Below are 72,089 nucleotides of genomic sequence, written 5' to 3'. Positions count from 1 at the left end.
CTCATCAAAGAGTCCGCTGTCAATCATCTCCTGTTGCCATGGAATTGGCACTGCCCCTGTGCTGAATTCCTTAAAAAACTTCTCATCATTGGCATCAAATTCAACCCCTTTGACCTCTGAGAATTCTTTGATGTCGCCTGTATCTTTATGGTACACAACGTTGGGTTTGGGCACCCATGGAGGTGCAATGAGCCCTGCCTCCAGTCGAGGGAAGTTGATGGATTTAAAGAACTCGTGTTTTCGCGGGTCATCCCCCCTGAGGACAAAAACAGTTTACAGTTAGCAAACATGGCATATAAGTACAATTGTACAGCATGACTACAATAAAATTATATAAAACAGCCTGCATGATCTCATGAACATTACATGACTGTGGCAACATGGTTTTTAAATTATATTACGTGGTTCATAACACATATCATGACAGATTTGAGGTGAAATGCCCACTGTGTTATGCTATAAGTGAGTTAAATATTCCCCCAAACAGATAAGCTTTTTAATATTAATGCTTTATCAGGTTTTAAATCAACAAATCCTACCTCCCTACCCTATACCTTAAACTTAAACCTAACTGATAGTGTCATAAAAAGCAAATGCGACATGAAAAAACTATTTATGAAGCAACCATGTCATTTGTGGTGCTTCTATGACACTTTCGGTTCAGGTGTTGAGTTAATCATCAAACCATTTATAAAGCACCGATAAAGCATCGTTCTCATCGCAACCGAAACAAGTCTAATTATACTTTATTAAAATGATCATTTCTACAAATCTACTAATTCAGCAGTATTTAAACATCATAAGCCTCACGAATTAAAACAAAGCATATCTATAATTTTGTGAACTGCTGTGCATGACTATACAAAAAGAAAACAATATTAGCCTAAAAATAATTATAAGTGATTTAATTCTGAATTCTTGATTTCATTGTAATGTCATTAGTCATGTTTACTCAAAATTCATCCAGCCCCTTTCTCTCCTTGGTGAATGAGATTACCGAAGTAAACGAGCAACACAACCTCCTCCTCTCCTTCAGTCGGTCAACAGATCCTGATCCTCGCTCGTTCATTAAAGGGGCATATTCATTCAGTGGGTAAAACCAATGATATATTCCTTTACAGCCCGCACTCGAATGCTACTGGCTTACACTACAGACCTTATTTACAGCAGCACCATTTTTGATGTTTAACGTGAATGGAAACGAGGCTGTGAGGGATAGACTTACTGTCTTTTCAATGGCATGCACTGTATAAAGCTGTATAAAGCTCCTATATACACATCTAATTTTCCACATCTCATGTTTTCTGTTGAGATTTTTGTCTCCTAAAATTTCTTGGAAATCATTTTTTTTTGTTTTTAAGTTTAAGCAGAAGTACAATCCAGTCCATCTAGCCGGCTTACAGCAGGCAGTTTAAAGTGGGCCCAGGAGAACCTCAGACATTTTCCCACATGGTTTTGTAATTTTCTATGGCCACTTCGTGCAAGTAAGCTAAAATGAAGACTGCACTGAGACATGATGATAAGAGATGATCTAATCTCCCCCTTAAGATGTTCAGTGGTTTATTCCAAAAGTGCTTTTTATTTTAAGTGCTAAATACGCTTTCTCAATTGCACTAGTGATGAAAAGATCAGATCATTTGACACGTGACAGCAGCATACTGTAGGTACCTTTAGACTTTTTACAGAAAACAGAAAGGATTAATTCACCTCCCAACTGGGTCTTCAGATCTTTGGTCTCTGAGTCTTTTTTCATTTGCCACTTGACAGCTACTAGGTACAGGAGGACAAATGATTCATTCATGAGTGACAATTACTTTTTATTTCATAAATTTTTCTCTTTACAGCTTACAGTTATGTGTTTTGCAATTGTTGATCAATACATATAATTGTGACAATAAATTACATTTTAAAATCATATGAATTGTCATGATGAATTATTTTAATGGAAGTGTTTACAAGATATTTTCTGCCAAGTGTAAAATTAAAGTAAAATGGTCTTAGATGACTATCAGTAATTTCAAAAGGAAATGTTGATTTGGTTCTACAGTTCACACAAAGGACATAAGAAGGACATAATCATACAACAAGGGGATGCATCATGAAGGAAAAATACATTCAAATTTATCCAAAGTCAATTCAATAGTCAAGTCAATAATATGTGGTTTCCTTATAGCTTTTGTAGTCTATGATATTTTCTGAAGAGAAGATAAATATTGTAAATCCATTATAAACAGTTTAGGCGGCTTGAATTTAAGGCATCTTTCTTTATGAATGTGATTTTTCCCATCATACTGATAAAGTTTAAAACATTAACTAACTGTTAATTACCAGATTCAATGTTATGGAAAAGAACCATAATGACAGGAATATTTACAAAATTATATATTGCAAGAAATAAAGAAGCTCAAATTTGAGACCAGAAATGCTGTGTAACTGTAAGGGCAGTAAACCAACAGCAGAACAAAAGCTGTAGACGTCCACGCCAAATACTGAAAGGGCTTATATTTCCAAGTAGCTTTGGTGCGTAAGCTCAAAAAAACATACTAAGGTCCAAAAGAGAGGGGAAGCTCGCACACAATGTGTAGAAAAAGTCTTAAAACATTTTCTCATAATATAGTATAGTAATACAATATAGAACGGATACTCCTACAGAAAGAATCCAGATGAATATTTCACTTAAAATCTTTACATCCCCAATGAATGAAGTTTTGTCCCTCAGCTGTTTTCTATAGGATTATTATGACGCATCTCTATTTGCACATGCTTATGATTTTAATCATGGTATAATTGCAAATATAACATGTACAGTTTAATTTTGGAAATACGTGTAGACATTTTTGAATATTGGGTGATTGTTGTACTATGCCCATGTTTTTGAATTATGCATGATCAACATTTGTATTGGCATAATTTACATTTCTCGAAATATAATGTATATATGACACAGAATATAATTCCTCACTGATTTGTGTGCATACAACAATTCTTCTTTGAATAATGAACATTATTGTTATATGGTTGTGATATAATAATATAATAATAATATATAATATATAATAATATTTTTCAGTCTATTCTATTAGGACAAATATGGTAAATACTCCCTCTTTATAAACGGAATTAGGTGTGCTATTGTTAACGGGACACTGATGATGATGTAAATCGAAACGTTTTGTCTTTGCACTGAGCACTTTTTGCACTTTTTGGCCTCTCAATTAACTAAAAAATTGTAAGACTTTTTCTACACATTGTGTGCGAGCTTCCCCTCTCTTTTGGACCTTAACTAACCGCTTTTAGTAAAGGAAGATTGGTAGTATGAACAAATTTCTGTTTCCTGTACAGAGCCAATGGGTAGCTATGTAGCTGAGTCAAATGAACGAAAGACTCGGGAGGTGAACTAATCATTTTTGTTTCCCGTACAGAGGTCACGTTCCTGTGCGGCTGTCACGTGTCAAATGAAACAAGAACTACAAATTTTGCACATGCTCGGCCACGGAAAAATGAACGAATCACTCTCTGATACTACTCGTTATTCCAGAGTCAAATAAAAGATTCATAAAAAAATTAAAAAAAATTAAAAATAAAAAATAAAGAATAAAAAAAGACCCATCACTAATTTGTACAGCCCAGCACGTCTTTCGTGCATCCTCATCCTGGATGCGTCATAAACCGCTTGATAATGCTGAGCAAAAAATAGACAGTGCAGCGCAGACCACAGCAAGTGACTTTGGGAATTTAAACATATACCTATGCAACAAATCTGCTATTGAATCTCTAGGTGTCTTCACCAACAGAATTAAAAGACTTAAAGCTAATATGGTTCACATTCATGCTTTTACTCCATCCAAACCCACTGCTGAAGTTCCAAACCCCACTGCCAATGCTCTTACAGAGACTGAGCTCACCAGACCTTTTCTTGGAATTGCTGCCACACTGACTTATGCTGACAGAGTAAATCTTCTGCATCTAAGTTGGCAGGCAGAGGGCAGAGCTGGACTGACCATGTCCAAATAATGAACAAGAGTGGAAAAAGTTTGTCCTCTTTCCATGGAAGACAGAAGCTCTGTTGCAAAACCTTATAAGCTGATTTGCTGTCTGTTGCCTACAGCTCCCTTCTTCCAGCATCCTAACCGAAATGGATCCTCATAAGTGGCTGATTTAGAACACTCTACATAGGCATCAACTTGTATATCATACATAATAAAGCACTCTTACACGAAGTGTACAGAAGTCTCAGTGCACAATTGTTTCCAATATATTTTAGCATTAGCAAGTTGCTAAGCTAATGCTGTGATACTCTATTCACAGCATAATTTGTTAATTAGGGCAGACGATTTAACGTGTCAATACAGTGTGATTAATCATATTAAGTAATGCGTTAAAACATTAATGCAATTAATCTTGCCTCCAGACCATAATAAGAAAAATATTTCTACCATCGGAGCAATTCAAGCTTGAGGTACCATCTTCATGTTTTTGTGTGTCCCAGTCAGCAGGGGGCAGTAAGTGCAACTTCAGCTGTATAGGCAACGTAGAGCTATACAGGTAACAAACCACACTTACAGCAAAGGATGAGATGGTTTTTCCTTGAGATGTTTTTTTCTAAATTTCAAGCTACGTTCAACTTGACATGGCTTCCTAAAAACGCTGTGTTGATTACGCGAAGCATAACGCATGTCTGACACGTGTATATAGACGGGTCCTTAGAAAAGCCCTTATAATAAGTCTAACTTGGACAGATTTACAAACTCAGTTGCAAAATAGATTGCTGTGGACTGTAGGCCATTGTGTAAGTCTTGTGTTCATCGATTTGGAAATAAATAATATAGTTCCTTCTAAAGCCACTTTTTGTTTCGTCTAATCAATGAATTATTTTTATTGAATTATTGTTATTTGGGGGGACTTTCTCTGCAAATATTAATATATGCAATTAATTGGGATTAATTTGATTATATAATCAGCATATCATGTAATTAATTCAATACAAAATTGTAATCGATTGACAGAACTATGGGTAATGTAATTCTTTTTTAATAACTCTTAACATTTTGCATCTATACGTACAGTATTGAACAACATCATAATTTTACTCGTCTTGTCTGACTTTGTGAATCAATTTTTTTTTATGCACTCGCCGCAATACAATCTGGTATTGCCTTCTCCTTGAAGGATATATGCAATGCTGCCTTGGAATTTGGCTAATGCAAGGTATCTGATGGCCAGAGTATACTTAGATTTTCTGTGTACGGCTCGTGCATAGTGCACATAATGGAAATTTCGTCATCAGCACAGGCCACACTGATTGTCCACATGCAGCCCAATTTTACCAGACGTCCGACGTTCAATGTCCGCAACTGTGTGCATCATCGGCGCATACACCTGGAGTTGACTGTATTGTAATATGAAGTCATAAAGCAGTGGTAGTACGCATGCATCAAAAGCATCCATAGAGGCTTGTGGTCAAAAGAGTAAACTTTAAAAGTCTTGATTGAACTAAACATAATGGCACATGGAAAAACTAAGTATACCCTAGCCTTTAGGAGGTAACATTATTAACCTTTTGGAGCAGACTTCACGTCAGGAGTGTGCCTATGATGGCTTATAATGCACTCTAATTAGGCAGCTCACTCGTTTTTTGCACAGAACCACAGAAACACTATCACTTACTTGCAGCCAAGATGGTCTTCAATGTTCTTTTTCAGAAAAAGACTGATGATGTCCTTGGTGGGAGCGTCAAAACCTATGTGTTGAAATTTGCACTCATCTTCTAGAGTTCTCCTAGTTACCTCTTCTTTCTGGATTTTCTCTTTGTGCTCTTTAAAGGGCAAACAACTTGCCACCATTTCATAGATACTACAACCCAGTGCCCACCAGTCCACTGACATATGATATGGTTCCTGCTTCAGAATTTCTGGCGCCATGTAACCTTTAGTGCCAGCCTAAGATGGAAAAGACAACATGACAGGCCAGAGGGTATGGGAGAGAAAGAGAGGTTATGAGAAAAATGATTTTGTGAAAACTATCAACCTTCTTTGTGCCACCTGAAATAGACAGCACTCTGGAAAAGCAGTTTCCATCAAATCTAACATGGAACTCACTGTGACCTTCTTTATCCCCAATAAAAGCCCATTTTAGAGGAGATTCTTACAAGTCAAGGACACAGTTTTCTTTATCCTCAATATAAGGCCATTTTAGTGGAGATTTCTACAAAAAGTCAAACACAAAATCTGCCTCTTTCCATGTCACCAGTATGCAGCTCCAGGGACTAATGAAACCCCTAAGGCTCCCTACTCTCTTGAGTAAATGCATGCTGTGCCTTCAATGACAGCTTTGTGTAATACTGTGATCAGAAATCTTACTCAAGATTTTGTGGTACCCCTGGCTGTCTGAAATGTTAGGCCAGATTAATAATGCAATAGCCCAATTTTTCTTGGTAGAGTAAAACATTTCTCTTATTTTGTGCTGAAGTCACTTGAAAAAACAAGTTCAGTGTTGGAACTCAATATTTGGGTCATTCTATAGAAATTGTGCCATTTGTGTGCCATGTGCGCCCCCATACATTACCATTACATTTTAATGGGTTATTTAGAATAATAATAATACAAAAATCAAATTCTACCTAAATTATGCTTTGGTAATGCTTTTACTGTTTATGTAGTTTATTATCTAATGTTTATGCATTTTCTGAGAAACACCGCATTTTTAGGTCGTTGTGTCAAGTTAAACGTAGTTTGAAACTTAGAAAAACATGTCTCGAGGTCCCAGCATTTGGAACAAAGACTGTTTAGCCCAAGACGGACCACTTATATTAAAATGGGAGAAATTAGAACGCCCTATATGGCGGATATAGAAAAGGAAGTCCCGGCTTACAGGTAAAAGAGCCAATCACCTTTAAATACAGACATTGCCTGTCAGTCAACTCAAAAACGTTCATGCACATTACCTGGACCAGCCTGAAAAATATAATTTTTTATTGTGATCTGAGCTAAACAAGCACAATTTATGATACCATATTGTCAGATTTTACTGCTTTGAAATATGTTATTTGATCGTATTTTGACCAACCATTCCAGTCTTTCTCCATTCAAGTAGATAGGAGCTGTACATTTATGCCACTTGTATCCATAGAAAATAGCTGCCAGGAGCATTCCCAAGATGGCGGCCAAGTGAACTGACTTGCCTTGAAAAGGTAACACCCCTGCAGCCTAAGTCTCATGAGAGTCTCATTTGCTGTTACTAAGGTTAGGTTTAGGGTTAGATTTAGTGGTAGGGTTAAGGTTAGGGTTAGGTTTTGGGGTAGTGTTAGGTTAAGGTTAAGGGTTTCTGTAGGACTCCAAATAAACACAGTGTGTGAATGTTGCATGTGGCTCTCAAGAAACTTTAGGTAACCGTGAGGTTATCTTCTAGACCCGACCCTTGAAAGGGACTTTCATTTGGAATTGTGCTGCATCGAGCTGTGTTTAAACGCAAGAATGCATTCTCTTTCTCATTAAGATTTTTATTGATTCAAATAAACAGGATAACACAAACAGAGCATACACACACTGAATCAATTTATTAAATTATATGTCCCTTCCCCTGAACACCCCCCCCCCCCCACTACACACAACCAGTGGTCTGACACAAAATGAAAATAACCACACGTATATATACAGAAAAAAAAAACATTTAAAAGGAAACACTTAAGAATAAATATATATATAAAAAACAATCTAATTTAACAAATATATATCCAAACCAAACAAAATGTCTCTCTCCACAGCCCGTCACCGAGCACCCCCCAAAAAGGCCAAAAACCTGCCCCATTTCTTATCATATGCAGCCGAATTGCCAAGCCGTCTATATGACATCTCTTCAAATGACGCTACCTTGCCCAATTCGGTGCAACATTCATAAAAAGAGGGAGCGCCCGTCGACTTCCATCCCCTCACAATTATCTGTCTCCTGATCATCACGCCGGTGAGGACCCACCTCTTTACATACCCATCAGCTATATCCATAACCGCCCCATCGCCCAACACACAAAGTCTGGGACAAAACAGAACCTGAGTGCCCAGGACCTCGGAAACAAAATTCTGGACTCTCAACCAAAACTCCTGAATCCTCGAACAAGGCCAGAAGGCATGTAATAAATCTCCATCCTCCAACTGGCAATGCCAACAGGTGGGTGTGTTTTTTAAACCCAGCCTATACAATCTAGAGGGGGTCCAATATAATCGATGCAAAATCTTAAATTGCATCAGACGGACCCTTGCATCTCTAGATGTAGACTTAATGTTTTTTAGAATCCTATTCCACACTCCCTCCTCCATTACCAAGTTCAAATCTTTCTCCCACAATCTCTTGAGAGAAGTCGAAGTTCCGTCCCCCAGACTCTGAATTAACAGGGAGTAATACACTGATGTCTCATGACCTTTTCCAAAAGCAGAAATCACCTCTCCTAGAGTATCTGCTGCTTAAGGGGGGTGTATTCTACTCCCAAAAATAGTACAGAGCAAGTGGCATAACTGAAGATACCTAAAAAACTGAGATCTGGGGATCCCAAAATATTGAACCAAATTTTCAAAGGATCTCATCACACCACTCTCATAAAGATCACCGAGTGTATTAACCCCCCTCGCAATCCACTCTGACCAACAAAAAGGAGACTTATTAATGCATAGTTTGGGGTTTAGCCATATGCTCGAGGCAACATTTAGATAATTATTTGAGTTAAACACTCTGGACACTTTTGTCCATACTGAGTGCAAATGTGAAATGACGGGGTGTGATTTAACTTCTCTGGTTAGTTTGATGGAAAGGCTTTGCAATAGCAAAATAGGGGCAAGCAGTTCTTTTTCAATGCAGAACCAGGGAGGGGCTCTTTCAGGTGGAAGCGACCAATGAGCCAAATGTCTGAGACCGAATGCATAATAATAAAACAGAATTTTGGGTAGGCCTAGCCCACCTTTGTCCATGTAACTTACTGAAGTGTAATCTGGGACGTTTACCATTCCAAATGAAGGACTTTGCTATGTTATCAAATTGCTTGAAATAAGAGAGGGGGACATCTATTGGGAGAGATTGTAGCAGGTAGTTACATTTTGGAATACAGTTCATTTTAACAACATTAACCTTCCCAATCATCGATAAACGTAATGAAGCCCACCTGCCCACATCGCTCGAAAATCTTTTTATTAAAGGGTCAAAATTAACATGAACTAAATCAGACAAATTTGCTGGGAATAAAATCCCCAAATACTTAATGCCCTGTTTGGGCCATTGGAAGGCACCCGGCTGGAAAGCCGTCACTGGACAGTACGCTGTCAGAGCCAAAGCTTCGGATTTAGACCAATTAACTTTGTATCCTGAGAACTTGGAAAAGGAATTAATAATTCTGTGGAGGCAAGGCATAGATCTAGTAGGTTCAGAGACAAATAATAAAATATAATCTGCGTAAAGCAGAAGCTTATGCATCATACCTCCCGCCATCACCCCTGGAAAATCATCCTCCTTTCTTATCGCGGCTGCTAATGGTTCCAGGGCAAGACAGAACAATAAAGGGGAAAGAGGGCAGCCCTGCCGAATGCCCCTATCCAGAGTAAAATAATCTGAAATTAATCCATTTGTTTGTACTGCTGCTACAGGGTGTCTATAAAATAACTTAATCTAGCCAATAAATGTACTCCCGAACCCATACATTTCCAAAATCTTAAAAAGATAATCCCATTCTACCATATCAAACGCCTTTTCAGCGTCAAGTGAGATGGCAGCGGCCGGAGACTGATCATTCACCACTGACCACATGATATTGATGAAACGCCTGATGCTATCAAAAGAGCTATGGCCCCAAATAAATCCCACCTGATCTATATGTATAAGAGATGTCATAACCTTACTTAATCGGTTAGCCAAAATTTTTGACAATATTTTTACATCTAGTTGGATCAGAGAGATTGGACGGTAACTTTTACACTCGCTTGGATCTTTCTCCTTTTTAAGAATCAGACTGATCCGGGCTTGTGTCATGGTTGGAGGAAGCTTTCCATTCTTTAATGATTCAGTATAAACTTCTAACAAAAGTGGAGCCTGTTCTGTAGCATAGGATCTAAAAAATTCTGCAGCAAAACCATCTGGCCCCGGAGCCTTGCCTGTAGGTAGGGACTTAATTACCTCGTCAAGCTCCTCCAAGGTTATCTCAGAATCAAGAGAGTTTTTTTGCTCAATCGTCAGTTTAGGAAGATCTAATGGTTCCACAAAGTTTCTAATATCTTCATCAGTAGACGAAGACGTGGAACTATAAAGATCAATATAGAATTCTTTAAAGGCATTATTAATATCAATGGCTGAGGTAAAAATTTCACCACCAGCAGATTTCACTGAGGGAATGATAGAAAGAGACTCTCTCTGCTTTATATATCTAGCCAAAAGCTTCCCTGCTTTGTCACCCGACTCAAAGTATGACTGTCTTGCCCTGAATAACCAAAACTCCACTTTCCACGACAAAATAGTATTATGTCTATATTTCAATCGGGTCAATTCTCTGAGGCCATCAGGTGACATACGGCTCTTCAGCTCTGCCTCTGCACTTTTAATATTTCCTTCCAACTCCACGAGTTCTTGGGCTTTGGATTTTTTTGATGAATGAGGCATACTGTATGATCAGACCCCTAAGAACTGCCTTAAGTGCCTCCCAAGCCACACCCACAGAGGATACTGAGGACCAGTTGGTCTCCATATAAACATTGATTTCAGTCTTTAACATTTGTTGGAAATCAGAATTTTGCAAAAGGGACACATTAAGGCACCAACTATATGATTTCTTTTTCTCTATATGTGGCATCACCTCTAAACTCACCAGGGCGTGATCTGAGACTAAGATATTTCCAATTGAGCAATCCACAACAGATGAAATGAGGGATTTGGATATAAAAAAAAATCTATTCTAGAATAAATCTTATGGACTGATGAAAAAAATGTATAGTCCCTACCAGATGGGTTCAAAAGTCTCCAAATATCCGAAAGACAAAGATTTTTACACATCCTGTGAAGCGTCGATGTTGCTCTAGGGGGTTTACACACTTTTGCTTCACTATGATCAAGAACTGAGTCCATCAAAAGATTAAAGTCTCCTCCCAATATTATATCATGAGGGGTGCCAGCGGTTTGCAGCATCCCTTCAAGATCTATAAAAAAGCCCTGCTCATCAGCGTTAGGTGCGTAAATATTAGCCAAAATCAACCTTTGCCCCTGAAATTCTGCTAAAACAATAATGACTCTCCCTAATTTATCTTTAACCTGTTTGAGACATTTGAATTGTAAATGTTTATTTACCAATATAATGACTCTCTTGCTCTTACTTGAGCCAGCACTAAAATAATCATGTCCACCCCATATCTTCCCAAATTTTTCAGCTTCCTGCGGGGAGAGATGTGTTTCTTGAAGAAACACTATATCATATTTCCTATGTTTAAGAAAAGAAATAACCATCCTTCTTTTTATGGGGTGCCCCAACCCATTCACATTCCATGTGGAGAGAGATAGTACACTCATATTAACATTTGACATTTTGATATAGAAGAAAAAATAAACTGTGTGTCAAAAACAAAATTATACAGACCACATTCCCCATTAGTGAAACAATCAAACCCTGAACTTTCCCCTGAACAAAACAAACAGAAAAAAGAAAAACATGCGCATTAACCCCGCGCACGAAAGCGCCAACCAGTGACAGTCCCTCTAAACTCAAAAGGTCCATGAACGCCCACGAGCCCCCACGACAACTTTGCCATCGGATTGCACAATTTTGCCTCACAAATTTGTGAGGCAAAATTACATAACAGAAAATACTTTGTCAAATAAACCCAGCCAAAAGGAAGAATGAACACAAAGAATGTGTAGATTCATTCACAGAACTGTCTCAAAGGTGTGATCTTCCACAAAACAAATTCCAGCTGATATAAAACCGTTCAGATTCCTTGGACAGACAGATGAATGTTCAGAGAGCCAGCTGTTATGAGTTCAACAGATGATGTAATCATTCCAGTGTCCCGTAAAAAAACTTAACAAAACAAACTACAGCCAGCAGGGGGAATAAGCATGAAGAACGAACAGATTAATCCACAGCTGTTCCAAAGGAGTGTTATTCAATAGAACAAGCTCCAGCTGCTAGGCGGAACCAATGCAAAAAGAAACAAAACCGGCATCCCGATTCCCCGGATGGTCGAGTCAATTCACTCGGAGGCCGCATAAAAGTATATACCATGACTTACACAATCCGTCAATTTTATAAAAGACATCCTTAGTGTGAGCATGTAGATATTTTGCGGTCATCCATAGTGTCCACTCTCAAACTGGCTGGGAACTTCAATGCAAATGTAATCTTTCATCAATGCAAAAGTTTCTTTAAGGAAAAGTGTTATTCACAAAACAAGCTCCAGCCGCTAAGAAAAAAGAAACCAAAATGACACCCAGCTTCCTCAAGAGTAAGTACAGCGAGTCGACCCACTCATATGAGAAACACCCAATGGTTTACTCAGACATTGATTCTATAAAAGACATTGCCTGATTGGGACAAGTAAATACTTTGCAACCGTCCTTCGTTTCTATTCTCAGTTTGACCGGAAACATCAGCGCAAAAGTAATCTTTTGCCAATGTAAGAGTTTCTTACATTCCTTGAACCGATCGTGTTTCTCTCTTGTCGAACTCACAAAGTCCGGGAACAAGAAAATATTATGGTTCTTCCATAAAGCTTCCCTTTGCTCCTCGCCTGGCGCAACACAAGATCTTTATCGGATGATCTCAGAAATCTGGCCAGAATCGATCGGGGCATGTCTTCCTCAGCAGATCTGTGAGCTGGGACTCTGTGAGCTCGCTCGATTTCCAGCTTGTGGCCTGTTATGTCGAGCAGACTCGGGAAAAACTCGTCTAGGAATTTCACCATATCTCTGCCCTCCTCATGCTCAGGAATTCCAACAATTCGAACGTTATTCCTGCGGCTTCTATTCTCAAGATCTTCAAGCTTTTCAAGGAGAAGTTCCAAATCAACTTTAGTCACGGGCAGATTAGCGGTTAATTCCCTCTCCGAAGATTCCAAAAAATTGATTCGTCTCTCAACATCTGACACTCTTGTGTCTAGTTCAGAGATTTTTATTTCTATCGCCGTAATCGATCGACGTATTACAGCAAGATCCTCCAAGTCAGCAAGAATCTTTGTCAACATCACCGACATGTTGGACAACTGACGCTGGATCACCTCTCCCGCTGCGCCACCCAAATCGAGTCCCTGGTCTGTAGGCCTGTCGGGGCTTTCATCCTGAACACGAAAGTGTCTTTTAATGTCTCCAGAGCCCGAGGATTTTGACTTCTTTGCCATGTTTTGCATCAAAGAGCAAATGTGTAACTGGGTGTATCAAAATTCACCAGATTATAACATGAAAATAATAAAATATTTAGCAAAGTGCGCAGAGCTCGTCGCTCACACGTCTGCTCCTTGCATGGCGTCACGTGACCTCCCCAAGAACGCATTCTCATAAGTGTGGTTTGTTGTCTGTACAGCTGCGTGTTGCCTATACAGATGGAGTTTTGCTTACTGCCCCCTGCTAAAAACAGTTGGTACTTTTAAGCTTGAATTGCTCCGATGATATGTAGGTGTAGTCCATACTCCGGACCGGGATATGATTATTTTGCGTTAGTATTTTTTAACACGTTATTTTTTATGTAATGTATCACACTGAACATGTTAAATAGACAGCCCTAGTCTGATCTTACAGGCATCACATTTATGGGAGTGACATAAGTCATAAGGGACATAAGTAATTTTATTTTTTTATTTATTTTTTTACAGTACGGTTCAAGCAAGTAAAAGCAAGAAGTAAGTTTCTTTATCCGTAATTTAACAGTATTTGATTATGTTTACACTTTGGCATTTTCAAGTTCAATAGTTTAACTCAATTGTAACTGTTGTGGGGGAAAATAATAGTGATCAATGTTGACTTGAAATAATGTGGTGTGATGAAATGTGTCTGCTAGCTACAGCTGCTATTAGACATTTTTAAACTGATTTTCAACCCTGTAATATTCAACCCTAAAGCAGAATTGTGGCACATGTTTTGATATAGAATTGCCATAGTGTATTTATGTATTTATTATTTTTCATTTACAATGACTGTTTATTGCAAGGCACACTGAAATTTTGTGGTAAAATTTACAACCAGAATTTTCTTAGTTATCTGTTAAAAATCTAAGTACATAATTTCCAAACTAAGTGTGAAATGAAGTCCTTTAGGATGAGATGTATTGTTAGTAGTACAAAAAATAACAATTGGTACTTTGCCAGGCTGTAACCACAGAGGCTATTTAAGACTCAGGGAAATTGGGGATATAGATTAAGAATTGAAAGTCATTGGGGAAAAAAAAGAAATAAAAAATTGTTGGCCACTAATGTAAATTATGGTGGGGATTATGGTTGCACAATGATGAAAGCTCAATGATCACATCTTATAGGGTTCAAACCTATAACCTTTGCCTTACCAGCCTAGAGTGCAAACCACTAAGCCACACCACCCCAATATGTCCAAAATAGCACTAACATTAAAACAGTGCATTTTGCAGACGGACAATATTTTTTCTTCCTTGAAGCTTTTCCTGTCTGTCCTCACCTTTTGACAGATAGTTTTCCCGTTTGGAAGCTCCACGGCCAGACCCAGGTCCGACAGCCTGCATTGGCCCTGACTGTCCAGCAGCACATTCTCTGGCTTCATGTCCCTGTACACAATATTCATGGCATGTAGATGCAGGATCCCAGTGGTGATCTGAGCCGTGTAGTAGATAATGCGCTCCATTTCAAGGCCATGCTCCCCAGTGTGGTTGATGTGGTACTTCAGATCCCCTCCATTCATTAGAGTTATGACCAGACACAGGTCAGGTGAGGTCTTTGTTTGAAACGCATAGGCCAGGCTCACCAGAAACAGGCTGTTCACCTTCTCCAAGATCTGTTTCTCTAGCAAAGCCATCTTCTCCCCTCTTTTTTTCTTCAGACATTTCTTGTCCAGTTTCTTGCAGGCATACATCTGACCTGTGTTTCTCACCTGAACTGCACACACCTGTAAAGAGAGAGAAGAACATTGAAAAAAGGGAAAAGTAACTGTTTGAAAAAAATTTTAAATCAATAAATTTGAGATGGGATTTATTTATTTTAGACTGAGCCAAACTCACATTAATTACTCCAATTATTTGAGATTTATTGAACATTTCTAAATTTTCTACAATGCAAATGTTTTGTATTTTGGACACGTGTATTTTGTCAAATGTTAGTGGAAGATGTCCATAGTTAATGTGATGAACTACACGTGTGGTTACTCTGCTAGGACACCTGTGTGAACTTAAGGGGAACTGACTTCATACATCCACTACATGACATCATGACGTTTGGTCACGAGACCCAATGGGAACCAATGAGGTTTGATGTTATCGGCGTATCCACTATATTTGACTTAAGTGCTTTAATAATATGATTTGATTTGAGAGTGATTAACAACTTAATTTAAGTTTGGTTCATCAAAGAAAGTGATCATATGACTTTGGAAAACTTTTAATCGAGTGCAGGAGTCGTATCGATTAATTTAACTGTGGTTTTATGGTGTTTTCTTTACTCTTTTGAACTTGACAGAATGGATTCAACCAAAGCACACACAAGTCATAAGCAATCATAGAAGCTGGCAAGAAGAGGAAATATCTTATATTAATGGAGTATTGGTGTGTCATGTTCACATCTCCAGACATATACTGTATATTTTTATTTCTCTCCTGGGCCCAAAAATTGGCATCACAAGGAGGATGGTACAAACACTCACCTCTCCGAATCCTCCTTTCCCCAAAATCCTGAACTCATAGAAGTATTTATCAGAGATCGGCTGCTTCTCAAATTCCTTCCACTGCACAAATCTATCAAAGAACGGGCTGGCCTAATACTCGGTGAACGGTTTTCCTTTCAGGAACTCTTGTGTGGCACTTTTCACCTGTCCCATCATCACCTCTTCAAAGTCCTTCTCCAAAACCACTTTACACTTCTCTGCCATGTCCCCTGCCAGAAAGATCAAGAAACTCTCGGAATCAGCTTTGCAGAATTTGTTGATGATGTTCTGCCTGGCTTTATCCTTCGCACCTGCCTCCGCCAAATTCCAGTCATTCAACTCATCCAGGAACTCAGCAGCGGCAATGTATTCCGCACCGGAGGTTAAGAGGAATTGCCGGAAGCATGTTTTCCCGATGGGTTGCTCCTCGCAGATCTGCTTAAAATCCTTGGGAATACTTACACGGGTCACTGTACACTGTTCTGGTTTGGTAAGGGAAAGTCTACGCCTTCATTTTCTCATCTCCTTGTCATCTCCACTTTGTGCTTTCAGGTAGGTCGTTTTGGCCACCAGGTTGCCCAGTCCGCCCATGTCACACATGGCTGTGGCTAGGTGATGGGTCAACTATGTGACGCTCCTGGTTACAATTAATAAAAAAATGGAATGTGGGAAACTATTGGAGGTGGCAAACTCTGAATCTATGATGAGACAAATAGAATGAGGCTTCAAATCAGATTCTTCCACGCACCACTCACATAATTGCTTATGCAGAATTAAAATCTCCAATAGGGATTTTCTCTTAGGTAAGTGTCTTTGTATGCTCATTCACGGATGCCTCTCGCAGAAAGGAACTTATGCCATACCTAACTTAAAAGGCTTTGGACTATGTTTAGCCACAATGTTAAGTGATAGACAATGCCACTGTCACCTCTAACCTGCTGAGTCCTCTGCTGTCAACCTCAGTTCAAGAAATTAAATGAGAGTAGATTTATACATTTTCTGAAGAAAATGCTTGTGGTGCTTGTTCGTGCAAAACTCGCTGCCATAATGCTTGAGTGTTATGGGTGATTGCCAAGGCACTGCTCAGTTGCTGGGATGTTCTGGGTGGTTCCAAGGACATTGTTTGGTGGATGCTTACTGGCCCAAGTCAAAGGACATAACGACCCAGTCTTTTTTATATTCTGGTCCCTAGATATGGCTTGGGTCCATCATTCAAAATAAGGCTTTGGGATTTTGTTGTTGTTGCCTGTTTTATAATCAGATCAGGTTAAGATTGTCTGATTGCATAGTAAAAGTAATAGCACACCACTTCTCAACAAGCCGTATGATCTGAGGTATCATTCATGTCTATGTCACAAATGGTGTAGCGATATGGTGTAGAGTATTTTTATAGTTTATGCTATTATTTGCTTATATCTTGGTTGTTTTCAGTTCTTTGAGAGTCTGAAGACTCTTGAAGCTTGCAAGAGCAGGTTCAGAGCTCATTGTACAAGCACACAGAATGTCAGTAGAGTGAGAATAAACCTTCATTAGGTGTAAATATCATAGGTGACCTCATGCTCACCTTTAATACAACCTTGTGCACTGCGGCAGTGACATTTCATTTAGCATTAATAGGTTGTCTGACAGACATCATATCTCTCTGATGCTATGGTCTCATAATACCTGTTTCAATCTATGAGACATCATTTTATTAATATGAATATTTATATTAATATACATTATTATTCATTTAAGCACAATAGTAATAAGACTTTTGGGATCAAAATGTCTAAGACTACTCGAGAAAATGCTTCTATTTGTCATTTTTCCAATTTAATACAATTGTCATTACAAATTTAATTATCAAACTTACATTGAAGGTGAATGGGACTAGTCCATAAACATTAAAAATACATATTGTTTCAAAAGTATAGTCACAATACGTAATCGTTAACCTGTAAATGGTTTTAAACAGATAAAATCTGTTCTACATGAATTTAGTGTGATAAAATCGCTTACAGGGATTGGCTTACTGGGATTGGCTTACTGGCATTAAGTAAGTTTATCACACTAAAATCATACACTGCCTGGCAAAAAAAAAAAAAAAAAAAAAAGGTGCATACTCAAATATTTAGTTGGACCACCTTTAGCTTTGATTATGGCGCACATTCGTCATGGCATTGTTTCGACAATCTTATGCAACGTCACAACATATATTTCCATCCAGAGTTGCATTATTTTTTGGCCGAGATCTTGTATTGATGACGGGAGATTCGAACCACTCCGTAAAGTCTTCTCCAGCACATCCCAAAGTCTTTCAATGGGGTTAAGGTCAGGACTCTGTGGTGGCCAATTCATGTATGAAAATGATTCATCATGCTCACCGAACCACTCTTTCACAATTTGAGCCCGATGAATCTTGGCATTGTCATCCTGGAATATGCCCATGCTGTCAGGGAAGAAAAAATCCATTAATGGGATAACCTGGTCATTCAGTACATTCAGGTAGTCAGCTGACTTCATTTTATTGCCACATAACGTTGCTTAGCCTAGACCTGACTAGTTGAAGCAACCTCAGATCATAACACTGCCTCCAGAGGCTTGTACAGTGGGCACTATGCATGGCGGGTGCATTGCTTCATGCGCTTACCTTCTTCCCCAGATGTGCCCATCGCTTTGGAATAGGGTAAATCTGGACTCATCAGACCACATGACCTTTTTCCATTGCTCCACAGTCCAATCTTTATGCTCCCTAGCAAATTGAAGTTGTTTTTTCCGATTAGTCTCACTAACAAGTGGCTTTCTTGTGGCCACACAGCTGTTTAGTCCCAATCCTGTAAGTTCTCATCACATTGTGCATGTGGAAATGCTCTTACTTTCACTATTAAACATAGCCGTGAGTTCTACTGTTGATTTTTTACGATATGACTTCACCAAGTGTATTCAGGATTTTTTTTTCAACCATATTTCTTCCGTGAAGCTGACGGTTCACCACTATCCTTCCAGGTTTTAATAATGCATTGGATAGTTCTTAACTCAATTCAAGTGATTTCAGCAATCTCCTTAGTTGTGTTCTGTGCTTGATGCAGGCCAATAATTTGCCCCTTCTGAAACACAGTAACATCTTTTCCACGACCACGGGATACGACCGCACTACACACTACATTAGTTAGGGAATTGTTGCCAGCTGAAACATATTAATCACTGCAATAATTATCCAATTATAGGCTCTTAAGTATCTGCTTATTTAAATCCAAACGACAATTCTTTTTTTGGGCCAGGCAGTGTATTTACACGTATATTGTTTATGTCTTGTGACTATACTTTTAAAACAGTGTGTATTGTAGTTTATGGACTGGCTCCATTCACTTCTATTGTACGTGTAGTACAGTAACTGTATTTTTTGCTTATTTGTAGAAATAATTTTTTGTGCTTATCAACATTAGGCCACAAATGAGGTCAATTGAGTTTCACTTGTATTGAACCTGGAACAATCCTTTACATTTACATAAATTTCAGATTTTTATTTATTTTTTATTTTTTTTTATTTTCTCCCCTTTTCTCCCCAATTTGAATTGACCAATTCCCAATGCGCTCTAAGTCCTCATGGTGGCATAGTGACACCTCAGTCCGGGTGGCGGAGGATGAATCTCAGTTGCCTCCGCTTCTGAGACCGTCAATCCATGCATTTTATCACATGGCTTGTTGAGACGTAGCGTGCGTGGAGGCTTCACACTATTCTCCGCGGCATCCACGCATAACTCACCACGCGCCCCACCGAGAGGGAGAATCACACATTATAGCGACCATGAGGAGGTTACCCCATGTGACTCTACCCACCCTAGCAACTGGGCCAATTTGGTTGCTTAGAAGACCTGGCTGGAGTCACTCAGCACACCCTGGATTCGAACTCGTCACTCCAGGGGTGGTAGTCAGCATCACCACTCTGAGCTACCCAGGCCCCAATTTCAGAATTTCTTAGTATGTGGCCTGTTCCCATTTTCCTTTAATGACAGCATGCACTCGAGTATTGTAAAACCTGATGATCCATGTTATACAGCACGATTTGAGAATGCTCCAAAGAACATCTTGCTTGCTTCAATGTAAACAAGGAAACCTTTGAACAAATGAAGGTAACATGGTCAATGTCACAAATTTGTTTACATTTGATAAATGACCTGCTGAATTATATTCCTTCTTAATTTAATATCATAAATCTTCTTAGTTTTACATGTTCAAAATCTTAAAACTTTGTATATTTTCAATTTTAAATTAAATATATATATATATATATATATATATATATATATATATATATATATATATATATATATATACATACAGTATACATATTTATAATAAAAATAAATCACAAACCCCTCATATTTTCAGTATAGCCTTTATCAAACCCCACTGTGTTACTGGGAAATAAACAACTTTGCCTAGTAACAGCTTTCTTTCTGCCTGCAAATATACAGTATTTAGCACATAAATGGATACTAGGTAAATAAGAAACAGTAAAACTGAGTATTTATCACCTTGGTATAACAGAACAGGTCAGTCTAAGGTCTGGCAAATCTTTCTTTACATGTGATGCTATAAATATACATTTCACCCACTGTCTAGATTTATACTCAGCAGTCAATTCTTAAGCTTGCTGGGTGTTATAGACTGTTTTATAAAAAGTTATGCAATTATCAGACAAGTCTGGTTTGCTGTAGTCAAGCTCACTGCATAAAATGCTTGACATCACAAAATCCAGTGCTTAAATAGGGATGAATGTGGGACAGCACAAAATGGACATCTCACTTCTTCAAAATGTTGTGGTGAACCTCTTGGATCTGCCCCGTTGCTTTTAGTTTAATTCTGCAGGGTGTTATGATGAATGTATGATGATATTTTAGCACCAGAAATATGTAATCAAGTTTCAAGATGTTAGAGTATTGAATATTAATTTGTATAAATGGCTTATTCATACATTATAAAACAGAGGCCATCTACTTTTTCTGGCCCAAATTATCAGTCAACACAGGGACCCCACTAAAATTCTCAAAATGATTTTCTTAGTAACACTATAATATCTTCCAGTAAAAACATTAACAAACCATGTCCTGGAATCATCACACCACTGTATTGTTGATAAAGATATTCATTCATTTAATGATCGTGTTATGCTCTATTTAATCAACTGAATCAACATGCTTTGGCAAGCACCACTAAATAAATATACAAGAATAAGAAAAATGTTGTTTAAAATGGTTTAAGATAAAGCAATGTGAGTCACGCTGCAGGACATTTCTGTCACTGCTTGGCATGTGTCATGTCAACTACTCAAATGCAATTTAGTCTATTGCATTTAGCCTTGATTGCACTCTTGAGCAAAGCATTTAATCCGAGAATTCTCCAGGGGGATTATCAATACAAAGTGCGCTATACGTTGCCTTGGCTGAAATGCATACGGCAAGTTACAAGTAACTAACTCTGTGTCTTGGAAATAGACCTCCTGGGTTCTGGATTAATCACATGCACACAAATTCTGAGGGAATTGTTTAACCGGAATTAGCCGAGGGACAATAAGCAGAGTACTATCAGGAATGCTTTTTCTTTTGCCAGAGATCTCATCTGTTCAGTGCTGCATACTGTGATAAGAGTTGTAAATCGAGGGTTCCCACTTTCATAGAACACCTGAAACATGGTCGGGTCTAAGGGGGGCAGGGGTCTAGAGGGGGCATAGCTTCCCTTGATTTTCCTTGTCTGACTGTCGACCATTGTCTAAAGTTTACAACTCAAATGTTTTTGTAGTTAGCAATGTTAGAGCAAAAAAATCATATTTTTTCACTATATCAATACTTCAACTATTTCGTCGGAGCAAAGCAAAGATGATAGCAGATAAGCAGTGATGCATGTTTTGTACACGTAACAAAAACCATGTTAGCCACAAAGGCAAACAGTTTTATTATAAATATATAAAGGACATTTAGGAATTTTTCTAATTTTCCATGACTGAAAAGCTGCATTGCAAAATTACAAGATTTCCCAGGATGCTTGGGAACTGCTTAGGTATCGGTATTGGCAAAATCCACAATTGGTCAACCTCTACTAGAAAGGCCCACAAATGTATGGAAAGATCATGGGTTAGGTTAGGGTTAAGTCATGGAAATTCATTTTTCAAAAAGTGTGGGAACCCTGTAAAACATACACATTGCTGCAAATATATATATCTCGATCAGCCACAACATTAAAACCAACTGCCTAATGCAGGTTGGCGCTGTTTTGGTGGCATGAGGGGGACCTACACACTATTAGGCAGGTGGTTTTAATGTTGTGGCTGATCGGTGAATATATTCTCTTAATTCGTTTTATTTAATGGTTAAAACACAACTAAAATACATTGAGTTTTTCATATTTATTTCTAACACACATAAAACACACATTCATAGTACAGCTTCAGTTGATGCCACAAACACCCGCCGTTCCCTGGAGCTCTTTGGGTTGCTTCTTGTTAATGCTATATTAGGTGACAGAGGGGTAAAGCCAACCAGTTTCACCTGGATTTCTGTGTCCATACATGATTTCACTCTGACAGTCACATACATGCACACAGGTGTTGCTATACATTCAGTGGCTGGAAAGATGTTCTTATATTCATTTCTGCCTCCCTAAGCGGAGTAGTGCCAAAGTGGACGGAGGAGGGGTGGATCTGAGGCTTAAATCCTCACTTGCCGATCCTCTGCACCACCCAGTCCTGTTGGCACAGCGGGCATCGATTGTTCTGCTTCACCCAGAGGGACATGCAGCAGTTATGGAAGGAGTGGTTGCACTCTCCCCAAACCACTGAAAAGAGAGGGAAAGAACGAGAATAAGAGACAGTAATGGTGGACAGGGAGCTTGCAATATTAGTCACTATTCACCTCACAGTCCTTTGTTTTTGCGGGTTGCCTAGTCTACCAGTGTTGCACAGGGGCATGCATGAAGTAATTGAATACTACGGATAGTCCCCTCTGGGCAAAGTACTTAACCCCAGGTTGCTTCAGTGGGACTTTCCCGAATAAGTAATGCAATGTAAGTGTCTGGCTTTGGATAAAAGCATTAGTTAAATGATTACTTGGATTACTTAGTATTTTACTTATTAAAAATGAAAGTGATAAAGAGATGGCAAATGGATGAGTTATCAGTAAAGGGTACTATGCATTGGCAACAACTGTGCTGCTATCTGTTTTCAGTTGATTTATTAGGCAGGTAATCAGTGTGCTCGCACTGATGTTACAGTTTACTTACCAACGCAGTCCTCTTGCTTGTTTTCAGCCTGGCATCTCAAACATGCATCTGAAATAGATTTAAAAATATATATGATGCATATCATTCAAGAATTTAGTGAAATCTGGATTATGATAAAACATTGTTGCATTTTTGAGTATCACAGGCACCTCAGACTTGTGCCTTAAAAGCAAGAGTCTGACTTCAACAGAAGGGTACTCTCTGATGTACAGTCTCAAATCAATGCTGGCACACCGCAAAAGTGATGCCTTTTTTGGAGCAAAACTCAAAACAGGCCTTCTCTTCAGCTGCCTCCACTCTCTTGCCAGCGGATGTCTCCATGGAGACACTTAACAGTTCTATGACGTGGCCAAACAATTCCACGAAAAGTGGTATGACTACAGCACAAGTGGGTTCCTGCACAACTTCCAGTGTCTAAACCTGCGAGAGCACCGAGAGCTGCCAAATGCAACTTAAAAAAAAGTTTGTTTCAGCTCTGAAAACGGAAGGCCGCCTAGCCCCTCCGTCAGCTCTCGTAGAGTACTGTACTGTCAAAGACCTCCTTCTTCACCTACAAGTTGAAGAGCAGTGGTACCAGCTTCTAAAGAATCAATCTGACCCCACCCCGAGCATGCTTATTCCGAGCATGTCTTCTCCAAAATGAAAAGAGTATAGACCCATGTCAGAAACAGGCCTCGGTCGAACTCATCCGCTGTGAGAACAAGATCAAAAGGAACTTTAATGTGAGCTGCAAAGAATGTTATCAGTTCACCCTGGGCAAAAAAAGTCACTGGAGTCCATTACATCATCTGCAAAATACAAGAACTCCACTGGGCATCTTCCTCCTCAGAATGTTGAGGGTAGAATGTTGAAGAGTGCACATGCGTGATTGCGTAAATGACAACCAGTGTCGATGGAATTAGGGCTGGGCAATATGACGATATATATCGTAAAGACAATATAAAGTGTCTATCGATAGAGATTTTCTATATTGTGTATATCAAGTGAGACTGAGAGATTTTAAGAAACATGGATTAAAAAATGTTGCCGGCTGCCCAAGCAAATTCAATAACATTCATCTTGCGTACGACGCTTAATAGGTGCTAAACATGCTTCTTATTTGGCGCGCTCATCTATATTTCATGAGCGTGTCACGTGCGCCATCTCTGGAACATGCAAGTGTGTGCGAGTCAAGCAAGGTTCCCGATATTTACAGGGGAGCGGGTTCACTCGCGCTACTCAATCGTTATTGATCCAGGAAAACCCCTGAAAAAACATCTCCTCAGAACGGGATGACTCCCAAACAAGTCAAGAAAATGAAGAGGAGTTTGTTATTTAAACAGGCATGACATCTGTGGTGTAGGTTCACAAAAGCCAACACAGAGCAGAAAAATTTAGTCTGCAAACTGTCGCACAACGATAAACAATCGTAAAACAATCCATTTGTTTTAGTTAAATGAAGTACACACAAAAATATATGAAAGCTAAAAGATGCACTCCGCATTAATTAGGTCATTATTTTTTTGCAAGTGTTTATATTTATTAAATGTATTTTCTGCAAGAAGTATTTACATAAAGTTGCTGCAAGTGTTTATTTTTGCTGGATTTTTTTTTAACAAGCATTATTTTCTTTGTTGCATTGCTTTGGGAAGATACTGAGTTTCTTGAGGAAAGTTTATAATAAAAATATTGGTCAACAACATATCTGACTTAAATGTGGCAAAATGTGACATTTAACATTATGGTAAGAATGATTTAAAACCAAGTTGATTTTTTCCCCCTTTTGTTTTTTTATTATGACTATTGTCACATTCCAAATAAAGAGAAAATTATATAAGATGTATTTGGAAGAATTTAATTCACTGAATGGATTATCCAAACAAAAGGCAGTACAATACGGTTATTTACTATATTAACCATTTTTTATTGATTTTTCCTATTTTTTATTTTTTTGCTATATATCGATATTTATATCGTTATCGTGATATACAATTACTCATATTGTAAATAGAAGATTTTGGTCATATCACCCACCCCTAGATGCAATGTTTTATTTTTCATGAAGAAATACTTAACATATTGCCAATTTATTAATACATTTTAATATATTATCTGACAAGTTAATTTTAACTTAGCAATGGCTTACAACTTGCTTTTAGAAATATAATAAAACATCTTCATTGCTAGTCATCTTAAAGGTGAAGTGTGTACAATAATGTCTGCAATGACTGTTTTCATAAGGGTTTCCCCAAACACTCCTCCAACTGCCATTCATTTCGGGGATTCATGTCCCGCACCAAACTCACACCATTGGTTAAGCCAGTTTTGCAGTGACGGGCTGGATGCAAGCGGCACAGAACAACAGTGATTACACTGGCATACCAGTGGCATAATTACAATATTTAACATCGTAAAATTACACATATTACCTTTAAGTGACAGAATGTTAGCAAATCATTCCTTTGTTTTAACTGTAAACTGGCTTTTGTTTTTCTTATTGTAGTGCAGAAAATGCCAGTGCTAACCAGGCGAAGGAGGAAGGAAAGTGGAGAACCCCAGACCAGGGAACAGCTATTTTGGCATTCAAGAATGTTTTAAAACAAATCAGTTCTTTGGAATTAAATGTGATATGTGTTTCTGAATGTTTATTTTTTATCAAATATAAAATAAAATAAAAAAATATATATATATACATTTTATATCTATCTATCTATATATACAATATACTATTCAACAATATTTAGTTCCGGTCCTCAAATCTGATTGGATGAGAGACATTCCATGAGCACTGATGGTCTCACACTATCAGCAATCAGACAATTCACGGTGTGTGTATCACTCCGCTTGTGTTCGTGCCGTTCTAAACTAAAGTGTAAGAGCAGTGCAGATGTGTTAAGAGCTACGGTTTGTCTTTTTTTTTTTTTTTTTTTTATTTTTTTTGACATTACATATGTTAGCCAGCAGGTGGTGGCAAAAGATAATTTTTGTGTGTAATATGAGCCAGTTGGTGATGTGAAGTGAATCCGCATCAGCCAGTGTTAATATACAACAGCGCTCCGTGATCGCTTGTATTACTACTACACTACTAAAGCTAGGAAATTGCTTTAAACGGCTTTAAACTAACAACTTCAGCATTAAGGCTCATCACAGCTGAGAGACACAACAGACTGATTAATTACACAAACTGAAGGTGCTTACCTCTTACCGGAGTTTCCACACTGGAGTGGACACACTGTTTAAAATGGAGGACATTGCGGTGTCTATAGTAAAAGACTTTTGTGCACCTGCTACCGCGAAATAGGTAGAATTACCCCCACTTGGGGGTAATTCTAATTTAAGAAAGCTGATCTTCAGAAAGCTGACAGCATCTCTCCTTGGGTGTAGCAACATGTGATCGCACATGCTCCATCTCTCTCTCTCTCTCTCTCTCTCACACACACACACACCCATCCTTGTTGATCCAATAACTTGTTCGAAACAGCCCAAGCTGTGATACTATTTCTGAAGTGACATTTTTGATTTACTAACGAAGGCTTGGATGCATCATTTGGTTTGAACCAGCAACGGCAGATTCAGATCCGCCGCGTAATAAAGTAGTTCCATGCACAAATGCGTTTTTTATGACCGTACTCAGTTTCTCCTCATTTTTTTTTAATTTACTTGTTCATTCAACTGTTGTATATAAACAATATCACACTCGCAATCGTGCTATATGGCCCTAAATCAGCACTGCTGTGATTACCTATGGCATGAGGCCGCTGCGGCCGAATCACAGCAGTGCTGATGTAGGGCCATATCGTACTCTTGCTCGTGTGATATTGCTTATATATATATTAGCGTTTTTCTGGACACCTACATAATACCAAAAATGCTGTCTAGGTAGGCAGCAGAGTTGTTTTGAGATTCAGTCATGTCTCACATTGTCATTCGCTTCTAACCACGTTACTTTCCTTGAAATGACTCAGTAGTCAAGTGTTACCAAGTTAGTCAAGTATAGAAAGAAACCGGCTAGCAAGCATAGAAGTAGGGTTGCCACTTTTGAAGTTTTAAAATAAGGGACACTTACAGTTAAAATCATGGCCCCTAACTACATCCTCCACAGTTTTAGCAATAAATGTGTTGAGGTAATATGCATTATTAATAAAAAATTGTATACCCTTTCTTATATGCTGAAATTAGAACTTTTCTGACCCCTGACATCTTTTATATGTTAAAAATATATGTATTTTTATCTTTTTTTATTATTTGTCTCCTTTATCATATTTATGTATACATTTTGGTTGGTTTATACGTAATTTTTTTTTTTTTATGTTTATCTTCCTTCACCTGTACTTGTCTTTATGACTCAGTGGTTGTATTCATACATTGTTTGATCTTACTGAACATTCATATAGAAAAAAAGTACACCGTTTTAGCACTGTTTATGGACTTTTCAGACGGTCCCTTATCCAATTTATATGTTAAATTAGCGATCTGGAACAATTTCACTGTAACGCCATCTGACCAGCTTAAATACGGGACAAATCGCGTCCCGTTGTGATTCGATTCGGGGCGCATCATTTTATCTTTAAATACGGGACGATCCCGTATTTACGGGACGCGTGCCAACCCTACATAGAAGTGTTCAGAAATGTACAGAAAAACTATAATAGCTAGCCGGTTAGCTAGAGAAACGCTCACCCATTACTTGAACCCGACAAATAGCGCAGGTGTCACACTCCACATCCCAGCTCCACATGGCCACTGCATTCCACTTCTTCAGGGAGAACATCTTGTCTCCCCCTGATTTAGACCCTGACGAACCGCTGTGTGTGTGGACTAAACCCGGCTCGTCGCCGTCGTCCATCTCCGCCATGGCGAAGAGGCGCATAAACAAAATGGCTGAGACAGGCTAGTCTGCAGACACGCAGATCGGTCTCTCAATGGAGCTGGTGATAGACAGGATGTCTTGATCATGAGAATGCATCGATTGATAATGTCTCTTAACAAAAACAGTCTCATTTATGAATGAATTTTTGCACTAGACATTTCAGTCGATTTTTACTCAGAAGTTTAAGAAGCTAGTATGTTTTTCACCAGTTCTCCTAATATACATTAACCACTTAACTAATGCAGTATGTTATTATATGTTTAATTGTAATTAAACACAATTTTAAATTTATTATTTTTTTATTTTTATTTTCTGTACTTCTTTTTATTTATTTATTTCATACATTTTTTTTGTTCATAAAATTTAAGATAAATGTCAGTATGGTAACAAAAGTTACATTGGCTTATAAAGGGAAAAAGGAGATGGGGGAGATAGGAAAAGATGTTTCTTCAATAAATATAACATGGCAAGTATTCAATACAGTAAGATGCAAAGTTAGAAACTTTACAGAAGGGTAGACTGAGTACAGTTGGAAAAGTGGGAGGGTTGAAACACTGAATATTTCCCAGCTATGTTTGAACTTTCATTTTCATTATTCATATTCATATTAGCATCATATGTGGAAAATTTGAAGAACATAGTCCATACTGATGAAAAATTATTAGGGAGCATCAGTTTTATGGGTATTTTTTTTTTCCTTTTCATTTTCTTGCTCCTCTGTCATTATGAATAAATCATTATTTCTGATTGACCATGAAAGGAAACTTTGCCTGTTGTAATTATTGATTTGTCTGTCTTCAATTAATGTATTTTGGGACATCCTAGTATATAAGGTCACAGAGGAAATCAGGCAAACATGCAAGTTGATCAGCCGGGGACAGATGAAACACTGTGTTACAACTGTACCCATCCCATAAGAAACACGGTTTGGAATGCTCCTTCTAGAGTTTTGTTAGCTTTTATTCAGTCAGAAAGCATAATTAATTCATCTGTTTTGGTTACTTATCCAATATAGATAGATAGATGTCACTGTCCTGCCACTCTGTAAGTCTGGGTTTTTGTCTGACAGGACCGTGGCATTATCGTCCCATGAGTGTCTTGTGTTTTCGGTCGGTCATGTTCCATGTCTTGTCCTGTATTGGCGTGAGTGCGTTTCGCTTGTTATCTTGCTGGCATGCACTCGCGTCAGTATCTATGTCTGTCTCTCGCGACCGGACATGCATTGAGCTCGCTTTGCACTGCGCGCCCAGGTCGCGAGCTGTCTTCATGTTGTACTGAGGTTCGGTCACTTCAGTCTGGCCGAACTCTCACACTGGTGTCCTGTCTTGTTTTGCTACGCATTCTCTCGTCTTGTTTGTCGGTTGGCATGGGCGTATATTGCCTTATTGCCTTGGCAAGGTGCGCTCATGCCATTCGGGTGTTTCGTTGTTTTATGAGAGCACGTGGCTTTGTTTTGTTTCTGCATCACCGTGTGCCTCTCTGTCATTGCGTCATACCCCGCCTCCTTGTTTGCCTATTATTAGTTCATTTGTTACACCTGCCCTGCATTAACCTGTTTGATTTCCTTCCCTATTTTAGTATCTTCGTGTGTACTATCCAGAGCCAGTTTGTCTTGTGTGCTTGTTTATTCCAGTTGGTCTTGCCTGTTGGTTTCCTGTCTCGTTTGATCCTGTTATTCCACAACCGGGCCTGTTCCCGTTCCCCGCTGCCTTATTTGTTTATGTTTGTTTTCCCCCCTTGTGGGAGATTTGGTTTGTTTTTGCCCTTTTGGTTGTATTAATAAATCCTCTTTTTATAATTCTGCACTTGGGTCCTGAACCTCATCATTCCCTCTGAACGTGACAGATAGAATTATGCAGTGTAAATGATTTAGTCCAAAAATATGATTGTAAATGAGTATTTTGGTTGGCTTGCATTAGTGCACATGTCACAGGAATTCCTTGTATCAAGGTGAGGATGAAGAGTATTTCCAGTTGATGTGTTAGAAATAATACATATGCAAGCTTTAGAAATATTTGAAAACAATCACGGAGTATGAAATGTGTCGGTATATTTCACTTAAGTTAGGCATAATGACTTAAGCACATTACAAATGAATGTTCCATCTGTCCCGGGGTAGTGTTACAACTGCACCTGGCAATCATGGGGACAGTTGTAACAAAAGCGTCTCTTGTCTTCGAACACTAATTGTAGAAAATAGGAACAATGTATGCAGGTTTTTGGCATTTATTTTTTATTAGATAAAGGTATCTCATGTGGGAAATTCTTTTTTTTTTTTTTTTTTTGTGCTCAATTATCTTGTTCATTTTGCGAAAATAAAGCTAATACAGAGCTGGAGAATTTGGCTGAACTGTGCATACTAAATGTGCACGTTGTCATCTTGTCCGGTGTGAACGGCTCGTTGTGCGCTTTTACTCGCATCAGTCAGTGAGGGAGAATTCACCAAGACAACAGGAAACCAATGTCCTCTCATCACAGCACTCCTGTCAAACAAACTTCTGCCCGTCAACAGATGAACGCCGACTTTAAAAATGACCGTTTACCAAGGAATTGCAAGAGGTGAGTTCTCCATTTATTGGCACATTTTGGTGTTCACGCGCAGCCCATGCGTAGAATCTTTTATGAAAATAAGAAACCTGATAAATATAAATTTCTCAAAAGTTGAACTCGAACTATGTAACAGTATGTTTAAGTTAACATCAAGGTTAAGCAAAGTTTTATCACCAAAATAATTTTCCATTAACCTATATTATCATGCTGTTCTATATTGTGTATTGGTGCCATTTAGTACACCAATACAGAGCTGCGCGTATGTAAAATAGAAGATTGTCATCCTCTCAGTAAGCAACGAACTTCTTAATGAAATACGCACATATATATATATATATATATATATATATATATATATATATATATATATATATATATATATATATATATATACACACACACACACACACACACACACACACACACACACACACACACAGTATTTGTGTATACAATGGCACCAAAAGTATTTGGACAATTATACCAGACTTTAAAAATGTATAAATGTGATTGGCGAACTACTATTTTTGATATTGTGTTATCTAATGCAAAGTATCTGCAAACAAAGCTGTTAGACCTTTTCTCAGAACTAAGTCACAGTTTGTGCCAATTTTTGCAACTGGTCTCAATGTGATTTTTAGTGGCTATATGAAGTCAGTTCCCCTCAAGTTCACACAGGTTTCCGAGTAGCCTGTTGACACGTTCCTTTAACGTTTGGCAATCAGAACGCATCCACATACTTTTTGCATTAATTTTGATTAACATAAAAAACTAATTTGAAATGTTTTAAAAAGTGTGCTTGTGCTGTAGCTTTCTTTAAAGGGGTCATGACATACTCTTTTTTTTTTTTTTTTTTTTGTAATTATATATATAATTTTATGTTCCCTGAGGTCCACTTATAATGTTAGTAAAGTTTTTTTTTTTTTTTTTTTTTTTTTTTTTTTTTTGCATCAAAATGGTCATTATTTAGTAATATATAATAATTTTCCACCCTGTCTCTGGCCCTCTGTCTGAAACGCTTGGTTTTAAGCTCTCTGGCCCTTTAAGACTTCAATGTAAACGCCCACTGTAATAATTAGCTAACATTGTGAAGCCATTCCAGTTAGAGGTCTGCACAGGCCTTAAAATGAAACCCGACCCGTACCCAAGACCGAACCATACCATCAGATTATAAGACCGAACCCGAAATCGCTCACTATCTTTATAATTTCTTCTCCTAGCAAGTACGGTTGCAATAGGCTATATTTTATGTTAGCATATAGGCAACATTTGTAACAGTATTGAAACAGAACAAGGCACGGCAGCCCCTTAGTACACTAGAGCAGAAGGGGAAAAAAGCATTGACTTACCGTTTGTGTGCTGAAACTTGGTGCAGAACAATCTGGAATAATATGAAACAATGCAACAGTCCCCTCTTTACAGCCTGAACTTGTTTGAACGTTGAATCTTTGTGACAACTGCACAAAAAACAATCTAGACGCAGCGCAAAGAATGAAACGGAGCGCAGGTGTCTTGACATGCATTTTTAAAAATTTGAAGTTCTTTTTAACTTGACACAATGTTTAAACGGTGCCGGTCCTGCGCGAGACGCTGAAGAAACAGCGAGAAGTGGTGCAACAGTCAAAGACATTTGTCCAGTATGTGTTTACTAAGGAAAACAATGGGAAAACAGAACAGACGCATGCAAAAATATGTTTGGTGTGAATGGTCCCTTACTCGTCCATTCGCGCATGTCTGTGAGTGAGAGTGCGTGCGCAAAACAAGTTCAGTAGGCCTGTTTTTTTTTTTTTTTTTTTTTTTTTCATTAATTACAAACCCGAACCTGATGTCCTACTTGAAAAACTGACCCGAACCCGGCCCAAAACCCGTTTGGTTCTCGGGTCCCATTGGGCCCAGGTTGGGTGGCAGACCTCTAATTCCAATAGAGCCATATTTGAAATGCAAGATGAGGAAAATGAACAAACTCCACATGACCACAACATTTATAAAACTAAATTTCAGGATTAACATATAACCCACATCCAACTCATTCTATCTGAATATATTAAACTGTTGACACATGCAGCACCATAAAACTATCAAACAGTCATGGCATATGAAATATTAATGAATAAAAATGTTTACTTACGGTTTTGTGGTCCAATAGTGTTTTAACTGCCCTATCTTTCAATAACAGTTCCTTTGCAAAGTTTGAATCATATTGTGACTAATTCACAAGTAATCCACACTGATATGAGCTGAAAACACATACAATTCATGTTCTGAATGTGCAAACGTAATAAAATCCTCGACGCTGTGTGCTTCAACTGGCTTCAACAGGCCAAAGCAGAGACGCTGGTCTTCAAAGGTGGGAATTCTCACATCTTCCGTGTTTGTTTACACACAGGACTGCACGTGTTTCTCCCAGTTAGTGGCAGCAGCAGACTGAGGTGCATTTTTAAAAGTTGTGCTTGTACCACTCTTAAAAATCAGTGCACATTACCGGAAATGCATCAAAACAATCAAAGACGTCCATCTAGTGCATGTTTACAAAAGACCAACAATTAAAAATAGCACAGATGGGTGCAAAAATGGCCTAGGACAGTGGCGTCTGCAGCTTATACAGTCATACACACTGTGCGTACCATAAGCTCTCCAATTGACCTGAGAAACATTTGCTCTCAGAATATTTCACCAATCATGAAATGGGTCCCGTATTTCTATTTAAAAGAACTAGCAATGCCAAATTTGCGAATTAATAATTCTTTTGAGTCTGTTCTTTTCAGTGAATTGGCCAAACGGGCTTGCAAAACTGTCTAAATCAATTCGTGATTCAGTACAATTCATTCTGACTGCTCTCTCACTGAATCATTTGGAGCGGTTTCTCACACAATAAAACAGTATCAGGATATTTACGAATACAGAGAACAAACAGCACTGGATACAGTGGAATTTACTCACAAGCAACTGAAACAAAAGTCTGTCTTTTTGAGAGGTAACTTTGTGAAACTTCAGCTAGTGCTGTGTCATGTGAACAAGGGGCTGTTCAAACTGAACATCTTTTGCATCTGCTCGTGCTGTTTTTCAATCATTTTCCATGTAAACATTCGCTGAATGGATGTCTTTTGACAACTGTGTTACGTTTCACTGTGTTTTCACAGAAAATGCTTGCTTGGTTGTAATGCTGACATTAAGACTTTGCACCCCATGGGATAAAGTTTGAAGTTCTAAGGGCAAGAACAAGCTCTTCTTGGATTTGAACATGAGACACTTTCGCACCCAAATCAAAATCATAACTCCACACACGCTACCTTGCAATGTCTGCTCTTTTCTGAAAGGTCTACAGAAACCTCATGAAGTTCTGATGCTCAGCATGTCATGCCAACGTACAGCTATTTTTTGTCATGCAAATACTGCTCCTATCTACATGAATGGGGAAATAGAGAAATCTTCAAAAGACTCTGGCAAGCAAACAATTCAATAATATTTATCGGCAATAAATCCTAGCAAAATTGCAAATCAAAATTTTGCTTCATTTGTTCCATTTCTCATGTAGCGATCATAGTCATCTGCATCTATTGCTTTCTCTAAATGCAAATTTAATGTGTATTGAAGTTTCCTTGGAAAACCTTACCATGTCACATTCTTCATGGGTGCTAACCTACTTGACCACAAAACTCACATATGATACAAGACCACCACCTCGTGAGACTCCTTGGACATTGTCTTTCTGACTATTGGAAGGTGTTAATAGCCCATGGCCCACTCCAAAATGAAACAAACAAGAGTGGTTTGGTACCTCTGGGATGGACAGCTGAGGAACCAACAAAAATGAAAGAAAGGCACGTTGTCTGTTTACCAGGAGGGCAATTAGCTCTAACGGTAGAGTGCTTGTTTAGTATGCGAGAGGTAGCGGGATTGATGCCCACGTTCTCCATGAGGAAATTTCTCTTTTAGGAACTGTCCTCTAATCTAAGACCTGGTCATCACAATTTGAATGTGATAGACCTGGCCAGCAGAGTTGGTATGTTTTCACTTCAGTAGATTCGGAGGCTCGCAGCTTTTGTTGTATTGGGCATATTTCTGCGCGTACCCTCAGGCGCCCATGGTCTAGGACACCTTCAAAACAGCACAACAGCAAACAGCCAGATGAAACATTGGGCATATTTCTGTGCGTACCCTCAGGCACCCATGGTCTAGGACACCTTCAAAACAGCACAACAGCAAGACAGCAAACAGCCAGATGAAACAGGATGGGGGCTCCTTTTAAGAGTTATAACTTGACATATCATCTTTTAAAAAACGGCATGAGACGTATGATAAATGTCAAAGCCGTTTGCCTAGTGCATGTTTATGTAGAAAAACATTTAAATTCAGATAGGCACATGAAGGTGTCATGTGTAAGTCCCTTTGGAAGTCCCTATCTCTCTTCTCTTCACCTGTGTGACTGACTGAGCTCCTGTGGGCGGAGCCAAGGGTGCAATGACGAAAAATAGCCATTGATGTCTTGCTGAAGAGGCAGTCATATGCAGATGTATGTGGTCCTTGTGACGTCACAAGTTCCACAAATTCCAAACTAGGTAACCCTGTCCTCTGCCTTCCAAACTGTGCAATTTGTCTCAGATGTTGCACATTTAGAATGTTTTCAAAAGTTTATATTTTAGATACAAATTCCATTAAACTGGCCTAAACCATTTACATGGATTAAAGCAGTGGTTCTCCATTGGTGGGTTAAGACCCAAAAATGGCTCACAGGTCAGTTCTGATAAGGTTGCAGACAACAGGGAAGAAATTAGTGGTGCACCGATCAGGACATTTGAGGCCGATACGATGACCTATTTTTTAATACTAAGATTGGCCAATAACGATACAGATCTTTTTTAAAGTGCCCTTTGCCACACTTTTGCAAGTTTGCTGCAGTTATATGTTTATGCCCCACACAGAAAAATTACATTAATTCTGAATTGCTAACATTTATTTATTTAACAGTTATGAATAGTTCTGTTGTCAATATCAAAGGTCATTGTGACATACTTGCAACCAGTAAAAACCATGAGAGCATCACAAACAGCAGAGATAATAATAAGATATATATATACATTAAAAGCTCCAAAACCGCTCCAGTGAGGAATCATTAGTATTTATGATTTGATTACTGCTTTTGGCATTTTGTTGTAATGTAAATCAATAATTATTAAGCAAATGTGTGAAGACACTGTGCTGTTAAGGTTACACTGTAATTGCTGTTGTTAGTGGTATTGTGACCAACATTAATCTGATTTAAATTGGGATCCTCGCAGAATAACGCTGGGATGGGTGACTGATTAGACACTGAGAGCACCTGGAGAGCACGCTTGTTTGATTGACGCAGAGCGCGCATATGTTGAATGGAGAGAAGCTGAAAGCTTGTCTAATTGTTACAACTAACTTTACATCACGTATACTCAGATTTGCATGTTTATTTTTTGTTTAATTCGTTTTTATACCCGTTTGCAGTATCTTTATCCTCTTCGTGCTCTAACTATACAGCGAGTCAGAATTACTACTGTAATGACTCTTGAAAATGGGCAACTTAAAGGTGCACTCAGTAATTTTTGAAGTGTCAAAGTATGGCTTGAATGGACACCTAGTAGCCTGGATGCTGCATCATTCAAACACAGTAGTTTTCAGTTACCAGTGCCATTGTAGAAATTCACTATGCACAGTAAGCCAAGATAAATTTAATACATGAATGAAAGTGTCCAATAACAGGGCAGTTACTGAGATTAAGCCAGTAGTATTCAGCTGGTCATGTGATTCATACATGGCTGCCCCCATGAGGAGACCCTGACCCATGTAGTCTCAGCCTCAGATGGCACGCCCACAGTCTGTGTACTAACCGTCTGATGCTTATAGCACACAAAAATGGAAACACTTTCTCAGTTCAGTCAGACCAAATCTGACTGGCTGACTTCTACAAGATTTCCTAGAGCTTAGTTTGAGCTGGTCTGGGTGGAAGCACGAGTCGAGTTCACAAGGTTCCGTGTTGATACATTGAGCACTTTTAAGGACTAAATAATCACAGAATTTGCCCAAGTTTGCCAGGTTAGTCACATCAACTCTTTTAAAGATATTCAACATTTGGTTGAGGCATGTAGCAGAAAGTAAAGCGGATATCCATGAGCAGAGCTGTATATTATGCTTTGTTTTCTTAGTTATGTCTGTGAAATACTCTGTAATGAGGTTCTGTGCTGTACTGACACTTGCTACACATTTTCTGCTATTTCCCCATATGTTTTCTGTGCAATTGCTCGTGGAGACTTGCGCACCATTATACACGTAAATTATTTATTTTCCCATGCCGTCTTTTATTATGGTATGAGCCGTCTCTGATAACCCCGGCCTTAAACATCACGTAATGACAAACCTAGCTGTGACTGGTCACTTTACATGTCAGTTAGATGGCTTCTCCTGCCTAAGTGGGCAGTTCTCTGCCAATGTTAGCTGCGATAGACCCCAGACCTTTGCTGTTTAAGTCAAGGGTCTGGCTATGCGAGACTATGCCCCATGTATTGTAGAATAAAAGAGCTTTTATTTATAAGGTTACTAATATGATTGAAGTTTTCATCTCACAAGTGTGGTTATGATTTTATACATATGTTTAAAAAATTACTATTTTTTTTACATGTTTTTCTCTACATGTAATTCTTAGACATTTTTTAAAACAAACCGACATGACATATTCATCTGAATTACAAAATGTCTGAACGTTCAAATTTGTGAATGCTTAGAATTGCCAACAAAATTGTGTGATTCCCTGCGTGCTGCAAAATAAGATCAGCCCTGACTCTGGGCACGATCGTCCACTCGCCGATCACAGATTTAGGACGAAGATCGGATGATCGATTGGTGCACCCCTAGAAGAAATAATGATAAATGATAAAATAAAATGCAACAAACCATATATTTATGTATAGTAAGGATAGCATAATAAAAAGAGTGGAGAAAATGCTTCCAATAGCTTTTGTTGTTGACATCAATGGCTGAGCGTCAAATCAAACTCTACATTGTTTTGGTGCAAATTCATGGTAGAAAACCAGCCAAACTAAGGAGATGCCAACATGAACATGTTGTGTGACATGCCCTTATCCTGGAAAACCATGAACAAAACTATGTCAGGCAAAAAAACAATAAAACTCAGATTACATGAAATATTGGTCCAGTTGCATTGAAGATAAACATGGTTTGTGCCGACCATAATGCATGTTGTGCTGTAAATAATTGGCTGCCGAGAGCATGAAACCATCGAAATTCAAGGAAATTTGGAAACCAAACATGATAATCATTTTGCATATTGTTGGGCACATGCGTAAATGATAACATTCATATATTTCAATGTTTGATTTAAAGGACTTTAATGTTACTTAAACGATAAACAAAAAGTTCTGTGTTTAGGTACCACTTGAAGTCTAATGTAAAATCTAGGTCTATACTAATTTGAAATACCACAATCTAAAGGAGATATAAACCTTTCATGCAAATGTGTAAAGAAAAACAGATACAGGTCAGTTAACTAAAAATGTTGGCCAAGTGGGCATTTTTGTCGTCATCTGGGCTCCAAATGGCATTGAATAATTTAGAGGCGCAGTAAGTCATCAGCAGTGACTCTCGCCAGAACCCTCTTTATTCTGCATACTCTGAAATCTGTGGATGGCATCATTTGTCTCTTAGAGGGAAGCATGTTTGACATCAGCAAGTTAATCTGTAACCAGGTGTAAATGTTTACAACCATAAAAAGTTATTTTTAATGATAACATATTATATTTGAAATTGGAGCTGAAAGATAACCCATATAAGGAAAAATCAGAAATTAATTACGTGATTGTAGCTGCATTTTTGCTAAATGACGTGGTTCAGTATGTTTTGCGGCACTTCTGAGGTGAAATGTCCTCTTTGTGGTGCTAAAAGCATGTTAAATGTTCTCCCAAACAGATGAGTTTTTTTTTAAAGCTGAAATGTGTAATTTCTGCAACACTAGCCCCACTAAACAAAATTTCAAAAATAAACAGTGCTTTTAAAACAGCTCTCCGAATACGACCCTGTTTGCCATTGATTGATTGATCGCCCCCAACTCGCGCCATTGAGTCAATGTCGTGTAGAGCTGCGTTTACAGTTTTCGAGAAAATGTACGAAACCTACGAATGGCTTATGTATAATTGTCTCTGCATATTAAGCTGGGATAGGAGAAAGTATTTTAACACCAAAAATGTTACTTACTTCAGCTTAAGGGTTAATGCTTTGTCGAGTTATAAATCAACCACACCGAGGAACAGAGCAAAAAGTGAGTGTTTATGAACTGATAATTTGCTGTTTACTCGTGATTTGTGTAAAAGGGAATAAAAGTTGTTGTTTTAGCACCTCTAGTGTTCATTTCACCAGAAAACTGCCGCGATACAAACAATGAACCATGGTTCATGATAAAGAAACATGATTCTATAAGACCAGGTTGTTGTTTCTCCTACAAAGCAATGAGATTAAATGGAGAGCAAATAGAAATTTTGCTTTGTCCCCTGCTTCTCATATCATGAGCAAACTAGACCTGAGTGTTTCCTTTAGAGTTTCAGAAGAGATCTCAACAATGTCTCAAATGGTGCTCAGATTTGTCCAAGATACCAAAGTCTGCAAACAAAAACCAGATATTTCAAATATTTCTTATCAAATCAAGACCAAATGATCTGGGCTATGCTATTCACATTCATTTTACAACTCTATACTTTTACTGTTTGTCATTATTTTAGGTGAAATATCTGAGACTTCCATAACTTGATACTAACATTAAATATACCTGAGAACTCAATTAAGTCTCATGATCTATAAAAGAGAAACCCTTGAGCAATAAAATATTCATCTGGGACAGGGACGTTTCTGACCATTTTGGTGCCCTAGGCAAGGTGGCAAGGCCGTAACCATGTCTTGAACACTGGGGGGGACCAAACCATTTTGAGGGTGGGGGGTCGCGGGTGTTGATGTCACAAATATAATGGTCCTCTTGGGTCCTTTAAAATAGTAAGGGCTCTGAATGCAATAATTTTCTCAAGGCTTTAAATGTGATAAAGGAATTTTTGGTTTTAAAAGATAAAAAAGATTTTCACAGAAGTTCACACAGTACAAGACTACAACTGTGTCTACATTGCTAGCAATTTGCAGTTTTAGTCATCTTTTCTTTCTTTTTTGTGCTGTATCAAAGAAAAGATGAATATAATTTGAATTTCTTTTCATCACTGATGTATCTGTAAAATTACATGACTGTGTCAGCTGGCTAGCAAAAAGAAAATACACAAGATTATTTACTGCCATCAAGTTGTCCCTCATTGTTTTTTTCCCCGTAGAATCTTAACACAATATTTTTTTTCAAAAATCCTAATGCCGCTCTTTTCCATAAAAAACAGTTTATATTGAGCACAACTGTCAATGTCCAAAGGAAAAAAAAATCATTATTAACATACCATAAAAGTAATCCATAAAACACAAAGCTGTTGTGTGGCCCCAGAAAGCTTGGAATTTAATACACGAGTCATATAGACTACTATTATGATGTCTTTATACTGAACCTTTAATAGTGCTTTATAGTATTTGTCCTTTTTGAAACTTGACAGCTCCTGCTCACTATAAACTGCTATTCTATGGAATAGAGCTGCTTAAAAATATCTGTTTTTCTGTTCCAAGAAAAAGTAACAGCATGTGGGTTTTGAACAATATAAGGGTGAGTAAATGAGAGAGTAAAAGTACATTTTCCATTTTTAGGTGAACTACTCCTTTAACTGGTGGCTAATATTTTGAGCACAAACCTGACAAGACATACTCAAAATAAAATGGTTTCTTTTAAAAGAAGATTCTTAGGAGTACAAAATTCAGAATTAATTAAAAACATAAAGAAATTATTTTGAAAATCTTAAATTGATTTTAAATTATTACCTAATAATATTTGCATTAAAAATACATGACACTGTCCTTGCCACATCCTAAAAACTCAATTGAAGCCACAAGTTACAGGTCTTATCATGTTCTGGTTTTAATCTGAGGGTGAAAACGCTCTACTTTGTGTTATAGATCATTTTCAAAGACAATATCAAGTGAATTTTCTAAAAAGGTACTTCAGAAACTTACCAGATAACCACATTCATTCAATTCCTTTACAATATACACATTCGCTCTTTGTCTTAAGCTCTTTGTCTGATATGCTGAAAATGGCTCTGTTAATGTTTTCACATTCAAAATTATGAATGACCTACGAATCACATACTGTACGTGACATATTTTTAATTCAAAATGGCAAATTTCACCAAATGATGAATAGTTTGCCCCATTGGAAATTACTGTTGGTCTGCACAACATTTCAATCATAAAACAGTGGGCAAATATTGCAGGTTTAGTTGGATACTGACATCTTACTTGACACTAACACTCATAACTGCGTGGCGCTGGAATAATCCATGAGGTTCCCGCTCAGCTTCTTAAATTTGAGTCCCGCCTTCATCGATTTGATTGGCTATCTCAAATGACATTGACGAGCGGTGTTAAACTACTGTGCACACTAAAAAATTTAACTTTTTTATTTTCCATTATGTTATTCCTGCAACAACTTTAATGACAATTAAACAGCAGTGCATAATGAATTGCAGCAGAACAGCAACAAGGATATAAATGATTGGGGGGACAATCTGGCCATATCTGATTACTGGGGGGGGACTTGTTATTACGGCTCTGCAAGATGGTAATTGTCGCCCGGGGGGAGCAATCTTATTCCATCTGTTCAGGGTCCAGTCTGCATTGGCGCCCCCACAGCTTGTGGTTCGCCTATACCTAGAAATGGCCCTGATCTGCAAATTAAGAATGACTTGCTTCTTATAACTACCTCATCCAAACTGAGGACATTTAGAATTTACCTACTGTTACCTTGTTTTAACCAAGTGTTGTGATTTGATGTGCTCTCTGTTGGGTTAGGTGGAGCAGCGTTGACATTCAGAGGCATACATTGTCGAAGAGCCGCCGCATGGCTATACGTAGACCTACAAACATGTTTAACGCTCATTACAATAGTTTGTCCCCAAATGAGGAGCGTTTCCTAGAGGCGGCTGAGTACGGAAATATTCCTGTCATCCGTAGGATGCTAGAAGAACTACCGGAACTTAATGTCAACTCTGTGGACTACATGGGCCAGAACGCATTGCAGCTTGCAGTTGACAATGAACACCTGGAAGTGACAGAATTCCTGCTGCAGAAAGAGAACCTGGCCCGGATAGGTGACGCTCTGCTGTTAGCCATAAGTAAAGGCTACACTCGTATTGTGGAGGCCATCCTGGGCCATCAAGCCTTTGCAGACACAACCAAACTTACCAACAGCCCCCTCCAGGCAGAGGCACAAGACGACTTCTTCGCCTTTGATGAAAACGGTACTCGATTTTCTCATGATATAACACCCATTATACTAGCTTCTCATTGCCATGAGTATGAGATTGTGCACATTCTACTAAGGAAGGGTGTCCGCATTCAACGACCACATGACTACTTCTGCAAATGTAACAGCTGCCTCTACCACCAGAGGCATGACTCTTTCAGCCACTCGCGTTCCAGAATCAATGCCTACAAAGGTCTGGCTAGCCCCGCCTACCTGTCCCTGTCCAGTGAAGATCCAGTGCTGACGGCTCTAGAGCTCAGCAATGAACTGGCCGTACTGGCCAACATAGAGAAAGAATTTAAGGTAGGCATGATAATGTGTAGGAATAAACTGTTCTCACTCCCAAAGTGTCAAAAACTGATACTTGTGCAAGAGCCCTGCATGTAACTATATAGACACCAAAAGCGTCCCTCAGCGTCTATTTAATGATGCCCATTGCTTTCATTGAGAAACCTTTGTCATCAACAGACTGATGCCAAGGACATCAATATTTTATGATCAAAAAGCCAGTTTCTCAATATATCTTGATCATTTTGGTGGCTAAATGTGTCTACACTTGTAATTTTTCTGTAGAAGTTCATGTGGTGATTACGATTGTGTTTTCTTTTTGTTTTCACCCTGCTTTCCAATTCTGAAGTCGTAATTACGAGTATGTCACGTTCAAGGGCTTTTTCATTTCAATAAGAAATACCTCAACACAGCAAAGAAAACTGTTTGTCATAGGGTCTTTAAAGGTAATATCAGTTCATATGTATGCTATGCAGTACAGTATATCAGGCAGTGTAAATGGTAAGTATGAATTAGAAAAAAAGGAAAACTACACTGTATGTTTAAGAGTCATAATTTAGGTTTTTAGTTACTTTTTTATACTGAGTGCATAGGGATGTGGGTGTACAATTTTGCCTGTTAGTTGGTGAGTTTGTGGCCTTTGACAGAGAGTGGGTTGCATAGCTCTCCACTGTATATATTATGTTGGGTTTAAGCTGATGGTACAAAGGTTTTTTGTTGCTTTCAAAAACCAAAAAAAAAAAAAAAAAAATAAAAAACATTGGCTGTACCATAGTTCTTGTCACAAATGTGTGGGTAGCACGTGTAACACCATGAATTAAGTTGATAGAGGTGAATTGTGTAATATCTGTGACACTATTGGCACAAAATGAATTGCATAAATTACTAGGTTTTCCATTTTCTGAACAAAATATGTGCGCTTGCCTTTGCAAGGGCATTAATAGTTGCTAAGGTGTTTTGGGGGTAGTTGTTAGGGTAGTGGGCTTTCTGTGAGGTTGCTAGGGTTTTACTAAGCCCTTACTAAGAGCTCTGGATGGTTGCTAGGGTGTAACTAAGCAGTTGCTAGGATGTGCTGGATGCTTGTTGTGGTGTTGCTAAGGTGTTTTGGGTGTTTTTTTGGTTGCTTACTGGCCCCACTCAGAAGAGTCCAGCCCCAAGTCTCTAGTCCTTATATACAATACGAAATTATTTTATGATATTCTAGTCCTTATAATTCCTTCAGCTCGAGCCACTCAAATGTACGTATAAGGAATATTACCACCCATTTTGTTGTCCGCAAGCTAAAAATTCATTTCAAAATATCACTCATGTCTGTAGCACATGAAGCTAAATCCTTTGACACACAATTTTATTTTGAGTATGGAATAGCATTCATTGTAATTGGGTCATATTCACGAAACATTAGAAGAATAAATTGTTCCATTCAATGCAATGGGACAGTTTGTTTGCAAATGGTTCTACGTATGATTTGCACAGAAAGTCTTTCTGCTTCTGTTCCATGAATAAGGCATAGTGTGTTTATTTCACAAATGTATGCTAATTTCTATTCACAGAATGATTATAAGAAGCTGTCTATGCAGTGTAAAGATTTTGTGGTTGGACTTCTGGATCTGTGTCGCAACACTGAAGAGGTGGAAGCTATTTTGAATGGAGACATTGAGACAGATGGACACTTTGATACTGCCGGGAGACCTAGCCTGGTCCGATTAAAACTGGCCATCAAATACGAGCTGAAAAAGGTGTTCTGTTGTGATAAGCATTACAAATACACACAGTCGCTCTGTTACAAAACTTAGTGACTATTTTACCCAATATTTGAGTCTGCTACAGTATCTATTTTTATGCTATTTAAATGTTTAGCTAAGCAACTTGCTAACACCAAACTATTTCTGAATCAATTGTGAGTTGAGTCTCCTGTGCACTTTGCACAACATGATCACATGGGAAATCGACATGGTGCTTCTGAAAGTTCATATACCCTGAAATCAACCCCATTTAGCCAAAATTACTGACAAGTGGAATCCCCCATTGTTGAACACATTTCTATCCTTTGCTTATCTGATGCATTACATGAGCAACCTACGAGACACAGGTTCTGGTCCCGTGGGAACCAAGAATTAATCGCATTTACATGATTCAGAGATTGCATTTTCACTTTAAAATGGCATTTTTACTCCACTGACAGTTAGGTTTAGAGTTTGGGTTTGGGGCATTTTCGAGTAATTTTGTAGTTGAGTACTCTAACCCGCAAAAAACGAGTACCCAATTACTAGTAAATTAAAATGCATGTTAAAAATAACACGTATGACACGTACGTGAAATGTATAATTTGTTTAATTCACAAACGTTACCAAGAACGGTTACTCAGAACCAAGAACTTCAACAAACTATGCTTTTCTTTTGGGGAAAAATGAAATGAACAATATAATAAGGAAAACAAAAAAAAGATTTTAAAATATTTGCACTCACCCGGAGCTTACATAGAAACCAATGACGACATGAGGGTAATGCACAGCTATAAACTTTGATTTTACATAAAGGCTATCACATTTTTATCATTTCAAATGTTATTGTTCAAGAAAACAAGTAACAAAGTTGTCTTTTTATAAAATGCGCTCTGCCCGTGTTAAGAGATTTCACGCACACACACACACACACACTGTCTGAGTTTCTCTTTTCTTTCTCCCATAAAAGCAGATCCTCTTCGGCTGGTTTGCAACAAATGGATTCAAATAATTACAAGTATTGCCTTGTAATATAACTTGGCTTTGCATTAGAAGCACAGACGCCATTATATCTTCTTCTCCTGTCCAACACCTCGACGACACACATCCACAGTGCCCCCTCAACGACACACATCCACAGTGCCCCCCAGTGGACTCAATTGTAACTGCATGTTTTGGTGAGATATTCAGAGGGAAAATAAAGTGTAATTCAGCGCTGCTCAAGGCAGGCAAATGCAGAAAGATAAATGAATTTGCAGTTTTCGAGTAGTGATTTTAATCCTCGAGTAGCTGGTGCAGAATGAGTACTTGATTACTTGTGCACATCCCTAGTTTGGGTTAGGGCATTTGGTTAATAAAATAATCATTCCTGTTGACTGTTTTACATAATTTACAACTAAAATTACAACCTGCTTTTGGAGCTTCTATATGGACATTTCATCCAGAAACTGGAGCTCACACGTGCCCATACGTTCAACAACACTTCCAGATTCGGCCACTGGAGGCAGTGATTAGAATTTCGGTAAACCCAGAGCGATTTCAGAAGAAGAACTTTCAACCAACTGATGTCGAATTTACAGTGTGATCAATCTGCTTTGTGTGAGGAATACTTGCTGCAGAGCTTTCCAAATCGGTCACTGATTAGGTTACATTTCAAATAGGATGCTGCTTTGGAAGGCAGCTACCTATATAGGCAGTTGACAGCAAGACAGTAGACTGTCAGATTTTGAAACAGAGCCAGTTCATTCAGTTATATATAATTATACAGTTTATATGATTTTCTATTACTGTGAATGATTATACAGTAATATTAACAAATCTCTATGTTTCCACATGCCATCTCTGCATGCTCCAATACTTCAAGCAGTTTGTTGCCCATCCAAACTGTCAACAGCAGCTCTTGTCTATCTGGTATGAGAATCTGTCCGGGCTCAGACAGCAGACCACAGCAGTGAAGTTACTCATGGTTCTGGGGGTGGTGGTTGGACTGCCCATCTTGGCCTTACTGTACTGGATTGCACCCTCAAGCAAGGTCAGCCTGCAGTAACCTTTAGTCATTTTGTAATAGCATGAGTTTCTGTTCTCCAAATGTAAGATCTCTTAACTGGTGTAAAGAAAGCAAGAACGAAGGCAATGTTTTGCATGAATTCATTCAAATTGTGACCTATGCTGCTTATGATTTATAGCAGTAGTTCTCAGCTGGTGGGTCACAGATCTGTTCTAACTGGGTTGTATATAGCAGGGATAAAACAATGCTGAAAGCAAATTATGAGAATGCAAATAAACATATAATCATTATTATAAGGCATTCATGCTTATATACCATATAAGTATTATGTAATCATTACAGCAGCAAAATAAATAGTTTAATAAATTTATAAAAGCAAGGAGAAAATGCTTCCCACATCTTTTGATGTTGACGTTTAAGGCAGTGTGTCCAATCCAAACTCTATGATATTTTGGCAAAAACATACACTGCCTGGCAAAAAAATATGCACTATGCATGACGGCACTATGCATGACGGGTGCATCGCGTCATGCACCTCCCTTCTTAACCTGAAGCGCTTGCCCATCGCTTTGGAATAGGTTAAATCTGGACTCATCGGACCACATGACCTTTTTCCATTGCTCCACAGTTCAATCTTTATGCTCCCTAGCAAACTGAAGTCATTTTTTTTCGATTAGCCTTACTAAAATGTGGCTTTCTTGTGGCCACACAGCTGTTAATCCCAATCCTATAAATTCTCGTTGCATTGTGCTTGTGGAAATGCTCTTACTTTCACTATTAAACATAGCCGTTCTACTGTTGATTTTTTATGATGTGAGTTCACCAAGCGTTTTAGTGATCTCTGATCACGATCATTCAAGATTTTTTCCCGACCACGTTTCTTCTACGAAGCTGACGGTTCACCACTATCCTTCCAGTGATTTCAGCAATCTCCTTAGTTGTTTTCTTTGTTGATGCAGGCCAGTAATTTTCCCCTTCTGAAACAAAGTAACATCTTTTCCACGACCACAGGATACATCTTATAACATGGTTATTTAAGAAATGAGAGGCTACACACTGCATCAGTTAGGGTTAAAAGAATTGTTGCCAGCTGAAAAATATTAATCACTGCAATAATATCCAATCATAGGCTCTTAAGCATCTGCTTATTTAAATTCAACTTTTTTTTGGCCAGGCAGTGTACCTATCACATTATTATGTTATAATAATGTTAATAATTTTGCATATTGTTAGGCTTATGTAGTTCATTTTACAGTTTGATTTTAAGGAAACAAATTTTTAAACCTTGTGTGACCCGCACAAACATGCATGGATGTTGTATTTTGGCTTCGCTATACACAATGCATAATTTAATTTCATGAACCGTCTGATCTAAGTTCAGGAGACTCTGTGCTGTCAGTAAAGTGTTAAATTTTCAGAGCACTTTAGAAACTTTTCGAGTCATGTCACAAAACAACATGGTGCCGACCACAGTGGAGTTTGTCTTTGGGAGAAATGCCAACAAAACTAAATCTGGTAAGAAACCTAATTAAGTTTTTTATATTAAACCTGTTTGAGTCAAAAGATTAGAGTCTCTAGTTTCATCCGATATTTCTTTCATCACATTCCCAGCAAATAGTAGCAGAGTGAGAACCGCCCACTTGATGGCCAAGCACTCCTTCTCTATGGTGCTGTACTTAGTCTCTCTCATAGAGAGCTGAACTAATGTACAGCACCGAGCGCTCCTTCCCCTCCACCACCTGGGACAGTATAGCACCCAGCCCCCTGTCTGATGTGTCCGTCTGCAAAAAAAAAAGGGAGAGAGAAGTTAGGGGAATGCAGAAGCGGCCCGCCACAAAGTGCAGCTTTTACCTGCGTGAAAGCTTGTTGGCATGGCTCTGTCCTCTGGACCGGGTCTGTAGCTCCCTTCTTAGTGAGATCAGTCAGTGGGCTTGTGACATCCGAATAATTAGGCACAAACCTTTGATAATAGCCAGCCAGCCCCAGGAACTGTCTCACCTCCTTTTTGGTCTTTGGTCTTGGGCATGTCGCAATTGCTGTGGTTTTATCAATTTGGGGCAGCACTTGCCTATGACCTAAGTGGAACCCCAGATACCATACCTCCACCCACCCAATTGCGCACTTCTTCGGGTTTGCTGTAGATGCTGCATGTGCCACTGCCAATCATTACTGTAAATAATGATATCATCCAAATAAGCAGCGGCATACGCAGCGTGTGGTCTGAGGACTCTGTCCATAAGATGCTGAAAACTAGCCGGGGCCCCAAACAAACTGAATGGAAGGGACACAAATTGGTGCAATCCAAACGGTGTGGAGAAGGCCGTTTTCTCACAGGACATCAGCATTAAGGGGATTTGCCAATATCCCTATGTTAAATCCAGTGTCGAATAAAAACGAGCCGTGCCCAACTGATCGAGCAGTTCGTCAATTCGAGGCATTGGATATGCATCAAATTTTGACACCACATTGACTTTCCTATAATCCACACAGAACCAGACTGAACCATCACTCTTGGGTACCAGAACTACAGGGCTGGCCCAATCACTGTGGGATTCTTCTATTATACCCATATCGAGCATGTCCTTTAATTCTTCCCATACTACCTGTTTTTTGTGTTCGGGTAACCGGTAGGGCCGACTATGTACCACTACCCCTGAAGCTGTCTCGAAGTAGTGTTCTATGAGATTAGTGCGGCCAGGGAGAGGCGAGAACACGTCAGAGAAATTATTTTGTAATCTGGCAACCTCCGTATGTTGTGATGGTGAGAGGTGGTCTCCACAAGAGACCAGGGTGAACTGATTGGCTTTTAGACTCACCTCCAGACCGAGCTCCTCCCTCTCCAGAACTAACGTCGCCAAGGATACACGGACCATCTCTCTCCATGGTTTTAGTAGGTTGAGGTGGTAAATTTGACGAGCCCCGCCCCTGTTCATACACACTACCTCTTAGTCGACTTCCCCAACTCGTGACCTCAAAGGGCCCTTTCCACTTTGTGAGCAATTTCGAGCTTGATGTGGGCAGTAATACAAGTACTTTATCTACCGGTGCAAATTCCCGTAGCCGAGCTCTCCTGTTATGCAGCAGGGACTGACGTTCTTGAGCCTGTAGCAAATTCTCCTGTGATAGTCACTCAAGTGAGTGGAGTTTTGCTCTCAGATCAAGAATGTTTTGAATTTCATTTTTACTCTGTGAAGGTCCCTCCTCCCAATTTTCCTTCATGACATCTAACACGCCACGGGGCTTATGCCCATATAACAATTCAAATGGGGGAAAACCCCGTGGAGGCTTGCGGGACCTCTCGTACTGCAAATAACAGGGGTTCGAGCCACTTATCCCAATTTCGAGCATCTTCATGCACAAACTTACAAATCATGTTTTTTTTAAAGTCTTATTAAATCATTCGAACCAAGCCATCCATTTGTGGATGGTACACACTTGTCCGAATACCCAATAATTCATACAGCTCACGTAGTGTATGTGACATGAAAGTAGTGCCCTGATCAGTGAGGATTTCTTTCGCAATCCCAATTTGGGAGCTTATTCTGAAGAGTGCCTCCAACACTATGTGCTGAGATGTTGCGCAGAGGCACTGCTTCCAGATATCGCGTTGCATAATTCACCAGCACTAACACAAAGCGATGCCGGCATGCTGTCCATTCTAATGGCCCAATGAGGTCTATGCCAATTCGCTCAAAAGGAACCTCGATCAATGGAAGAGGGCGCAATGGCGCTTTTGGAGTGGCTGGCAGATTCACCAGCTGACATTCATGGCATGCCGCCCACCACCTGTGAACATCCCTGTGAATGCCCGGCCAATAGAAACAGGCCATAAGACGGCTTAGTTTTTTCCCCTGTCCCAAGTGACCTGCCATCAGATTATAATGAGCTGCCTGGAATAACATTTCCTGATGGCTCTTTGGTACTAACAACTGGGTTGTATTTTCCTCTGTGCGAGTGTCCTGTGTAACTCTATACAGTTGAAGTCAGAAGTTTACATACACCAAATACATTTAAACTCAGTTTTTCACAAATTCCTGACAATTAATCGTAGAAAACATCTCCTGTCTTAGGTCAGTTAGGATCACTATATTTTAAGAATGTGAAATGTCAAAGTAATAGTAGAGAGAATGATTTAGTCCAGCTTTTATTTCTTTCATCACATTCCCAGTGGGTCAGAAGTTTACATACACTTTGTTAGTATTTGATATCATTACCTTTAAATTGTTTAACTTGGGTCAAACATTTTGGGTAGCCTTAAGATTCTCATAATAAGTTGCTGGAATTTTGGCCCATTCCTCCAGACAGAACTTGTGTATCTGAGTCAGGTTTGTAGGCCTCCTTGCTTACACATGCTTTTTCAGTTCTACCCAAATTTTTCTAACGGATTGAGGTCTGGGTTTTGTGATGGCCACTCCAGTACCTTGACTTTGTTGTCTTTAAGCCATTTTGCCACAAATTTGGAGGTATGCTTGGGGTCATTGTCTATTTGGAAGACCAATTTGCGACTGAGCTTTAACTTCCTGGCTGATGTCTTGAGAGGTTGCTTCAATATATCCACATAATTTTCCTTCCTCATGATGCCATCTATTTTGTGAAGTGCACCAGTCCCTCGTGCAGCAAAGCACTCCCACAACATGACGCTGCCACCCCCATGCTTCATGGTTGGGATGGTGTTGCAAGCCTAACCCTTTTTCCTCCAAACATAACAATGGTCATTATGGCCAAACAGTTCCATTTTTGTTTAATTAGACCAGAGGACATTTCTCCAAAAAGTAAGATCTTTGTCCCCATGTGCACTTGCAAACTGTAGTGTGGCTTTTTATGGCGGTTTTGGAGCAGTGGCTTCTTCCTTGCTGAGCAGCCTTTCAGGTTGTGTCGATATAGGACTCGTTTTACTGTGGATATAGATACTTGTCTACCTGTTTCCTCCAGCATCTTCACAAGGTCCTTTGCTGTTGTTCTGGGATTGATTTGCACTTTTCGCACCAAATTATGTTCATCTCTAGGAGACGGAATGCGTCTCCTTCCTGAGCGGTATGATGGCTACTTGGTCCCATGGTGTTTATACTTGCGTACTATTGTTTGTACAGATGAACTTGGTACCTTCAGGCATTTGGAAACTGCTCCCAAGGATGAACCGGACTTGTGGAGGTCCACAATTTATTTTTTTTGAGGTCTTAGCTGATTTCTTTTGATTTTCCCATAATGTCAAGCAAAGAGGCACTGAGTTTGAAGGCAGGTCTTAAAATACATCCACAGGTACACCTCCTATCAGAAGCTAATTGGCTAATTGTCTAAAGGCTTGACATCATTTTCTGGAATTTTCCAAGCTGCTTAAAGGCACAGTTATCTTAGTGTATGTGAACTTCTGATCCACTGGAATTGTGAAACAATCTGTCTGTAAACAATTGTTGGAAAAATTACTCGTGTCATGCACAAAGTAGATGTCCTAAACGACTTGCCAAAACGAAAGTTTGCTAATATTAAATCTGTGGAGTGGTTAAAAAATTAGTTTTAATGACTTCAACCTAAGTGTATGTAAACTTCTGACTTCAACTGTACAACCGATCTTTTATAATTGAAAAATATGGATATATGAGTGTGATGTCCAGCTGGAGACATTGACCATCAATCACTATCACTTGGTCAAATGTGTGTTTCAGGGTTTCGTCTCGCAACTGCTCTAGAGGGAAATCCAATACTGGGAATTCCCTAAGGGCAGGGGACATCTCCCCTTCCCCAGCATCAGCCTGATGCAGAGCAGACATAGACGGCCCAGGCCACTCCTCCGCAGCCAGAGCTTCGCACATCCCACACTGATTCACTTAATCACAGGACCCATCCGCACATAGCCCCTTCCAAAATTAGCAGATGGGTGAGGCATGGAGTAACCACCACCTCAACATTATGCTTTTGTCCCTGGAACATTATCGTGACAGTCACTACAGGATAATCATGAATATCCCCATGCACACACCTCACCTTCACCCGATAATTTGTTTCCAATGCCCCGTTTTGAACCAAGCATTGATAAATGGAGGTTTGATTGCAACCTGAATCCACCAAGGCTTGGTATGTACTCCCCTTAATACTCAGGGGAACTTGTTACGTCACTGCTCGACCGGGGGCAGTCCGTGGGGAAATGGAACAGAGCTGAAGGAAGGAGGGAGGGGAGAGAGAACAGGGGGGGAAGGGCGTGGGGTGCGCCGGCCCCCAGATACGCCGTCAGATGGTCTTCCGCCAGCTGGACCACTTTGTCCAGCGATGCCGGCCAGTTGCACTGGACCCACTCGGCAGTCCACTTCGGCAGCCGGGAGATGAGCTGCTCCAGCCCCATCAAGCTGATGATGTCATCAGCGTCGCTGTATTCCTTGGCCAGCACCCACCACCGGCAGGCGTCACGGAGCTGCTGAGCAAACGGGCGGCCAGCCTCGCTCAGCTTCAAGGAGTGGAAACAATGGTGGTGCTCTTTTGGGCTGCTGCTGACCTGTTGCAGGATGGACTTTTTCAACCTCACGTAGTCCAGTAAGTCAGCGACCAGAAGTTGTTGCGCTGTTATCTGGGCTTCCTTGGTCAGCAGCAGCAGAAGATGTACCGCCCATTGTTGCTGTGGCCATCTCAGGGCTTTGGCCATGTGCTCAAAGAGCTCGAGGTAGGCCTCCGGTTCATCTTGAGGCCCCATCTTCATAAGCAGCACGTGAGGATTCACTCCTAAAATCAGAACAAAAGTTCAGTTTCAGGCTGCAGATGATGTTTGGACCACTCAACATGTTTGGCAGACATGGGACAATGGTAATCAGTACATAGATTCAGAAATTATAATGTATACATTTATTTTACCATGGTTTGCAGTGATTGGATGATACTGGTCCTCACTTAGAAATATAATTATTTATGCTAATTTCTGATGCCATATCTGTAACAACTCAGAAACATGAATAACACTCTTAGAAACATAATAAACAGTTTTAAAAAAAATCTGACTTTCTATAGCTTGGTATTATTTAAAATTTCACAACTTAGTCCTGCTACCCATATATGTGGACATCCATTTTTGGGAAAACTATTTGGTTTAGATTTTTTTTTTTTTTTCATGTTTATTAGGTGCTACTAGTTACAAATGAAAAAGGGAAATGGAAAATGCACACAGCAGTCACGCTTGGGTCTCAAGAAGTTAAACAAATTTGGTACCATTTTGTTCACCACTTGATGTCCAATGTCTTGAAGCAAGACTAGTTGCAAACCACTGATTTAAAGAAAAAAAATTACCCCTACAATTTAAAAAATAAGTTTGTATAACTTCCAAAGCATAAAATCACCACTATTAATTTCTTTTGTGTTTTAAAAATGTTTTTTATCTGTAGTTGGGGAAGATCATATGTGGTCCTTTCCTGAAGTTTGTGGCACATGCTGCTTCTTTCACAATCTTTCTTGGGCTTCTCATCATGAACGCCGCTGACCGTTTTGAAGGGACGACACTCCTGCCAAACATGACTGTCCATGACCACCCGTCCCAACTGTTCCGCATGAAAACCACCCCTTTCACCTGGATGGAAATGCTGATCATTTCCTGGGTCATAGGTCATACAGCATCTTACTTTTTTACACTACAACGATTTCGATCATGCTTAGAGTATTAGTACAGCCTTTTCACACAAGAACAACATTGTAAATCCAAATATTTCAATCTAAAATAGACAACATTATGTATTTAAAGTTTTGAAACCATGCAATAGCTTTGTGTGAGGAACAGACCAAAACTGAAGTCATTATTCACTGATGGTCTTTCCTTCCGTTGTAGCCCTCAAATTTCATTTTTAAACTTTGTGCTGCAAGACGTGTAATGCCAGGATTAGTGTTAATGATGCCAAATGCTTTTGGTTCTTGCATGTTTTGTGACAGATCTTGGTGTGGCAGGTTTGAATATGTATAAGCATGTATGGGATTTGAGAGCTACAGTGGAGGAACTATTCCATTAATGTGCTCTGTCAATACAAGATTTGCCAAGGAGCTTCACTTGTTGCTAAAGGAAATTTCCCATACTGATGTACTGAAATAAATCCCTAATGACATCCAGAAGGATACAATGATTCACAGAAGGGTCATGACTCTTCAAACTGTCTAACATTGGTCACATCTGCCAATATATTCTACCAAATTATATCAGAAATATTAGTAGAAATTGTCTATATAGTAATATTGTTAAGGTCACTCAGGGAAAAGAATGTTTTGCTATTTTTTAATGATATTGAACTAATTATGTATCTCTGTTCTCTTCCAATTACAGGAATGATCTGGGCTGAATGTAAAGAGATATGGTCTCAGGATCCTCGGGAATATTTCTTGGAGCCCTGGAATTTGCTGGACTTTGGAATGCTGGCCATGTTTGTGACTTCCTTCATTGTTCGATTTATCGCATTTTGGCATGCAAATGTTGCACAGAGTTATGTCGACAAGCACTACACAGATCTATCAAACATTACCTTGCCCTTAGAGATAGAATATTATCGACATGGTGAGTACTGCTATTAAATATGTATTTTGACTGGAGAAATAAAGCATTGACCATTTAAAAAAAAAAAAAAAAAAAAAAAAAAAAAAAAAATCTAAATAAAGCAAATGTATATAAAGAAAACCATATAAAATTTTTTTTTGACAGTATGTTAAACTTGCTTAAAGAAACTAACTGTAAAAATATTCAATACTACAACTTTAATTCTGAGAGATAAAGATGGAGTAAAGTCATTATTAGAGTCCCTGTGAACTGCCTTAATGAGCACAGTGTGTGTATTTGGTGTGTTGATGTATTTCCTCTTGAAAAAGGGATTTGAGTCAGGAAATTATGAACGACTCGTCCGTTTATTTATAAATAGCCAATAAGCTTTAGTGTACATAGCAGCCGGCAAAGTCACAAACATTACTCTTTGATCTACCTGTCCTTATCATTAGCTCAAGCTCCACACTTCATCATAATGGTAACCCCTAAAACTCCAACATAACAGAAATTCACAACATAAAACATTAAACACTAACAAATATCCCCCTCTATATTCATCTTACGCAAAAACACATAACACATAACACTTAATTTTTGCATTTACTCTATCTATGAGTCTCATGCAAAGCATTATGAAATGGAAATCCCCTGCCCAGTTTCATCAATGCTACAATAACACCACACAAAGTATTTTTTACAAGAGTCTTAAGAGTGTAAAACATAGTTTAATATTCAAAGTAAATTTCAATTTGATGTCTTTATGGTTTTACGAATTGCTGTTGATGCAACCGTCGAATAAAATTAATATCAGTCTTTTCACACAAATGCTAGAATGTGTAAATATTTTATTTTTGAGACAGACAGACAAAATGAAGAGGCTGGAGCCGATGAATGAGAAACAAGCGAGTAAAAGATCACAATATATCAATGTTCTGAATCACAATACTCTAAACATAAAGAATACTTACTCATGCTGTATCAAAAATATGAATAAACTCCAGCCACTTTCTTCGCATTTAGTTCCTGCATTACATTCAGAAGTGATCATTCCTATGCCCTATTCCCTTCAAAGACAATTACCTTCCAACGTGAGAGCTTCAGAGGGCTAAAAGGTGATAACCGTCATTGGAAACTCTCTTTTACAGGGTACATTCTCGTTCTAGAAAGCATTCGATTGGACAAAATTTCTCAGCAGCTTATTGACTTCATTAATTTTCTTGGTGCTTTTTAGGTGGAAGCGAGATTTTAAATGTGTTTATCTGCTAAAAAAAGGAATTTTGTCAACGTTTTGAAGTATACTGGCAAATAGATGACCTTAGGGCTGATGTGTGTTTTGATGTTCAAATTCTTTATCCTGTCCCAGCTTAATATGCAGAAACAATTATAATGAAACCATTAGTTGGCTGATTTCCCCAAAGAGTTGATTTGTTTTGAGAAACCCATTCAGGGATGCGCTTCCTGTACAACTACGTAACTCACTGCTTAACTACCATAGTACAATGCATCATTAGAGAAATTAACTAGCTAGTTACGACTGTTTCCCGAAAACGTAGTAACTGTTGCACATTCATCGTTCAAACCACGTTGGTTCAAAAATAGAGCTGTCGTTAATGACGTTACGTAGGGGGTGGAGTAAAACTTCTGTGGATTACAAATTATAATAGTTCATTTACACGTACACTAGAAAGATGTTTAATGCATGAAAGCTGCTGAAGACACGAAAGCTGCGTGCACTGTGTAACTGCGACACATACATTGCGCTGGAATAGTGGGGTTTCTCTTTACATTAGACTTCTGAGTTCCCCCGACGCACTTGAGCACATAAGCACATGCGAAATCTTCAAAAACCTGTAAGAACGCCACTTTTGCGTTAACATGTCATGGACACATAAACCATGTTCTCCGACAGAAAACGTATTAAAGTGCTTTCAGTTAACAGCCTTTAATCCCTTAAATGACTGCATTCGCATTTATGTGATGTTTCAGAATGTCGCTTTCTGCAAAACCCCGGAATAAGCTGTTTTCTGAAGTGCATGTAAGCATTGTCAAAGTCTTCACAGAATGAGCGATATATATGGAATAAAGATATAGAAGCCTCGGCGAAGTCAAATTATGTCCACACAGCAAACTAATAAGAAAATATGCTTCTAACCACAGTTAAAAAGCTGTAGTTCCAACCACATAACTTTGCAAAGTAGTTTGCAAATGTTCGTTGGAACTACAGTTTCGGGACACCAAATCGTTGTGTTATGTTGGTAACAATGGAAATTGCGACGACAGTTGGCTAGCGATGCTTTTGGGAAACGCACCCCAGCCTGACACAACACTGACTCAGCCAATGGTGTGAGCTGGGGCAGGACTATGTGTTACTTCGACCAATAGCAGATGAAGGGTGTTTTCAGAAAGCTGTTTGACACAATGTTTAATTTAGCAATTCCGTTTGGTGCTGCTAGTTGTGGCAAGACTACACACTTTAGCTTTAAAGATAAAAGACATGGGCTAAATGTAACAAAACTTTAATGTTAAGGCAATAATTCATCTAGTTTTATAATATTTTAGTACAAGAAATGGAAAAAGTAAATACATAAGTCTAAAAGAACATAGTAGAGAAAATAACACAAAAGCTATACAATTAACTGTAACTTAAATTTGTCCTGGTTTTCTTTAAACCATGTATTTGAAAATATATCTTCATTCTAGAAATGATTCTTTAAGTACAGATTTTGATTAAGGTTGTCAGTAAATATTGCACTCTAAAGAGAAAGTGTTTGAGCAACAGACCAAGTTCTATTATGAACAGCCTGGTCTTATGAACATTACATGACTGTGGCAACGTTTTTGCAAAACAAAATTACATGCTTCATTACACGTTCAGCTGCAGTGTCCTAGTGAAATGTCCAGCGGGGGGCACCAAAAGCAAGTGAAATGGTGTCGTAATCAGATGAGATTTTTAAGGCGAATATTAGATGGAGGTTTTAATGAGTAGAACGTACCTCCCTAATCTAAAACTTTAACCTAAACCTAACAAATAGCATTCAAAAAAGCAAATGAGAGGTAAACAAAACAGACATCCTTACCTTAAACCAACACCTAAACCTAACTGATGGTTTTGTAAAATTAAATACGACATGAAAAGCAAATTTTTTGAAGCAACAAACTCATCTCGTGTAGCTTCTATGACATCTTTGTTTCATGTGTCAGCTTGAATGCTTGACTGGTCTTGAGCTGCAGTCTTCGAGTCCTTAGGCCAACACTCTATCAGGTGAGCTAAAGCAGAAGTTAATTACATTGGAATAAGTGTGTAAATGTAGGTGGGTCTGTAATACATGCGTTAAAATTATGGATGTCATAAAATATCGAAATATCGATTATTGATCGGCACGTTATTTTATCAATATATTTTTGAGGCAAAGATATATTAAATTAGCCAACATTTAAATTAGAAACCCATTTGGTGTGCTTCCCAATTCACTCAGTTCACCTCTGTTTAACAGTCTGGCAGCATGCATTGGAAGACCACTATAGGGCGATATAACATGAATCTCATACACACACATACTCACACACACAGGACGAGCTGAAGCGCTGTAAATGGCAGTCCTAAGTTACAAAGGTTTTTGCACTTCTTCAAAAGTGAACAAAGTGACGTTGTTGAGTTTGCAGGTTAGTGAAACTGGTGTAGCTGTGTGACATTTATTAGGCAATTTCTCTGGATGTAGCCATGAATAGGTCTTTCATTCAAGCTGTCAAACCACAAAAAGACATTCTTGTAACTGAAAATACATTGTGTAGGCTCTATGAAAGATACTTATACACAATATATCATCCAGATATACTAGAGTAAATAATATTTGTCCTTTGATAATGATTTGGGTCGAATTTAATGGATAACTATGCGACTTGCACTCCGTTGCACTTCAGAATGTTGACACTGAGCGTTGGCGGTATGCGTACCTTTGTAGAAAGAAAAAATAATTGTTTTGAATTTAAGAACATTCTATATCATCTGCCAGACGGGTCCGGTATGCGACCCCCTTTAACTTACCCTGCCGCTCACACTTTATTAAAGTTGTGTTGAGAAATATGTTAAAAAAGACAAAGACTATTGTGTAACGAGCAGCCCTATTTATATCTGAAAAAAATCGACATATATATATATATATATATATATATATATATATACAGGTGCATCTCAATAAATTAGAATGTCGTGGAAAAGTTCATTTATTTCAGTAATTCAACTCAAATTGTGAAACTCGTGTATTAAATAAATTCAATGCACACAGACTGAAGTAGTTTAAGTCTTTGGTTCTTTTAATTGTGATGATTTTGGCTCACATTTAACAAAAACCCACCAATTCACTATCTCAAAAAATTAGAATACATCATAAGACCAATAAAAAAAAACATTTTTAGTGAATTGTTGGCCTTCTGGAAAGTATGTTCATTTACTGTATATGTACTCAATACTTGGTAGGGGCTCATTTTGCTTTAATTACTGCCTCAATTTGGCGTGGCATGGAGGTGATCAGTTTGTGGCACTGCCAAGGTGGTTTGGAAGCCCAGGTTTCTTTGACAGTGGCCTTCAGCTCATCTGCATTTTTTGGTCTCTTGTTTCTCATTTTCCTCTTGACAATACCCCATAGATTCTCTATGGGGTTCAGGTCTGGTGAGCTTGCTGGCCAGTCAAGCACACCAACACCATGGTCATTTAACCAACTTTTGGTGCTTTTGGCAGTGTGGGCAGGTGCCAAATCCTGCTGGAAAATGAAATCAGCATCTTTAAAAAGCTGGTCAGCAGAAGGAAGCATGAAGTGCTCCAAAATTTCTTGGTAAACGGGTGCAGTGACTTTGATTTTCAAAAAACACAATGGACCAACACCAGCAGATGACATTGCACCCCAAATCGTCACAGACTGTGGAAACTTAACACTGGACTTCAAGCAACTTGGGCTATGAACTTCTCCACCCTTCCTCCAGACTCTAGGACCTTGGTTTCCAAATGAAATACAAAACTTGCTCTCATCTGAAAAGAGGACTTTGGACCACTGGGCAACAGTCCAGTTCTTCTTCTCCTTAGCCCAGGTAAGACGCCTCTGATGTTGTCTGTGGTTCAGGAGTGGCTTAACAAGAGGAATATGACAACTGTAGCCAAATTCCTTGACACGTCTGTGTGTGGTGGCTCTTGATGCCTTGACCCCAGCCTCAGTCCATTCCTTGTGAAGTTCACCCAAATTCTTGAATCGATTTTGCTTGACAATCCTCATAAGGCTGCGGTTCTCTCGGTTGGTTGTGCATCTTTTTCTTCCACACTTTTTCCTTACACTCAACTTTCTGTTAACATGCTTGGATACAGCACTCTGTGAACAGCCAGCTTCTTTGGCAATGAATGGTTGTGGCTTACCCTCCTTGTGAAGGGTGTCAATGATTGTCTTCTGGACAACTGTCAGATCAGCAGTCTTCCCCATGATTGTGTAGCCTAGTGAACCAAACTGAGAGACCATTTTGAAGGCTCAGGAAACCTTTGCAGGTGTTTTGAGTTGATTAGCTGATTGGCATGTCACCATATTCTAATTTTTTGAGATAGTGAATTGGTGGGTTTTTGTTAAATGTGAGCCAAAATCATCACAATTAAAAGAACCAAAGACTTAGACTACTTCAGTCTGTGTGCATTGAATTTATTTAATACACGAGTTTCACAATTTGAGTTGAATTACTGAAATAAATGAACTTTTCCACGACATTCTAATTTATTGAGATGCACCTGTATATATATATATATATATATATATATATATATATATATATATATATATATATATATATATATATACGTATATCAAATATCATCGGGAAAATCTTCCGATTATCGATTTGTGAAAAAGGCATTGATCCCAACCCTAGTTAAAATGTATCGTTGTTTAAATGATGCGTTAGAGTAAAATTTTTCGATATAATAACATAAAAGTGTGTGAGTAATAGAGCAAAAAATAAGTATTTATCAAGTCATAATCAGCCGTTACACTCATGATTTATATGAAAGTGAATAAAATGCACAGTTGTTGTAGCGCCTCTATTGTTAATTTCACCAGGAAACTGCAGCGAAACGTGTAATTCAGCACGCGAAAGTAAACATTTTGTTAAAGTAACGTTCATTCTATGAGTTTAGGTTGATTAAGAACCCTATTTGACACAGCAAAAGTTCTAAAAAGAACTAAATTGCCATTTTAGTATAATGTATGTTAGTGTAACTTTTTGATAGCTAGTTCATATTTAAACTTTAAAGGGAGAGTAGTCCCTTTAAGAAAATGGTGACCTGAGACCTCTATATTTCTGTCCATGTCTCATATATGAAATCCTGATTCCAAGGATCAGAATATGATGGTCTCTGAAAACATATACACTTGGTTTAAATACTGATGAAGCTCAAAACCAGCAGGTACATGTGGAAAAGCTAGACACGATAGCTGACTTCTCACTGTCACCTGCTGAACATCTTCAGTTTGACCCTATGATAGACCATGTGCTTGACCTTTACATGTTTTCTTTGTATTTCAGCTCGTGTTCACTGGGCTCCTTCGGACCCTCAGTTGATCTCTGAGGGTCTTTATGCCATCGCAGTGGTCCTGAGCTTCTCTCGGATAGCGTACATCCTGCCAGCCAACGAGAGCTTTGGACCCCTCCAGATATCTCTAGGACGGACTGTGAAAGACATATTTAAATTCATGGTGATCTTCATCATGGTGTTTGTGGCCTTCATGATAGGAATGTTTAACCTCTATTCATACTATCTTGGGGCGAAGCAGAATGACGCTTTCACAACGTAAGCAACAGATTTATATGTGCTGATCTGAGACTCCTTTGATGATTGTTTGCCTTGTTTTGTTTAATCATATCATATCCTTAAGATCAGTCTTTATTAGTTATATGATTACAAAATGTCCAGAGCCATTGGCAACAGTACACAATGACATGCTGGAAGTAGGCGTTTGGCAAATTCAATTATCATGACTTCCACACCATGTGTGGACATGAGAGTGAATAAGAGAACTGGACACAGAAAAGATAATTAGATTTAATAAGAGGCTCAATGTAATAGGAAATTGATGGTCAGCAGGAATTCATTGAAGATTTAGAAATATATAAAAGGCCATGAGGTCAGATGCTGAGATGAAATGTAATTAGTCATCCTTTTTTCTCAATGAATCTTTTTTGGAATCTTCTTTGAACGGCAAAGTAATGCTTTCATCAATTACTCCTAAATAAATAAATAAATATGATAAATAAATATGAAACACATGTTTTATATGCTAAAGTAATTACATTTCTAATCTACATTACCTTGAAATTAACAAATCTTTATGATATTGCAAATCTGAACCAAACTATGTCACATAATGTTCCCGAGACCTGATGGCATTTGTATTTTCTGTTTCCTCTTCTCTCCTAGTGTTGAAGAAAGCTTTAAAACATTATTCTGGGCTATTTTTGGACTTTCCGAGGTCAAGTCTGTTGTCATCAACAACGGGCACAAATTCATTGAGAATATTGGCTACATTCTTTATGGAGTCTACAACGTTACTATGGTTATCGTCTTACTCAATATGCTCATCGCCATGATCAACAACTCATTTCAGGAAATTGAGGTAATCATGTTCAGAAATGACATTTTGGAAACGACCAGACATTTGGATCAAACAGGCCAGAGGTACATGTCCAGACCTTGTCATTTGTTAACATGCAACTGAAAGCCTTCTCTGGTTTCAGCAGTTAGAAATGATCATGTATTTCTTAAAGATACAGCACACAGCATGCTGTTAAAGGAATAGTTCAATAAATAATAATAAATCCAATAACCAGGTAAAGAACTACACTACCCACAATCCTCAAGCAGAATCCAACCTGAGATGTCACCATTATGATGAAAACAGAGCTCATTAGGGACCTCCCGCTACCATAAATCATCGCTATTGAAGGACCTTTCTGCTGATGTCATGTTCAGATTTAAATCTGTTCTATAAATAATTATAATGCAAAGACCACCCCTGTTGACACTGCACTTTTAAATTAAAGTGATTGGTGACTTAGGTTAACACTCTGGCTAACAACTCCTTTTAATGTTCCACGGGGACAAATAAAAAATGTAATACAGGTTTATAACAACATGAGAGTGAATAAATTGTGACAGATTTTTTTTATCTTTGGTGAACTAGTTCTTTGCAAAACTATGGCTAAATTGACAGCCTGTTTGAAATATTAATTGGCCATGTATTTAATGAAGCATGTCACAAATATAGTTAACAAATATAGATAAGTAAACAAACAAATAATTATCTTTAAAAGATTTATTGTGCCAATGAGATCTGATAAGGAAACAGTAAATAGAGGAGGTTATTTTTTATGCATTTAAAAAATGAAGGGATCTCATTAATAATATGTTAGCAACACACCACACAGATCATTTTGGGACTTACTTAAAGGGATAGTTCACCCAAAAATAGTTCAGACTTCAAAGTTCTAGTCACCATTCACTTGTATTGTATGGACCTACTGAACTGAAATATTCTTCTAAAAATCTAGCATAGCATGAGGGCGAGTAAATCATGAGAGAACTTTCATTTTTGGGTGAACTATCCCTTTAAGACTGTTTTAGCATGATATTTTACCCATTCATTTGAGAAGTAATATGAATAATCAGTGTATTTATAAATTGGATACATTTATGTTGGTTTCAAACCAGTTCAAAGCTGTCTGAAATGTCAGGTTGTGCCAAGTTGTCGCATATGTTCTAGATGTTGCAAATTCTGTGCCCTAAAACAATAGTTTGATATTTTGGTAATACTTTGCAATAAGGTTGTATTTTTTTAACATTAGTAACTGTAACTACATTGTAACTAACTGTAGCCAACAATGAACAATACTTTTGCAGCATTTATTGATCTTGGTTAATGTTAATTTCAACATATGCTAATAGATTTTTTTTAATTAAAAGTTATACAAGTATGTTAACATTAGTTTATGTATTACGGACGAAGATAAACTGACAATAAAGATATACTGTATATATTTAAAATCAACAGTAACCTAAATTAATACATGCAATTAAAAGAAATATTGTTTATTATTAGTTCATGATACCTAATGCATTTACTAATGTTAGAAAATACAAACTTATTGTAAATTATTATATGTATTTTTGTGTGTTAGCCATTTTTGTTGTTTCGTGAATTCAAAATTTAGTTTCACTTTTGCAAAAAAAAAAAAAAAAAAAAAAAAAAATATATATATATATATATATATATATATGTTGTGAAAGAAGACTTTATTTTTTATTTGGATTTCAAAAAAGATTTTTTGTTAAATCAGTGTCAATAAACAACAAGTTCCATTGTTACGACTTAACCCACATAGTGTGACAACATGCCCCACTATTGGTCAACATGTGTTCAGTAAACTGTGTCTTTTTACCTAGTCAATAACAATGGAAATGTTGAATAGGTTTAATGTAGTCAAGACTTTAAGGTATGTGTCCATCTATGTAGATACTGATCTTCAATAGTTACTCTCAGAAGAAAGAAGTACTAAACGTGACTGCTAAAAAGGCTGTCACTAGGCTGGTACCCTCAAGAGGACTTTTTTGTTCCTCCATTGGCATAGAACTCATTTATAACTGATTTATATAGAATATTTTTTCATCTTTAATTGTACCTAAATAACCTATTTTGTACATTTAAAAGTACTTGTACAGGTATATGTTTATAAACAAAAACCTTTTTTCTGGCAGTGTTCACTGGAGTAAAAACTAGCCCCGGTCTCACTAATATTTAAAACAAGATTGTGGAGTTTTCTTATTAAGAAAATAACCAAGAAAGAAAAAAATCCTGAACCCTGCTGCTGCTTGCAAACAGTATACAGTTTGTTGATACAACAATTGATTTCTTGTCTTTTCTTCTGAAAAATAAATAATTACTTGATAGTATCTGTGGATTCACATTAGATAGATAAAGCTTCTGCCTGATATAGAAATATGACTTTGATGACAGGGCGATGCAGATGTGGAATGGAAGTTTGCCAGGGCGAAGCTGTGGTTCTCTTACTTTGAAGAAGGTGGAACCCTACCTGTGCCGTTTAACCTGATACCCAGCCCTAAATCAGTTATTAACCTGGCCTTGAAACTCAAAAAGCTCCTGCTAATACTCCTGCACAGGCACAAAGAGGACCTGAAGGAGGACACAGAGCTTAATGAGGTGAGATGGAGAGGTCAAGTGCTCACATCTGTGTTTTAATTAGATGATGAGAGTTTAGTTAGTCATGACGCTCCACTGTATCTAGGTGGTTTAAATGTAATTTCTTATTTTATTCTATATTATTGGTATTTGGGTCCCTCTAATGTCCATTTTATGCACCTGCATGAGAAATATGATCTGGAACTTTTTGATTATTGCAAGAACAAAATATTATTGGTTTTGTATTTACAAAGAATATTTTTTTTTGCTTTCAGTCAGGCAAACAAAAAGACTCAAATGAGAAGGATTCAGCTCATCCAAGTCGTTACCAGGTAATGCACACAACCATGTTAGGGATAATATACAAAAGTATTTGATTGTTTTAAAAATTTATGAATTTCATTAATTGCATTAGATAACAGAGCAAATTTCATTTATTGTAACAAAAGACAGCACAAGCACACTTTTCCAGTGAATTATTTCACAAAAACAATTTCATTAGGTTTTACTGTAAATAGTAAAGCACTAGTTATTCTGTTCAAAATAAAGACAAAAGTATTTGAAGGATTCTGCAGTATTCTGGTTGTTATATGTTACATTATTATGTGAGAATAAAGACACCATGGAGTGATACGAGAGTCATGATACTACAGCTATCCTTTGCCTGCGACAACAATCAATTATACATTTTAGTCGTCATTATTCATGAATGACTGATTAGAATAAAAATTCCAGAATGCTGTTATGATTTTTATCACGCCTATTTTGAGATGTACACTCAAAAAAATAGCTCTTTGGCTGAACTTAATTCAATCATGGACAGTGGATCCACATGTTTGAAATGAGTTTTCTTAACTTAAAATTACTATGTAATCTCAACACAAACACGTTGTGTAGAAAGAACCTAGTTGAATTGGGTAAACCCAACAAAATTAGATGTGTCAGTGTAACTCAAATAAATCTCTTTTAATTTCATTATGTACAAACTAGTGTAAATGAATGTTAGCATGCTAAACATATGCCTGTTGGAATCACTACAGAGTTCAGTTTAGTAACTATGCTATGGTTAGTACAGCAATTGCTCAATGAAGCAAGAAAATAATTTCATATGTGACATCCACCTGTCCTTATCATTAGCTCAAGCTCCAATCTTCATCATAATAGTAACCTCTAAAACTCCAACATAACAGAAACTCACAACATAACAAAATATTAAACATTAACAAGTATCCCCCTTTATATTCATCTTACGCAAAAACACACAAAATAACACTTCATTTGAACATTTACTCTCCCTGTCGAGTCCTACGCAAAGCATGCAGGGAAATGGAAATCCCTAGCTACAATAACACCACAAAAATGATTCATGTAGTCCCAACTCAAATGGATTAAGTAAACTTTCCTTTTCCAATGCAATGAAATCAAGTTGTGACAAAATGTTCTAGAATTGTGTTGCTTTAGTTCATTTTAATTGACTTAATCGAACAAGCAGCAAATATATATACATTATATATATATATATATATATATATATATTTATTGAGTGTAACAGTTACCTTAAAATACATTCTTTACTGTTTATTGAAAATGATTCCTCTGTATCTGTCTACATGTGTCCACAGAGGATTATAAAACGTCTAATCAAACGATACGTCATAAAAGCACGGACGGACAGAGAGAATGATGAAGCTAATGAAGGTACATGTGACCATTTATTTCTGCTCTAGTGATGCTGTACTGAAAATCTTTGCTCTCCAGTACACATTCACACTTTCATTTAGATATTTTGGGCACTGAAATGGATTAGACAGGATGTCAATTACTTAATATGCACTGTTTATTGTAGTTTCAGTTTAATATAAAACAGGAAATTTCAATGTGTTCTTTAAGCATTGCTGTAGCAGCCAATAATGTAATAACTACCGTTAATGTAATAACTGCCAATAATGTAATACATTTTTTATAATTTTTTTATTAACCCAGCCAATAATGTAATAGCCAGCCAATAATGTAAGAACTTATTACATTATGGGCAAAAAGTTATTACGTTATTGGTTCAGAAATGTTATTACATTATTGGTAAGTAATTACAATATTGACTTTTATTACATTAAGAATGGAAAATGTATTACGTTATTGGCAGATATTACATTCATTATTGGCTGCTACAATTGCCCTTAAAGGTGCAATATGTAATATATTTACTGTACTAAAGCATAAAATTATCATAATGTGTTATCAGAGATTTAGGAAACATGCTAAGTTGAAATACTGGCTTTTCCGAAAACAATGCTACAGACAGTTTATTCCACTTTGAAATGTCTGTTCCCGGGCCGGAATTTCTGTTTGTGTTTTTGCCTGTGTGATCCGACACCCCGGTTGCCAGACTTGAAACAAGTTAGCGGGCAAACTCAGCACACTGCAGCCATGGAAGCCAGAAATACATCTAGCTAACATTGACAGAGTTATACAAATTCCACATGAGCTGGTTTATAATTTGCAAACAATAAAAACATTGCAAACGTATACATTAGCTGATCAAATTACAGTGTAAAGCTCGTCGCTTGCCATTGTCAGTTTGCTTGTTCCTGTTGCGTGTCCTCAACCTGGCAACCCACATGAGCTTCGAGTCTGGGGAGGAGGGGGCGGGGGAGACATCTCTCTCCAATATTTTGAATCTGGACTGCAGTACCCATTTTAAATGCTTGATGCCAGTGTTACATATTGCTCCTTTAAAGTCAACATACAATCTAAGCAGACACTTTTTAATCGTTGTTTCTGTTTTTACCGTGTACAATTATTAGGTGCATGTCATTACAAAGAAAACAATGGAAGTGGAATGTGAATGGTGTTTCATGTTGACTTGAACTAAAAAAAGATCCAGATACTTAAAAGAATATTCCAGATTAAATAAAACTTGAACTCCAGATGCTGTTGACTCCCACAGAAAATACGTGACTGTCCCTCACTTTGTAAAAACCAAACACAATTTTATTTCCAGTAATGAACTTACAATAAAAGTCTGTGTGACAATTGTACCACAGTGTTTAAAAGCAGAAATGCAAAGCTCAAATAATGTTTTATTGTTTCTAATGTTTCTGTAAAGTTTTCGAAATCATCTTTTTGAGGTGGGACTTCTTTTCTAGGTGGATGAACTTCTGGTTTTGCGTTACTAACAAAAGTATCCAGAGATTCTGGCCAACTATATATAAGCATGTCAATGATCATAGAAGGTCTTTATCACTCTTTTACATTCATAGGAGAACTAAAGGAGATCAAGCAGGACATTTTGTGTTTACGTTACGAGCTCCTGGAGGAGAAGTCACGTCAAACGGAGGAGCTAGCAGAGTTGATCAGGAGACTCGGAGAAAGACTGGTCACACAACAGAACCTTTAGTAATTCTCAACAGTGTCTTGGCATCAAATATCAGGACATACATTCATTCTTTGTGAGTAGTTTAAGACTACATTAATAAATGCATTCCTCTTTCTAATCCATATTTTCTGATTTTATAAGCAACTTTTCCTCTAGAGACCAGAACATCTGTGGGACAAAATCTGAAATTCAATGATATTAAAGCAGAAGTGTGAAAGTTTTTTGAATGTTGATTTTTTCTTTCTCTCCTATCTCATCTTAATATGCAGAGAATGCTATAGGTAAGCCATCCTCAAAAAGTGTAAACACTGAATAAAAACATTGCTCTTTTTGTTTGAGCATCCTGACCAGCCCAACACAGCAACACTGGACTGACTGTTTTGTTTTTTTTTGTTTTTTCTGACCAATTGAAGACAAGGGGAGTGTTTAGGAAACCTGTTTGAAAACAGTGATTATTGAAAGACACTCTTCATCTTTAAAATGTAAATACATTTTAGAATAAGATTTGAACACTTCTAAATATACAGAAGCCATTATGAGGCTAACCTAATCATCATCACGTTTTTGCATTTCAAGACATCTGCTATTGTGTTGCCATGCTATGCAATGCTCTAAATAAACATGCACTATTTTAAATGTATTGGTGTATGTCAAGAATTTGGAAATTTGTCATAAGTTAACATGTTATGATTAAAATGTCATGGAATCAGGGTCCACTACAGATTGTCATCTCTGCAACCCCTTTAAACAGGATTGATTAACCCTGATAAATAATGATTCACTGTATGAGTTTTCACAGGAGACAAGGTGTTAGTGTTATATGGCTGATTTATAATATAATAAAAACGTACATGTAAAAAAAGTGTTCTTTTTTAAAACAAATGGTCAAACATGCTTCCAACTCTTTCACTCTGTTTATTTTTGGAATAGCATACTACTATGATACTATTTTTGCAGTATGCATACTGTGTACTGTATGCAAAGTTTCCAAATACATGGAATACCTGGATGACCATCTACGTTTTCCAAAACTTGCAGTATACAACAGAGCACACTGCATGGAATACTGTATCCCAGAATGTACTTGACATTCCAGCAGTGTGATGAGTGAACTGGAAGGATTATCAGCTATGGTTTTTGTGGTTTTCTTTCATTATTTGAATCAATAGACTGCCAAAAGTTTTTAAAATGGCCTAATTATAATTTTTTATTTCTGAGATGATAAATAAGCCATTCATTGAATTAAACATGCAAGTGATAAGGTTATGTGACAACAATGTAGCATACATGCAGTATATGCATATATAGCACAGAGTATATAGCCTCTCTCTTGCTCACACATGCACAAACAGATAACATGCACTTGAGTGTCGAGTCATTTCCATGACTCGACACACAAGCAATACCATGTACAACCACATGGAGGTGCTGCAGAGTCTGTTTACAGTAATCCACAATGTCAGCTGGTAACTTTCTTTATATTTACTGTCATTTTGTCACCCACATAAAGTCCCTCATATTCAGTTGTCACTGGTACTATAAGGCACAGCAGTAGGGTTCGAGAAATAAAACTCCAATCATTATCTCTTTGGAGAAACTGATCTGTAGAAGTAACATGAATGTAACTATAAGCTGTGTGGTTGTTGAGTGATGTCATTTACCTAATTTACTTGATTTATAAACCGTTTTACACATAAAGTTTACAGTTAGAATGAGTCAGTTCCATTAAAACAACATAATTTAGTTGGATTAGGTCAAATTAATATACTATAGCAGTTTTAACAAAATATTTATTTGAATGAATTTGTTCCGTGTTGTACAAATGTAAATTTATTTAGGTACTACTTGAAACTATGTTTCGTTAAATAAATTAACTCATGTTAATTAACCTTACTATGTTCAGTTACATTACTATTAGCACATGTTTAGTAAGCAAATGTAGGAAAAGTAAAACTACTGCTCTGTTCATTTAAATATAACTATTTTTAATGTTAAGCAGTGCACAATTCGCTAATATTGTCAATATGGAACAGTCCAATCTTAACCTAACCATTAGCGCCATTCTTCACCACAACGGTAACCACCAAAACTTCAGTAGAACAAACAATATTTTTACATACCAACATTACAGAACATCAAACATTAACAAATCTCCTCCTATTCTCATTTTGCTCAAATATGTATAAAATAACACTTAATTTCAACAATTGTTCTCCCCAACCAGTCCCATGCAAAGCATGCTGGGATTTGGAAATCTCCTGCCCATTTCCATCAAAGCTACAATAACGCCACAAAAGGTAATCCATTTGAGTTGGGACTACGTGAATGAGTAAACTTTCATTTTACAAATTTAATGGACTGAACGCAATGAAATCAAGTTGTGACATAATGTTCTAGAACTGTGTTGCTTTGGTTAATTTTAGTTAAGTAAATTAAGTTAAAAAAAAAAATAATAAAAAAAATTATATATTCCAAAAAAAATTTTTTATATTTTAAATTATATATATATATATATATATATAATTTAAAATATATAAAAAAAAATTTTTTTTTGAGTGCAGTGTGATTTTGCATTGACCGTCAACTCTCATGTTGTGGATGACGTACTGTAATTAAGCTGGTCTTCCAACACTCTCAAACTATATATACAGTATATGTATATTATCCAATAAACTTATATTGTTTCTAAAAATCTATTGTTTTTATACGCATAATCATTACCTAGAAGTCAACAGCTTTATGTTGTACTGCTAAGTTATCCATTTTAATATTTCAATAGATTGCATGCAATGAAACCAAATTGTGACAAAATGTTCTACACTTGTGTTGCTTTAGTTCGTATTAAGTAAATTGATCTAACAACAAAAATATTTTTTAGTGCAGTGTGATTTCAACTTTACTCCTGAAAAATGTTTTAGTAGCTAAATTCCTTGTAAAGAACTGCACTACCCATTATCCTGAGGAGAGATCCACCAATCAGAGAAGCCGCTGTAACCACTAAAATGGAAATTGAGGCAAAAAAGGTCAGCAGAAACCGTCAAATCTAATGAAGCGTTGTGATGTAATTGAGATGGTCTTCCAACACTCTCAAACTACTTATATACACAGTATATATATATATATATATATATATATATATATATATATATATATACAGTATACAAACTCACTGAGCACATTATTAGGAAGACCTGCACACGTACTTATTCATGCAATTATCTAATCAGCCAATCGTATGGTAGCAGAGCAATGCATAAAATCAGGCAGATACGGTTCAGGAGCTTCAGTTACTGTTCACATCAACCATCAGAATGGGGAAAAATGTGATCTCAGTGATTTGGAGCGTGGCATGATTGTTGGTACCTGACGGACTGGTTTGAGTATTTCTGTAACTGCTGATCTCCTGGGATTTTCACACAACAGTCTCTAGAATTTACTTAGAATGGTGCCAAAAACAAAAAACATCCAGTGAGCGGCAGTTTTGCTGACAGAAACGTCTTGTTGATGAAAGAGGTCAATGGAGAATAGCCAGACTGGTTGGAGCTGTCAGAAAGTCTACGGTAACTCAGATAACCTCTCTGTACAATTGTAGTGAGCAGAATAGAATCTCAGAATGCACAACATGTTGAACCTTGAGACGAATGGGCTACAACAGCAGAAGACCATGTTGGGTTCCACTTCTGTCAGTCAAGAACAGAAAATGTAGGTACTTTATTAGGACCATTGTGTTCCTAATATATATCTATATATATAGTAACAGTATAAGGACAGGCAAGGAGGAGGCAGGAACTGGTTGAACAGTAAGCATAAGTTCAATGTCAAACTTAACTTAAAACAAACATAAACAAACACAGACACGCATGCAATGCATATATATATATATATATATATGTTGTAAGGATGTGCCTCATATCGGTGCTAGTTGGTTTGATATAAGATTTAGAACTCTTTATTGAAGAATGTTTAAAAAAATCCATTAAATTAATCAGAAAAATACTTCCAGAACAAAGACAGCTGAAACGTAGGCAGTCACTGTTTTACTCCATTAGACAAGTAGTTTC

At 37.8% G+C, this 72,089-nt stretch overlaps 2 protein-coding genes and 1 pseudogene across 2 annotated transcripts; 1 reads left to right on the top strand and 2 right to left on the bottom strand.

Annotated features, from left to right (window-relative positions):
• The window catches only part of LOC127455680 (rhodopsin kinase grk7-b-like), a 16,515-nt pseudogene extending 81 nt beyond the window's left edge, over positions 1-16,434 (bottom strand).
• A 5,773-nt stretch (positions 16,435-22,207) lies between these two features.
• Positions 22,208-27,972, bottom strand: LOC127455682 (RING-box protein 2-like). The gene is made up of 3 exons (XM_051723732.1): positions 27,754-27,972; positions 23,095-23,142; positions 22,208-22,650 (listed from the first exon to the last, which is right to left on the bottom strand). The coding sequence occupies exons 1-3, from the start codon at positions 27,941-27,943 to the stop codon at positions 22,532-22,534; spliced, it is 357 nt and encodes a 118-aa protein (XP_051579692.1). The 5' UTR covers positions 27,944-27,972; the 3' UTR covers positions 22,208-22,531.
• Positions 27,973-30,374: 2,402 nt separating this feature from the next.
• LOC127455678 (short transient receptor potential channel 6-like) lies at positions 30,375-68,873 on the top strand. The gene is made up of 12 exons (XM_051723729.1): positions 30,375-30,502; positions 41,456-42,212; positions 43,751-43,936; positions 45,789-45,953; positions 53,294-53,510; positions 54,217-54,444; positions 60,985-61,249; positions 61,877-62,072; positions 64,470-64,673; positions 64,928-64,984; positions 66,275-66,350; positions 67,913-68,873. The coding sequence occupies exons 1-12, from the start codon at positions 30,405-30,407 to the stop codon at positions 68,047-68,049; spliced, it is 2,586 nt and encodes an 861-aa protein (XP_051579689.1). The 5' UTR covers positions 30,375-30,404; the 3' UTR covers positions 68,050-68,873.
• The last annotated feature ends 3,216 nt before the right edge of the window (positions 68,874-72,089 follow it).

The sequence above is a fragment of the Myxocyprinus asiaticus genome, chromosome 18 (genome assembly GCF_019703515.2).
Source record: "Myxocyprinus asiaticus isolate MX2 ecotype Aquarium Trade chromosome 18, UBuf_Myxa_2, whole genome shotgun sequence".
NCBI lineage: Eukaryota > Metazoa > Chordata > Actinopteri > Cypriniformes > Catostomidae > Myxocyprinus > Myxocyprinus asiaticus.
This window is presented reverse-complemented; position numbering and strand designations above follow the sequence as displayed.

Excerpts from the sequence above, each read along its gene's own strand:
- LOC127455682 (XM_051723732.1), bottom strand. The coding sequence starts at position 27,943 with ATGCGCCTCTTCGCCATGGCGGAGATGGACGACGGCGACGAGCCGGGT. Across the intron at positions 23,143-27,753 it reads TTGTCGGGTTCAAGTAATGG|ATGCATGTTTGAGATGCCAG; the intron begins GTGAGCGTTTCT and ends AATCTATTTCAG. Across the intron at positions 22,651-23,094 it reads CAAGCAAGAGGACTGCGTTG|TGGTTTGGGGAGAGTGCAAC; the intron begins GTAAGTAAACTG and ends CTCTCTTTTCAG.
- LOC127455678 (XM_051723729.1), top strand. The coding sequence starts at position 30,405 with ATGTCCTCTCATCACAGCACTCCTGTCAAACAAACTTCTGCCCGTCAA. Across the intron at positions 30,503-41,455 it reads TTACCAAGGAATTGCAAGAG|GTGGAGCAGCGTTGACATTC; the intron begins GTGAGTTCTCCA and ends CTGTTGGGTTAG. Across the intron at positions 42,213-43,750 it reads ACATAGAGAAAGAATTTAAG|AATGATTATAAGAAGCTGTC; the intron begins GTAGGCATGATA and ends TTCTATTCACAG.